The sequence below is a fragment of the Quercus suber genome, unplaced genomic scaffold (assembly GCF_002906115.3).
Source record: "Quercus suber isolate HL8 unplaced genomic scaffold, Cork oak 2.0 scaffold_207, whole genome shotgun sequence".
Classification (NCBI taxonomy): domain Eukaryota; kingdom Viridiplantae; phylum Streptophyta; class Magnoliopsida; order Fagales; family Fagaceae; genus Quercus; species Quercus suber.
In genome coordinates, this window is record NW_027069665.1 from 238,396 (window position 1) to 310,484 (window position 72,089).

A 72,089-nucleotide genomic window follows, 5' to 3' on the forward strand; every position below is an offset into this window, starting at 1 on the left:
GCTCCCTCTACTTCAGTGGGAGGTGTGACTCTTGACGCTATCATATCGCAGCTTCAACGCATGGATGCTTGCCTTGATACACTCTCTACTGAGCTATATCAAGTGAACATAAGTGTCGACCGTATTGCTAGACGGCAGGCTCGCCTTGGTGGTTTTGTGGAGTCTCCCTCTCCTCCTCCCGAGGCACCCAAGGCATCCGAGGACGATGACAACTTCGACGACGATGATGATGGTGAGGATGGAGATGCTAACTCTTCTAGCTTTGACGAGATGTCTACTTGATACTCTGACCCTTTGTCACTCATGACATAAAGGGGGAGTAGTTTTGGTTATGAGAGTAGTCATAGATAAGGGGAGGGTTAGTATAGGAGATTTTTGTTAAGGGGAGAGTGCACATTGAGGGATGTAGTGAGGCTTTTATGTATCTTTTTCTTTTCTTTCTATTTCAAATACATTTATCTTGTACATGAGTCTTGTAACCATTTGACATACATTGTACTTATATTCTTTACATATTGATGTATGTTTTTCTTTCACCTATCTCTCTCCATGTGTTGTTTCCTTTCTTTCTTTATACACATGCTTCTTTTTATTGTATGCAATCTATTATTTCTGTTTCACACTAAGATGCCTTGATGAGTTTTTCTTAAAGTGTTTCAGAAATACAAGTTGTCAAAGTCTACTTGCCATAAACTCTATTCTTTCAAAGTTTTTCAAGAGTTTGTGTTAGGATAGATTTTATTGTATGTAACAAGTGAATATGAGTTAAGTGATTTATGACTTCTCTCATATCTCATTTGTTTGTTGTGATTTTGTCACGAATTGCCAAAGGGGGAGATTGTTAGGACATATGTGATTCATTTGTTAGGAACATATGTCATTATTTTATGTAATTAGCTAATATTTTTACAAAACTCACTTTACTTATATTTGGGTAGATCTAGGATGTGTTTAATACTTCAAAAAACTTTATTTCAAGATCAAGTGTTGAAGCCATCCAAGATTCACGTCTGAAAAGTGACTATCATTAAAGCTCGACAGCTAGTCATCTATTGAGCTTGAAGAGTTGTTCCAACCCCGTGGCTCAACAGCAACTCAACAGATAGGCATCTGTCGAGGTTTATGAAAAACAGAATTTCAGTTATGTTTTGACTCCAATTCGTGATTGTATGTTTGTGCTTTCTTTTCTCACAACTCTAGACATATAAAATGATTATTTTAAGGGCCGTCAAAGGTGGAACAAGTTGCACAAGTGTTGAGCAAAGTTTGTTCAAGTAAATTGTGACCGGAAACAGAATTTGCCCTAGTTCATCTTTCTTGTGAAGAAGTTGCTGTGTTTGTACACCGTAGGGTTTTGTGACCAAGCATCTTCTCGATCTTTACCGTCTGGATAAACTGAAGAACTTTGCAGTCAACAACCTTTTCTAGTTGGTGATTGAAGTCGCGTATTAAGATCCGCGCAATTGGTTAGTGACGTACTGGGAGCCATGCATTACAAGAAGAGATTGTCACTATAGAACAAGTCCAATTAGGTATTGGGGTAAGGGTTCAACTGTAGGTTGGTATAAGGTACTAGGATTCCTTTACTTGTAACCTCTTGTTGTGATAATAGTTGATTCTCAGAAGTGGTGACCTTAAAATCACCCGATGGGGTGTAAGTTTTTCCCATTCATAAACAAATCACCATGTCAATTTATTTTCGATTGCATACTTAGTTTAATTGGTAATTTGTTTGTACTACCACGCTATTGCATGTTAATTAACTTAATTAATTCACTTGACTAATTAACTAGTTAATCAATCACAAGGGGTCAATACATTCTTGGCCTATCAAAACCCTTGGCGTAAAGACACAGTAGCTTCTATAGAGAATATGATGAACTAGAGCAATTTCTTCCTCCAGCCACAATATGCATAGATTATTCTTTTGCAACACCTTGTGATGGCTCTTAAAATAATTCTTATATATGTCTAGGGTTGTGAGAAAAGAAACCCTACATTACCTTATATGAATTATTCTTTTACAACACCTGGCATCACCTTGTGACGACTCTTAAAATAATCCTTATATATGTCTAGGGTTGTGTAGGGATTCCTTTACTTGTAACTGCTTGTTGTGATAATAGTGAATTCTCGAGAGTGATGATCTTAAAATCACCCGATGGGTTTTTTGTTGTTTAGATTTTCCCCATTCATAAACGAATCATCATGTCAATTTATTTTCCACTACATACTTAGCTTAATTGGTGATTTGTTTGTGCTACCACGCTATTGCATGTTAATTAACTTAACTAATTCACTTGACTAATTAATTGGTTAATCAATTACAATGGGTCAATACATTTTTGGCCTATCAAAACCCTTAGCGTAAAGACATAGTAGCTTCTACAAAGAATATGATGAACTAGAGCAATTTCTTCCTCCGGTCACAATATGCATGGATTATTCTTTTGCAACACCTTGCATCACCTTGTGACAGCACTTAAAAATAATCTTTATATATGTCTAAGGTTGTGAGAAAAGAAACCCTACACAAATACTCAAGGATATGAGTGTAATTAGATCTGAAAAACCTGATTTCGTAATTCTCAACAGATATAGCTTATGCAGAGCTTTTGTCGAGCTTCAACAGTAATTCTCGATAGAAAGGATTTTGTTGAGACTTCTGTCGAACTTTAATGAACAGCTTTTCTTTCACTTGTTTCTTGGTTAGATTTGCATGACTTCAATACTAAACTTGAACACTTGTTTCTTGAAGTACTAAACTCATCCTAGATCTACCTAATTACAAGTAAAGTGCATTTTGTCAAAGAATTAGCCAATTACATAATTATGTCCCTAACAGTCTATAGTACTAGTAAGAAAATAAAAAATATATTATTAGTTCATTTAGCATATTGTTTCATAATACAAACATACTAATTATTGTTACTAAAATTGATAATTCCTCAGAAATCAGTGGGCTGAAACTCTCGGGCACTACGATCAAGAGGGTGTTGGCGAATACTGAAAAAATAAAGGAAGAAATCAGAGGAGACCGGTGGAGGCCGGCCAAAAAACCTCCAACGGCAAAGTTAGTATTTTGTGTAATTCCAAGTATGTTGAAAAAAAGAACAGGATCCCTTTACCTTCTCGTAGAATGCTTATATAGTGTGTATAAGCAGTTATTTCTTTTATGTAACTTCCCCCATTGTTGCGGAGTCCAAAAGCTTAGAGATAACTTCCATAACTGCCATGGAAGTTATATCGCTTGGCTCTGTTTTCTTTAACCGTTGCTAGCAACAGTTCGTAGTGAAGAGTCATGATCTTACCCAAGACGAGATTGTTCAAGATGTGCTCTCCAGGATGAGATTGACCAAGACTCTACCAGGACGATCTCTTCCTGGATGAGCATCTTAACGGGCGTGCTCTATTATGTGTACGAGCTTAATGGACGAACTTGGAGAGTTGTTGTCCCATCAGTTGCCCCCTTGTCCATGGGTCTTCCAAAGAGATTTAAAACGTGTATGTCCTCAGCTGTAAATTGGTATGCCACGTGTCATGAGCTCATTAGTGAATAATCACATCGATTGATCTAACCGAGGAGCATGCCACGTGTCACCTATTGATTGTTCATGTCGCTTCAGGTGCCAGGGTTTATTCCCTATAAATAGTGGAATACCTCCGTTACCCTCCTCATTTCTAAAATTTCCCTCTTCATCATTCCTTGTCCTAGATCTTCGTCGAGAAGCTTCCTGTGTCTATAGCCTTCCTTCGTCCTAGATCCAGGTATTTTCCTTATCTTTGTCCTTAGTTTTTCTTTTAAGATGGCTGAGGTTGTACTTTCCTCGTCTAGTGATAGCGTGGATAAGGCTATAGACGAGTATACTAATCCTAGTAGTTTTAATGGTTCTAGTGATAGTGATAGTAGTAGTGAAGGGAACACTACAGACGAGTATGAGTCTGGGGTCCCTGGAATCCCCTTGGAAGTTTTTCAAGAAGAACTTAGGACGAGATTTGAGTCAGGTTTCAAGGCTAGGACGAGCGCTCCCTCGTCTACTGATCAAGACAAGGTTGAGGTAGTTTACAGTTGTGCCATAGGGATAGCTTCTAGGATGGATAATAGTAAGTTAAATTTACTTCGAAAATGGTACCAAATCCTAGACGAGCTTAACCCTAGATTAGCCGTCGAGGGAGAATGGTGCTGTCAACCTCGTCTTGGGATAGGTATTTACGAGGCTTATCTTTTAGGGGGTCTTAGGCTACCTCTGAATACTTTTGCTAGGGAGCTGTTAACTAGGTTAGGTATAGGAGTTTGTCAATTTAATCTTAATGCATGGAGGTTAGTCGTCTCCATGCAAGTTTTGTGGAGAGAGGTGTTTGAGGGGAACTGTCCTCTCACTGTGGACGAGTTCCTTTATTGCTACAAGCCCTCAGAAATTAACCAATCCCTTGGCTTTTATCAATTCACTGCCAGGGGAAGTGATTGTAGATTAATTAAGTCTTTAGTCTCCTCAGATAGGAACTGGAGTTCTTCTTCATCTCAAGTTTCTGGGCTGGACACCCTACTGAGGTTGACAAGGACCCATTTCCTCCCTACACATAGGAGTTAAGGAACCTTCGTCCTAAAAGTATGCTCGTCCTATCCTTGCTATTCATTGTTTTCATTTTTGTTTATAATTGTTTGGAAATTCTAACTCAAAGCTCTCCGTCTTCCTTTTTTTTTTCTTTTTTTTTTTCAGGTGCTAGACGACCTCATTTAAGTAGGCATTACATTGAACGCATCCAGAAGGTTCGTCTATACACTAATAGGGCGTTCCATTCTTTAGTAAGTCTTCGACGTCTTGCTATTTGGGGTTTAGGTCTTGAGCCTTCTATTAGAGCCCTTGCACACGAGGCTACAACTTGTAAACGTAAGCTCTCTCCCTTTTTCTTTTTCTTTTTTCCTTCTTCTTTTTTTTTTTTTTTTTTTTACATCCTTATTTTTTAGGAATGGCCACAATGAAGGAGAATAAAAACAAAGGGGTGATGGATGAGGCAGTTAAGTAGGGAGTGCAACCTCAAACTCGTCCATTGGCAGGTGAGAAACGAAAAAATATATCGTCGAGGGTTGACTTGGGTGATCTCCCAAGTAGGCGTAGTAGGGAGAAGAAAAGCAAATCGTCCAAGCATCAAGACGTCCAGCCCACTCCTCTCGTCCCTGATCAAGAGCCTCCAATACAAATACTTAGCTCAGAGCCCAAGGACCTTCCGTCTAAGAAGATCTCATCCATAGTTCATGTACCTTCCTTGTCCCAGCCTTTGAAAGAGGTTCCTCAGCAACTTCTTGAAAATGAGGACCTGGCTTAGGAGAGGTTTACAGTAGCAGTGATTGATATGGACGTGGCAGCCTATTACAACATGTCTTTGAAGGATTTTGAGCACTCTGGTGTTCATGATCTCTTCAAGGTAAGACATTTTTGTCTCGTCTTTATCAACCACCAAAATATATTTGTTTGGTTCTAACCAAATCCTAACCCTTGCAGGTAATGTCTAAGTTTATTGCTGCATCTAGGCAGGCAACTGATCTAGACAAGACAAGGGTGTTACTGGAGAAGAGGATCAAAGACATGAAGGACAAAAACAAGAAATGGGTTAAGGTGGCTGCTAAAGCTATGGACGAGGCAAAGGAGCTGAGGAATATTAATGAAGAGCTTAGGAGTGACGTCCTTGACAAGGACACTTGTCTTGACGACCTCCAAAAGAGGAACAACGAGCTAAGTGCCCTACTTGAGAAGGCCAAAGAAGACGCAGTTACAAAATTTCAGTCGTCCAAGAACTTTACTGATATACTGGATAGGAATTATGCAGCTGGGTTTGAGGACTTCAGGCAAGACACCATCGAGAATTTTCCTAACCTTGACTTCAGCTCTATAAAGCTCAATCTTGGTGCTGCCACAAGCTCCCTCGTCCAGGCAAGTTCTGAAGATGTTAATATTGAAGATGATGCTAGCACCTTACCTCCTCAAGATGAACCCAAGGATGATGCTCCTCCTGCTTAGATGAGATTTTTAAGTTGTATTTTCTTTTTTTAAAATGTAACCCAAGTACATTAAGCTCGTCCACAGTTTTTAGGACGAGCTACTGAACATTATAAGGGTGTTTGGACATTGGTTGTCCGCCCTTTTTCTATTATCGTATGGACGATTTCTTTCAGTTTACTTTTAATTTTTACTCGTCCATAGGACATGCATTTTCCTGTTATACTTAGAATTTTGCAAAGTAGAACATTGTCTTTGTGTAATAGTGGTTGCCAGCATTACTCGTCCTTAAACTTAGCTGGTTAATCTTTTATGAAGATACAACCTTTTACTCGTCCAAAAATTGAATAGTTTCAGCAGGCATTTTATCAAATGTGCTCATGCATTTCTTCGTCCATGGGTTGGACGTGCATAACATTTTACCTCGTCCGTTACATGGACAGATATTCTCTGAATTTCCTGTTATTCAATGAAGCTAGTTTTTTTTTCTTCTCATCCTTTATTTGGACGAGGCTACTTTGTTTTGCTTTTAGGAAAGCTTGACGTTAATTCTCCGTGTCCAGAGAATTTTCTCGTCTTGGGCTTTTCAACCTTCTTATGAGTTGGTTTGAACAAAAGTAATATGGAAATCAGGAATTTACACACATTATGTACATAGCATAAATATTGTTCACAGACGAGGCACATGCTCATGGGCTAGTGCCTTCTTAAAAGTTAAACAAATACATGCAAATTCTTAATTTTGTCCATAACCACATCATAATAGTAATAAAATAACATCATAAAATAATACTAAAGATATGTAGATAAACAAGCTCCTTATATGGTTAAGCAAGCTCGTCTAGGGTAACGCTCGACTAGGTGGGCACTACTGGTAATACCTCCTCAGGTGTTCAACATTCCAAGGATGTTCCAGTTTCCTCCCATCCAGGGCCTCCAAGTAGTAGGATTCTTGTCTCTTCCAGTTGATAACCCTGTAGGGTCCCTCCCAATTAGGTCCCAATTTCCCATCAGCTGGGTTCTTGGTAGCTAGAGAAACTCTCTTTAGAACGAGGTCACCTATGTTGAATCGTCTTGGCTTCACCATTGCATCATATTGCCTAGCCATGAGGTTCTTGTACCTTGCTATCCTTTGTTCTGCATCCATCCTTATCTCGTCTTTCAGATCGAGGTTTACACGAAGTTGTTCCTCGTTCTCTTTATCTTGATACATAGTCACCCTGTGGTTGGCCATGTGCACTTCCGCAAATATAACTGCTTCACTCCCATAGGCTAACTTGAAAGGAGTTTCCCCTGTAAGGATTCTCATCGTCGTTTTGTATGCCCAAAGGACACCAGGTAGCTCGTCTGGCCATACTCCCTTTGCCCCCTCAAGCCGAGTCTTGATGATTTTCAACAAGGATCAGTTTGTAACCTCAGCTTGACGGTTGGCTTGAGGGTGGGCGGGGGAGGAATAATGATTTTGGATTCCAAAGTGTTCATAGAAATCTCTAAAAAGGGAATTGTCAAATTGTCGTCCGTTATCAGATACCAACACTCTGGGCACTCCAAACCTGCATATGATGTTTTTCTAGACAAATTTCTTCACATTCTACTGCGTAATATTCGCTAAGGGTTCTGTTTCCACCCACTTGGTAAAGTAGTCTATCCCTACCACCAAGAATATCATCTATCTGGTTCCAAGACGAAGGACCTAAGATATCTAGGCCCCATTGAGCAAATAGCCACGGGGCCGTCATTGAGGTGAGATACTCTAATGGTTGTTTGGGGATATTACTGAATCGTTGGCATTGGTCACATACTTTGACATAAGCTTTTGCGTCAGCTTGAACAATTGGCCAATAGTACCCCGCACGGACGATCTTATGGATGAGTGATCTGGCTCCTGAATGATTTTCGCAGGCTCCTTCATGAACTTCCCTTATTACATAGTTCGCCTCGTCCGGAGCTAGACACCTGAGATAAGGTTGAGAGAAACCTCTTTTGTACAAAACCTCGTCCATGAGGACATACTTGGCTGCTCTAACCCTGAGTTTTCTGGCTTCATCTTTCCTTTCTGGAAGCTTTCCGTCCTTCAAGTACGATATTATTGGGGTCATCCAATTTTCTTCATTCTGTATTTGCTGCACTTCAAGAAGATCTATACTTGGGATGTACTGTACTTCATCAAACTCGTCCATGGCTATAATCGCTGAGGCTTCCTTCACTAATGTGTTTGCTTCCACGTTTTCCTCCCTTAGGACTTGAACAAAGTTAGCTTCTTTGAATTTCTTCATAAGCCATAACACTTTTTCTAAGTATTTTCTTTATTCGTTTTTCTTTTGCCTTATACATCTCATTTATTTGACCTATGACCAACTAAGAATCTCCTAGGACGAGTATTGACTTTGCTTCCACAGATTTAGCCAGCTCCAACCCTTTAAGGAGGGCTTCATATTCAACTTCATTGTTGGTTGTTTGGTATTGCAGACGGACCTTATGCTTAAACTTATCTCCTTTAGGGGATTGCAAAACCACTCCAATTCCTCCTGCATGTTGTGTGGACGAACCATCCACATGGATGACTCATTTTTTACTGTCTTCCACTCCTTCTATATCATCGCAGCTTGGTGTGAACTCCGCAATAAAGTCTGCTAAGGCCTGAGCCTTTATTGCATGCCTTGGTTGGTATCGGATGTCAAACTCACTAAGTTCGACGACCCACTGGATTAACCGTCCTGCGGCTTCTAGTTTGTTTATGGCTTTCTTGAGTGGATGGTCTGTCATGACATTAATTACATGGGCTTGAAAGTAGTGTCTTAGCTTCCTGGAAGTCGTGATAAGTGCAAAAGCTAGCTTTTCTATTAGTAGATATCGTCCTTCCGCTCCCCTTAATGCTCTGCTAGTATAGTGTACTGGCTTTTGTACTTTTCCTTCCTCTCTTATTAATGCTGAGCGCACGGCATACGGGGTCACTGCCAGGTATAAAAACAATTCTTCTCCCATTATAAACGGACTCAGCAATGGAGCTGTAATAAGGTATGTCTTTAAGTCTTGGAAGGCTCTTTGACATTCGTCCGTCCACTCAAATGCTTTCCTTAAAATCTTAAAAAAGGGTAAATATTTGTCAGTAGCTTTAGAAACAAACCTGTTAGGGGCAGCAACTCGCCCAATAAAAGATTGGACTCTTTTGATACTCTACGGAGGCTTCATATCTAGAATTGCTTTAATCTTTTCCGGGTTTGCCTCAATCCCTCTGTGCGAAACCATAAATCCAAGAAACTTTCCTCACGCTACCTTGAAAGCGCACTTGGTGGGATTCAACTTCATATTGTACTGCCTAAGTGTATTAAAGGTCTCCTGCAGGTCGTCTAGATGCTTTCCCTAGTCCAGGCTTTTCACCAGCATGTCATGCACATAGACTTCTACGTTTTGTCCAATTTGAGGATGGAACATGTGATTGACCAATCGTTGGTATGTTGCTCCAGCATTTTTCAAACCCAAGGGCATTACTTCATAACAAAACAAGCCTTGACTAGTAACAAAGGATGTCTTCTTCTGGTCGGCCTCGTCTATCCTTATTTGGTTGTATCCTAAGAAAGCATCCATAAAACTAAGTAATTTATGGCCTACAGTGGAATCCACCAGTTGATCAATGCGCGGCAATGGATAGCTGTCCTTGGGGCAAGCCCTGTTTAGATCAGTAAAATCTACACACATCCTCCACTTGCCATTCGCCTTTTTGACCATTACTATATTGGCCAGCCAATCTGGATAGTATACTTCTCACATAAACTTTGCCGCCATCAACTTCTGAACCTCATCTTTAACAGCATTATCTCTCTCAGGGGCAAACACCCTTTTCTTTTGTCGCACTGGCTTGGAGAAAGGACATACGTTTAGACAGTGAGTGATGACACTAGGATCTATGCTTGGCATATCCTCATGACTCCAAGCGAGTACATCAATGTTTTTCTTCAAAAACTGGACGAGGTCCTTCTTAATCTTCTCTTCTAGATCTGCTCTAATCTTGGTACACCTTTCAAGGTTACTCTCATCTAAAGAAATATCTTCTAACACTTTAATGGGTTCAGCCACAATTCTCCTTTCTTCGATGCTCATCGTCTGCTGTTGCTCGTCCATGGTGAGCATGGCTAAATAACACTCCTTTGTTGCCAGCTGGTCTCCTTGCACTTGTCCTAACCCGTGCTCCGTAAGGAATTTAACTGACAGGTGGTAAGTGGATGTGACTGCTTTCCAACTATTCAAAGTTGGTCTTCTAATTATAGCATTGTAAGAGGAGGAGTAATCTACCACAAGAAAATTTACATCTTTGATTACCTGCTGCAGATATGCCCTCACTACCACTGGCAACGTAACGGTGCCAACAGGCTGTACCTTCATTCCTCCAAAACCCACTAGAGGCGAGTGTACTGGACGGAGCTGGTCTCGTCCAACCCTCATTTGCTGAAAAGCTGGATAATACAGAATATTTGCTGAGCTTCCATTGTCTATCAATACTCTTCTGGTCGTATAATCAGCAATAACCAAGGTGATGACAATAGCATCGTCATAAGGGTGATGAATTCTCTTCGCATCCTCGTCCATAAAAGTGATCGCCTGTTTGTTTGTGTTTCCCGTCCTGGTAGATTGTCCAGAGAGTTGAACATTTTGAACTACCTTCAGGTATGTCTTTCTTGACTTAGATGACTGAGCTGTTGAACCACCTATAATTACTCTTATTTCTCCAAGTGGAGGTCGCGTCGACTCTTCTACTTTCCCTTTCAACTTCTCGTCTTTGTGATCACGTTCAAGGAAATTTCTCAATTTTCCTTGTCTAATGAGATTCTCAATTTGCTGTTTTAAATTGAAACATTCATCCGTGTCATGCCCATGGTCTCTATGGAAGCGACAATACTTGTTCTTGTTGCACTTGTTAGGATCTCCCTTCAATTTCTCTGGCCACTTCAAAAAAGGGTCGTCCTTGATTTGCATAAGGACTTGCTCCAACGGTATGTTTTGCGGCGTATACTATTGATTTCGCACTGGACCTGCCTTCTTATTGTCTCGGTCTTTCCTATCTTCTGTTCGCCCCTTCTTTGGATGAGGACCTTGTTCGGAGTGGTGCTGAGCATGCGCTTCCATTCTTTTCCTCTTCTTGGCAATAATTGCGTCTTCTGCATTCATGAAGTTCTGGGCCAAATAGATGAGTTCAGCCATAGTCTGGGGCTCTTGTTCATAAAGCTTCTGAATGAATAGATCAGAATTGATCCCATTGTGGAAGGTTGCTAATAGCAGCTTATCATCCATCTCATCTATCGCCAAGGCTTCTCTATTAAACTGAGTAATGAAGGACCGCAAGCTCTCATTTTCTCCTTGTTCTATGGTTAATAGGGTAGACGAGGAACGTTTGTGCTTTTGTCCTCCAATGAAATTATTAACAAATAACTTGCTCAACTCTTCAAAGGTACTTTCCGAATTTGGGGGTATCTTGCTAAACCACACTTGTGCGGGCCCTTTGAGGGTAGTGGGGAAGGCTCTACACATTGTCTTATCTAGAACCCCTTGAAGATGCATAGTAGTCTTAAAGATAGCAATATGGTCAAATGGGTCACGCATCCCATCATATGAGTCTAAGGAAGGCATCTTGAACTTTGGCGGCAAGGGATGGCCATTAATGGACGCCGTAAAGGGAGAATCAATTCTATGAACTAAATCTTCTACAGGATTGGTCCTCCTCATGTTCTCCCTCATCTCGTCTATAACCTTCCTCATTTGGTCCATTTCTCTCTCCAAATGTGACACCCTTCTTGGTGCGGTACCCCTTGATTGGCTTTCTAACTCTGCATTTCTTCCATCTCCCTGGCTCTGTCCATGCTCTTCTCCATAGACCTCATGCCGTTGCCATCAGAGATTAATTTCTTTTCTCAATTCCTGGTTTTGGCAAGTTAATTCCGCCATGGCAACGGCCATCGACTGCACATGTTGAACAGAAGATGGTTGCTTGACAGGCGCCGATTGGTGGCCGTGACGGGGATTACTGGAAGCGTCTCTACTCTCTTGAGGGCCTGGACTAGTAGCCCTTGATCTTGTCCGAACCATTTCAACCCTTTATCCGAGAAAGAAATTGTAGAACTTAACAAATAAAGTTCGATCGCGACAAATATTCTTTCCCACATATGGCGCCAACTGATAATTCCTCAGAAATCAGTGGGTTGAAACTCTCGGGCGCTAACGATCAAGAGGGTGTTGGCGAATACTGAAAAAACAAAGAAAGAAATCAGAGGAAACCGGTGGAGGCCGGCCAAAAAACCTCCGATGGCAAAGTCAGTATTTTGTGTAATTCCAAGTATGTTAGAAAAAAGAACTGGATCCCTTTACCTTCTCGTAGAATGCTTATATAGTGTGTATAAGCGGTTATTTCTTTTATGTAACTTCCCCCATTGTTGCGGAGTCTAGAGAGCTTGGAGATAACTTCCATAACGGCCACGGAAGTTATATTGCTTGGCTCTGTTTTCTTTAACCGTTGTTGGCAACGGTTCGTAGTGAAGAGTCACGATCTTACCCAGGACAAGATTGTTCAAGACGTGCTCTCCAGGACGAGATTAACCAGGACTCTACCAAGACGATCTCTTCCAGGACGAGCATCTTAACGGGCGTGCTCTGTTATGTGGACGAGCTTAATGGACGAACTTGGAGAGTTGTTGTCCCATCAAAAATCACCTGGACAGCTATGTCAACCTTACCTAAATTTAAAATTTTAAAAGAAAAAAGAAAAGGCAAAACATACAATACCTTAGGTCCAGTACCTTAAGTTCCCATTTAATATTAAGACATGTAGCTACTTAACTAGAGACACTAAACAATGTTAAAATTTCGCACAGACTGAGAAAACCCAACCCAACAACTCTTTCTCTTTCACTTCGATTGAACTTAAGAAATAAAACTCTCTCAATCCACTCTTCTCTTTGCTAGAAATCAAGCACCCATACCATCCAAGGAACAAATGCACCTCGGGACCCACTATGGGAAGGAGGGATCCAAACACAATGTAAAGCCCAAAGGCCCAGTCCAAGGATGGGAAAAGACTTCAAAGATGTGCATGTGAAGAAGAGAGGAAATATCTGGGGAAGGTAGCCATCATCTTTACATTCAATGCATTGCACCAAATGAGATGGCCGCATTTGTGAGGAAAAGACACCTAAACAATAAATCCACAGCTTACAACACTCTCTACCACCTCCAGAAGGTCATGATGGGATAAGCATCCCAACTACAACCCTGAGGTATACAAGTGGAGAGTTCAGATGCATTAGGGGGGACTATACAAAGGAAAGGAACCCCTCTAGGAAATGGGTGAAGAAATAGCAGCAAAACTAGAGATAAGAGTGTATCAACTTGTGTGAAGAAGATAGCAAACAATATACGAACAATCCATCCTCGGACAAGCCCGAGGAAGAGTATACTTAACTTGTGCTTCATTTCATCATATTATGAGTCATTACTTCGTTAATTTCACTCTTGGATCTTACATAGCATTATAATTGACTTAGAAAGCCTGCTCTCTTACAAATTAATTGTGTTGGGCCAAAAATACTGAGTTCCACTATTCTAAGTGGGCTTGAGCCATTTTTTGAGCTCTTACACAACCCTATTTAGAATCTTAGATCTCTTACCCTCCTCACACCAGATGGCTATTATTGTGAGATTTTATAATCTAAAATAGCAAAGAAGAACCCAATGCGTACAAAAATCAAATTTTCCCTCTCAATAATGCTATGTTCCAAATGACGACAAAGCAAAAGATGGTCAATCTATGGAAATTTCTGACAAGACGATGACCAGGAGCAGATGCACTCAAAAGATGCACCACCTAATTTCATTTTTCTAGATGGAGTAAGTGAGTCCGTAGATTGATTGGTAGGAAAAAAAAAATTGATTTTTGCCTTTGATTTTCTTTCAAAGCCAAATCTTGACATCAATACTCCAGATTAGAGCTTCCCAAGATAGTTGAAGTATTGGAGGTAAAACTACCAGAGGCTAAGGTTGAAGATGACATATTAGAGCTTCCCAAGATAGGCTCTGATACCATGAAGAAATTGTTGAGTTCTTGAAAATAAACCAATAATGGCGGAATAGTAGAGAGAGAGAGAGAGATATTTTTCTTATGCAAAAATGGAATCTGAACTCAATGAATAATATACAACGCATCTGTGACTACTTATACATGTCTTAAGACTTCTACCACATGATCTAATTCACCAAAAATTGATTCTGTTAGTAACAGAAAATGACAGCTGAGCTAACAGATGTTAGTGCCAAAATCTGGAGGGAAAATCTGTTACAAAGTTTGTTATAATTTAGTTACTCCAAACGGCACCATGTTGAGGACCATATATTCCTATTAGACTTGAGCTAGAGACCGCGTTGCCGTTGTGTGAGTAAGTGATCACACGCTTGAACTTCAGGAGCTAATGTTTCACGCGTGTCTTCTTTAAACAAAACACACAGCTTTGGGCAATCCTTTTGTCATAAACGTGGTCGTGTTTGTATGTCTTCTACTCTTCTTGCACAGATGAGCTCTATGGACTATGCTTAACAAAGAGTTGGTGAAATTCTAAACCCACATCCACCGTTAATCAAAATTCAAATTCAATATCAATGACCTATATTAAAATAACTCTAAATTAAACCTAACCAAATCCATAAACTGTCATTAACACCTATAAATACTCATGAATTTCACACCTAGTCCAGAATCGAAAGACTACAATTCACCTGGTAATTATTTCTCACTTACACAATAAAGAAACAAGTACCTGTCATAGTCTTTTTCAAGCAATGATTTCCACTATTTTGTCATTCGTTCGTTCTGCAATCAGTGCAATGAATGTTAATGCAATGTTTAGTCATACAAGGACGGGAGTGCTTGATTTGATCATCACCTAACAAACAATACATGTGGCGCAATAATAACTTTACAAGAGGAGAACGAGTTTGAGAGGGCTTATAAACAAGTAGCAGACCCATTGAGAACTTAGTTTGAGTACAAACCAGATTTTGTCCGCTCATAGTAATTGAAAACCACTGATCAAGGCAGTGAATTTGACTTCACAAGAGAAGGAATGGGTTCGGTAACACCAACTTAATAGTAATTTTTGCGAAATACACAATATAACAACGATGCGAATGAGGATGATTGCAATGCCTACTTAACAAAGCCTACTTGAAGTGAGGATGATGCACTCACAAAAGATATAAATTTCATTGAACAAGGATTCAAATACATGGGGACTTAGCCCACAATCTTCTACAAGTTTATATTGATAAGTCTACATCTCTACATAGAGGTCTCTTGACAGAGAATCTGAATTTTCCATTGCATCTTGGATGTTGGATGGTCAAGGGCCCTTTCTTGAAGAATAAAGTTTGCTATTTATAGGCAATAGATGATAGTAATTTCTAGCCAAACTTAATATAAACAAACTTAGTAGCGGGTACCTTATTATTGTCACGTCAAAAAAAAATTCTACAAAATATATTTAGCCCTTTGATAAAAGAACTTCACTCACCAGATTGTTAAAGTTAATGGAAGAATATCCAAGTGGACAAGTGGTCTCTTCGGCAATTTTTTTCCACTTCATTGCATTTTTCTTCATTTTCTTACCCTTTTCTGTTTCCATTAATTCCCTCACAATCTTCTCTACTTTCTCTCTTTTGACATCATTATCAATTTCCATGCCAATGCCCCATTCATTGCAAGCATACTTGCAGTTTGTTTGTTGATCATCCAAAAATGGCCAACAAAGCGTTGGTATTCCTGCATACACACTTTCAATGGTTGAATTCCATCCGCTATGTGTTATGAACCCTCCCACTACAAGGTGGTTCAACACTTCCTCTTGAGGGCACCAACTAGCTATGAAGCCTCTTTCTTTACTTTCTACCTCAAACTCAGGTGGCAAAATGGTTGATTCTCCAACAACTAAATCAGACCTAATTATCCACAAAAAGGGGTGCTTACTATTTGCAAGTCCACAACCAAACTCAATCAATTGTTTTTGTGTCATAACAGTTATGCTACCAAAATTCACATATATTACTGAGTTGGGTGATTTAGAGTTAAGCCAATCGAGGCACTCAGTTTCTTCTTTCCATAAATTGTACCCAATTGATTTCGAAAGGTCATTGGGTAAGTGATTCATTAGTAGTGGTTGAAGAGGGCCAATGGCATATACATGAGTAAACATGGTTGAAAGAGCATCCAATCCATCTTTTTCTAATGCGTTGAATGTGTGAATAACAATTCCCGAAGTTTTAGGAGCTCTTTCTGCTGCTTCGATCACAAGTTTAAAGACAGCATCATTTGGATCTATGGTTTGAATAGGACTTGGGAGATCCCTTAGACGGATGTTTTTCATTCCTAGAATCCCGTCTATCACTCTGTCCAAATACCCATTTGTGAAGTAACTCTCATCTGCAAAATCAATGAATGATTTTAGCTTAAAAATTTGTGATTAGTTGTAACAAAATAATGCAAGATTTCAGTAGGGAATTGCGTTTTTTTTTTTTACACCTTTAAGTGATATGATTCCTTGTCTTTGAGAGAAGGAATCTGCATATAACCCATTAAGCTACAAGCAGAAATAGTGAAGAACATTACAATAGGAATTCCAAGTTCTTGAGCAGCAATAATGGTGAATGGCATGAAACCATCTGAGATAATACAAGTCACTGGAGGATTCTTTGAAGTTGCACCATTGAGTTTTACAAGGAGATCAGAAAATGGTGCCAAGAAGTTTTTCATAATGGAATCACAAAAAAAATGGATATCTTGGGTAGCGTTGAGGTCCGATGGAGGGAGGCCGTCTGGAACAGATTCAAATCGGAAGTCAGACAAGCCATCTAAGGAGTTGGGACCTCTAGATTGCAAAAAACGTTGGTGGTTGAACTCAGTGTTGACAAAGGTAATGTGAAAACCTTTATGGTGGAGACGCTTTGAAAGTTTTAGCATTGCCTTTATGTGGCTTTGAGCTGGGAATGGAATACAAACTGCATGAGGCTTATCAGTTAGTACTACCTTATTTGAAGAATCCATTTTCTTCTTTCTGTTATGTGTGTTTGTGCAACCAAATGTGCGCTTTCATTGATGCATATAAATGGTTTCACTAGTCAATCTTAGCTATTTCGTTTGGCCAAGATTTAACGAGGATAAGAAGCGATTTCTCCACCTGTAGAAGAAAAAAAATCAAAACAAAAACAACAAAAAAAGATTCTCAGGATATGTATCTGTAGCACCAGTCATTTTATTTGTCTTGTAATGGATTTTTAGTTTACATTGTTCAATTTGCATTCTCTAAACAAGTGACCTTTGGAGCCGACCGATATGTTCTCTTCATCTCGTACTTAAACGCACTATTTACTATAGGTAATCATGTAAACAGCAGTGGTGGTTCCAAGATTTTTTTATTTTCAAGAGGCTAATAAAAAGATGAATTTTAGATAGAAGCTGAATCTTGTGATCTATGACTATGGGGTTTCCTTATTACAAATATGTCCATAGTACTAGTAAGAAAATAAAATATAAAGGCAAAAATGCAAAACTAACCTTTTGACTTTCACATTTTTTTTCATTTCAGTCCTCTAACTTTCATTTTTGTCAATTCAGTCCTCTAACTTTCAATTTTTGTCAATGCAAAGCTCCGTTAGAAATCTATATCTGCTGCCATTACCCACACCAAAACGATGCCCTTTTTTTTTCTTTTTTCTTTTTTCTTTTTTCTTTTTTTTTTCGGAATTAAAAGAAAATAAGAAAAAAAAAAAGAAACTAAATACCTCGCTGAATCAAAACGACGTCCCCTGAATCAAAACAAAACAAAAGGATTCCAATCCCTAACTTTGAGAAAGAGAGAGAGTGAGCCGATTTGAGAGAGAGAGAGAGAGAGAGAGAGAGAGAGAGAGAGAGAGAGAGAGAGAGAGAGAGAGAGAGAGATTTGAGAAAGAGAGAGAGTGAGCCGATTTGAGAGAGAGAGAGAGAGAGAGAGAGAGAGAGAGAGAGAGAGAGAGAGAGAGAGAGAGACTGAGTTTGCCGCCCTTGCCTTGACTGAATCGGTGATGGGTGTGCTCTGCCTTGCCTTACCGTAGCTCCTCCTCGCTTGTCCTTCGCTTCTTTCCCAGCCACTTTGCAGGTATATTTTTGCAGCTTAATGACTAAACTAAACTAATCTGTATATAAATGGGTCATCTGCGTTGCACCCCAACCAACACTTCTCTCATAAATACCTTCACCCAGCAAAGAATAAGCACAAGAATAGTTTTAGTGTGTTTTTTTTTTTTTTTTTTTGGTATATGTAGTAGCAGAACGATGAGTTGTGTTATATAAAGCTGGTGACTTTTTCTGTTGCATTTTGTTTGTTTATGCTGGATTTTGTTGACTGATAGGTGAGATTAAATGCGTTAGGATAATCTATTTTATATATATATATATATATTGTCTATTTGCTATAAAGCTGGTGACTTTTTTTGTTGCATTTTGTTTGCTCATGCTGGACTTTGTTTACTTATAGGTGAGATTAAATGCGTAGGATAATCTATTTTATATAATTTTTTTTTTTTTTGTCTCTTTGCTGAACATCTTCACATGCAATTTTATTGTTTATAAACAATTTGGTCCCCACTTGGAGGAATTGTTTGCTGTGTGGGGGTATTTAGATGTCAGCACTTTATTTCTCTTTTGGACTAATGGTATGTGTGGGGTTACTTAACACTGTCTTTGTCGGCTAAAATACTTATGTTGTGTGCTAATTTTTTTTATTTTAAACTTTTAGAGGGAAGATGATTAGTCAGAATTTTACATTAGTTCTTTACTACAATGGAGTATTGCACCACTCAATTAAGAAGAGGAAGTATATAGGTGACAAGGTGAAAGTTTATGATAATGTGGATTCGGATTGCTTTTCTGTACCAGAGGTTAATAATTATTGTGTGGAGTTGGGGGTATTAGATTATGTCCAGTTTTATTATCTTATGCCTGGGTTGGATCTTGACAATGGCCTAAGATATTTGTCTACTGATGGTGATACTCATGAATTATTTAAGTGTCTTGACCCCATTGATCCTAAAATATACATTTATGTAGAACATGCAACCCTTGTTCAGAAATAATTGTTAGTCAGGGATGTCAGCATTATTGATGCTACAAATTTGGTTGGTTGTGGTGTTGGTGTGGAGGGTGTGGGTGTTGATGGCATTGATGGTGATTGTGATGATAATGAAGTTAATGTGGAGAATAGGGATGTTGATGAAGTTGATGTTGAGGATAGGGTTGGGGCTCTTGCTAATGATGGGTTTGAGGAGGGTGGTAATATAGTTGATGAAGGGAATGGTGTTAGGGGCAAGGATGGGAATGGTGCCGTGGGAGATGTGGATTATGAATGGTATGACTCTGACTATGATGACCCAGCCAATGAACAATTATATGAAATTACTGTGGATGACTACCAATTCAGCCCACCATATCCCATAACAATCAGCCCTCACAAGAACTCACAAATGCCATCCATCCATTGTCACACCCACCTAATTTTGCAAACCAATCACTATCCCACCTAGATCTAGTTCCAAATCTTTTTAATTGGCTGTTGGACGAAATTCCAAGTGGATCCGACTATGCATCCTCGGACCAGTTGCATTCTCCCAACAATTCTGATAGTGAGCAAAAGAAAAAATTTCCTGAATTCAGAAGTGAATACTTAAAGGATCCTGAGTTTGTGCTGGGGATGTCATTTAGGGACAACAAGCAGTTCAAAGAATGATTGATTGATAGTTAATGAAACTTTAGAGATCTAGTCAAGGTCTCATTGTGTTGTGACTTAATCTTGGTGAGTAAGAAGAGCATTTAATGTTCTGCTATGGCAGCTAGCAGGGGAATGTTTCGTTTGATTATGGCAGATGGTAGCTGGGTATTAAAGATATTATGAATATTTTATATTTCAAGATTAAAAATAGCCAATCAGATTTAGCCATGTGTTTGAGTTGGATTCTACCTGAAAAAGTAATATAATTTATGTAGAATAATATGATTAGGTTTCCAAATTTGTATAGCAACAGTTGGAGATTGAATGAATAGTTATTTGAATCACATTTAGATGGCTGGAGTTTTTGAGTGGTTGTTATATGATGAATATTAAGTTTTAGGAAAAGAGCAATGGAGAGTTTTATCATTTTGAGTGTTATGTGATAAGAGAGGCTTACCACATGTTACCCACTACACACTGACTCGTCAAAGTTCAGGGAGTTGGAGAAAACATGTCAGGCAACATGTTTCTTTTATCAAATTTAAACGGTAGGAGCTCTACTGAAGATGCCTCTTATCCCTTCAAACCACGACTCCCAAAGTTTCTCTAAGAAACTCATGAGCTTGGATCATAAGTCGAAGATGAGATGACATTCCTTGGACTTTGTCATCATTTTGTGTAATATGGGCTTTTGTTGGAGAAGCCGCTTTTCTTGAATATGAGAAAGGTAATATAGGCCGTGAGTTTTGATTCATCACTTGAGCCCAATCCGTGTATTGATGTTGATGATGTCGTAAGTTATGAGCCCAATTGATGAAGAAATGTGGACCATGAATCCCCCTCTGGAACTGAAGATGGTGTGGGCGATGTGAGCCCAATTCATGTAGTTGAATGTGATATGATCTTATTTTGTGCTTTAAAGAGATTTACCCAAAAATCAATAGTATGTTGATGTGGCATGGGTTGCCAATGAAGTAATGCCATGTGGCCTGAAAAAAGAGTCATCAACAGTGGGTAGCCTCTTGGGTTGTGAGTCCCTTCATATGCATTGTTGTAAGCATATTATGAATTTGATTGTGCAAGATGGGCTAAAGGACCTTAATGAGTAAAATTGTTAAGGTTCGTGATGTAGTGAGGTATGTGAAATCCTCTCCTAATAGATTTGAGAAGTTCATGCATGTGTTGAAAAAGGAAAAAAAAAATTCAAAGATAAAGTTTGTTATGCCTTGATGTGTCTACTAGGTGGAATTCAACCTACTTGATGTTAGAAAATGCACAGAAATTTGTAGTTGCATTTGAAAGGATGGAGAATGATGTTGAGCATTTCTTTCGTTATTTTAAGGATCCATCAAGTGGTCCTCGGTTTTTAGATTGGGAAAATGTGAGACTTTTTACTAAGTTTCTTAATATGTTCTATGAGGCAACTTTAACATTTTCTGGTTCTTTGTTTATGACTATTACTAGTGTTTACTTCCATGAACTTGTTAGTCTTCAAGACTAGTTGAATCAATTGTATAATTGTAAGAGTGATCCTTTTTGGAAGGGTATGGCACAAAGAATGAAATTGAAATATGATAAATATTGGAGAAGTGTTGGTAGTGAAGATCCTGAGATGGAAGGCTTTGATATTCTTGATTGGTGGAGGGTGAATTTTTCTAAATGTCGAGTCTTTTTTCAAGTTGCTCCTTATTTTTTGGCGATTCTTGTTTCCACAATTGCATCAGAATCCTCTTTTAGCATCACGGGTCATTTTTTTGGATTCATCTTATTATTAATTTGCTTATGTTTGTTGGCTGCTGTTTTGTGATGGTGTTAACTATTAATAGTTATGTACTACTCCCTTCATCCCAAATTGTTTGGCTTAGTTAGAAAAACCCAACTATTTAGGGAAACATCATTAATTGCCTTATCTCTTTTTTTTTTTTTTTAAGTTAAAAATTTCCTAAATTACCCTTAAACAAATTTTATTAAAAAATTATTTAAGAAAAAAAAATTCTAGTATTGGTGCCAACTGCCAAGCAATTTTCAAAGTTATTATAGATTTCAAATTCTATTAGTGTGCTACTCTTACAATCTACAAACCTATATTCAATTCCAAATTCTATAGCCACCAAGCCTAACCCAAATTCAATCTTTATCTTTAAATCAAATTTTAATACGGTAGATTAGAAACTCTACTAGTGGCAAAACAATAGCTTTCGTACTTCTACTGTCTTGCTAATTCTGAGGTTTCTTTGCCAACATAAAATTCTATCCCTACCTTGCTTCATCTACTTAGTTTTTATCTACTTATACTCTCTTCAATTCTTATCTTTCTACTCTTTTTTTTTTTTTTTAATTTGAATAAAGATGGCACGTATAGCAGATTTCAAAATTTAGGTTTTTATTTTTTTTTAATTAAAAAAATGCTCCACAAATAAATTAAAGGCATAAAGGGAATGTTAATAAATTAATGGTATTTGAATTTTTAAATAGGACATAATTTTGGGACATCCCAAAATGGAATACAAACCAAACAATTTGGGATGGAGTGAGTATTTTCTACTTATCATTATTTTTTTGGAATTGACTTTGTATGTATGGAAGGTTTTTTTTTTTGTACATGATGACTTGGAGTTGGAAAGCCAACTATAGAGAATTTTTTGTGGATATGTTGCTGACTTAATCATGGAGAGGACCAGATTGGGAATGGTTAGGTACTTGGGCTTATGCTATCTGTTGACCTGTTGGCTACTAGCTGCTAGCTTGATGCTTCTATTTCTATTTAGTTCTCTCACTTTTTTTTTTTTGGTTTACTAGTGCACCCAAGTGACAACACAATCACACAAGCACTGAACACACTTGCAAATTATTAGACTATTAGTTTTAGAAGACTAGACTAACTCCTATTTTTTTTGGTGAAAATTTTGTAATGTGTAGTGTACCAATTGTATATTCTGGTCCTACATCCATTTTGTATATTGTGTAATGCTTCTTAAGCACTACTTGACTCCTTTGTAGTGCTACTCTACTACTCCTCCTTATAATTGTGCTACTATTTATATATGATATTACTAGTAGACTGCTAGAAATACTAATGTTACTGTTGCTACCTTGCTAGAATTCACTCATTTGATAGAATGACTAGTACTTCTATATTACATATATCAATCTTATTATGATTGAAACTTGATACTTTATCATTGTGTATTTTGATTTGAAATGTTGTGATAGGTTGAGTCTTATTAATGCGTGTTAGTGTATTTAATTTAATAGGTTAAGATTTAGCCTTATTATGGTTGAAACTTAATACTTTGTCATTGTGTATTTGATTTGGAATGTTGTGATAGGTTGAGATTTTATTTTATTTTATATTTTTTTTGAGGTAAAAGATCAAATTAAATTGATAAACAAAATAACTTATTACAAGGTAAAGCTAGTGGCAAGAAAGGTGATAATGGAAACTTCCAAACAATAGCAGGTCTAGTCACAATACGAGAAGGGGAAAAAAAAAAGGAGTAATATGTATAGTGTGTTTAGTGTGTTTAATTTGGGAGAAAATGGGTTTTTGCCCTAATTTTTTAAAATATCTAACACAATGTCTTTGTTTTGAAACTATTATGCACTGTGTCCTTGTCTTGATTTTTTTAAAAATCGAGTTCTAAGTAAGTTTCAATCATTTGATGGATGCTCCTCTAGTATGGCAAAAACTTACCTAGGAAACTCGATTTTTAGAAAATTGAGTTCTAAGTAAGTTTCAATCATCTGACGAATGCTCCTCCAACATGGCAAAAACTTACCTAGAACTCGATAATCATAAAATTGAGTTCTATGGAAAACTCGATTTTTTAAAATCGAGTTTCAAAGTAGGGACACAATGCTTAATAGTTTCAAAATAGGGACAATTTACAGAATATTTTTAAAAATAAGAGTAAAAGCCCATTTTCCCTTTTTTTTTTTTTTTGGGTAAACTGGATAATTATATTAAAACTAAGTGGTAGCCACCACAGAATTACAGATACGATCTTGGGTCACACCCAGCTTGTCCGAAAACAAAAGACTAGCAATTACAGAGGTAGGAGAAGCAAAAACAACAAAATCATCCTCCATATTAGCTCCAAACTTAGCAAGAGCATCGGCGCAACGATTGGCTTCTCTAAAGCAATGTTTCAACCGGACCTGGGGAAGGTTCCTCATGAGGTTCTTGCAATCATCAATGAGAGAGGAAAATTCACTATTAGTACGGTTGGCTTGGGATAATAGAGAGACTGCTACCAAGGCATCACACTCCACTTCCACCGCCTCAAGTGCAAGCGTGCTGCACAGTTGTAATCCGTCCCGAACAGCCCAGAGCTCGGCTGCTAAGCTTGAAGCAATGCCAATCGCCCTGGCAAAACCCGAGATCCAGTTACCATGGGAGTCTCGAATGATCCCTCCACCCCTTGTCAGTCCCGGATTCCCCTGAGCCGAGCCATCCGTATTCAATTTTGACCAGTTAACTGATGGCTTAACCTAACCAGCAACAACCGAGACACTCTTCCTGGGTTTTGCATGGTCAAGAACATAGTACCAATATTCATATACATGTGACTCCACAGCTTTGCTCAAATCTGGAGCTAAGTGGGTGGGTTGGAACAATCTCTTGTTCCTATGGATCCAAAGGTGCCAAATGCCAAAGAGGAAATATTATGCCCAAGGATAATTCTTACCCTTTGCAAGCACTGTGCAGCAAGCATTAACTTTAATCCACTCCATAACTTACAATCCTAAGGAGTGTTGCATATTATCCGGCCAGTCTGATTTTTCCCAAAAATCCTGTGCAGCCTTACATTCCCGAAGCACATGACTAATGGTTTCAGGTTGATCACAGCAGATATCACAGGCTGGTGGTATTTGGATACCCCTATGTGCAAGTACCGTCTTAACAGGAATACTATTATGATAACATTTCCACAAAAACATATGAATTTTTGGCAAGCTCTGAAGCTTCCAAATCCAAGCACCCCGGAAGCACTCTTCAGTTGTATGAGCTCCACAAGCAATAAGATAGGCATTTTTTGAGTCAAAATCCCCACTAGTGCTAGAGATCCAGGACAAGAGATCCTCACTAGATGAAGCGATACGAATTGGTGTAGCCTTGATGGATTGGCTAATGAAAGGAGGAAAGAAGAAGGACAGCTTATGCAACTCCCACATACCATTAGTGTAGATGTCACATACCCAGATATCATCCTCATCCCTTTGAAGAGGGCCTTCCATGCATTCTTTGAGCGTACCCATATTAAACCATTTATCGTGCCAAAAAGACAGCTTACTATTGTTGCCGATGGACCATTTCGACCCCAGTTCACACACTGTAGCACCATGAAGCACAACCTTCCAAGGTCTTGACTTCGACGTCGTGCTTGATATGGACCTCCTTTTATATTTTTGTTTGAGGATCGTGGGCAAGAGCTTCCCACTTTCTTCCTTCAATCTCCAGCAAAGTTTTGCTGCAAGAGTGGTATTTCTTTCCTTTGCTGCATGCAAACCCAACCCCCCTCTGTTTTTCGGCTTTGTAACTTTAGTCCAGCCAACCATATGAAGCTTTTTCTTTTCATCCGTAGAACCTCATAAGAACTTTCTGCTAATCTTGTCCAAAATATTATGAACCCTACTAGGCAGAATGCATCCTTGCATCATGTAGGACGGAATGGCTGATAGTACGGCCTGAGTCAAAGTAAGTCTACCTGCCATGGAGAGCATAGAAGCTTTCCAGCCTTGGAGTTTATTCTAAACTTTATCCAGAATGAAATCAAAATCCTGAGAAGAGGAGTTTTTATGCTGAATAGGAAACCCCAAATACTTCCCCAGATTAAGAGTTGACTTAAAACCAAGGATGCTGCATAAGGAATCACAGGTCTCCTCACCAATGTTTAGCGAGAAAAAAGCCTTTAACTTAGTCATATTCACTTTTTGACCTGAGAGCTCACAAAAGGTATCTAAGGTGTCTCAAATGCTGCGGCAGTTCTTTGCATCCACTTTAGCAAAAAGAACCAGGTCATCCGCGAAAAAGAGATGTGAGAAAGAAGGCCCACTTTGGGATGATCTGAGTGGGTCCCAGAGCTTAGAGGCGCACTGATCTTCAATTAAGAACCCCAGAATTTCCATACACAGAATAAACAAATAGGGATAAAGCGGGTCACCTTGCCTGATCCCTCTTGAGGGAAGGAAGGGGTCCAGTTTGCCTCCATTAAAAAGGACTGAAATAGATGAGCCAGAAATACAACTCATAATAAGCTTAATAAGGCCCCGAGGCAGGTTGTAGAGCGTGAGAACATCTCTAATAAAATGCCATTCAATTCTGTCATACGCCTTTTCAAGGTCAATTTTAATTGCCATGTAGCCTTGGTTACCCTTTTTAGAGCTCATCGTGTGTATCATCTCTTGCACAATAATCATATTATCAATCCTTTTCCGCCCTAGAACAAAGGCTGCCTACAAAGGAGAAACCAGCTTGTCCAGATGTGGTCTAAGTCGCTGCACTATAATTTTTGTCACGATCTTATAAAGCGTGTTACACAGGCTGATTGGCCTGTATAAACCAAGGTTGTCTACCCTTGTGCACTTCAGTATAAGGGTGATAAGGGTCTGATTGAGATGACAAGGCATGACCCCGGTGTTGAAAATAGAACATACTTCCCTCACAACCACCTCTCCCACAACATTCTAGTTCCTCTGATAGAAACCCGCATGCATTCCATCAGGTCTAGGGGCCTTGAAGGGCTTCATACTCCAGAGACTATCTTTTGCCTCCTGCTCTGTGACCTGACCGATTAACAAAACACCTTCATCACTAGACAAACTGTTAGACTAGCTCTTGACATTCCAGGTTGAGCTAGGAGCACTAACTTTGCTTGTTGTGAACAAGGAGATATAACCTTTTAAAATGATTGAAGCAATAATCTCCTTATTACGGGTTAGGTTCCCCATACTATCCATGAAGCAGGAGATTCTATTCCTTTTCCTTCGGACTAGAGCTGAAGTATGGAAAAAATTTGTATTTCTATCTCCCTGAATCAGCCAATTGTATCTAGATTTAACGGACCAAAACTCCTCCTCTTGCTGGTTTATTTCCTAATACTCATCTCTCAACTGGTTCTCCAGAGCTAAGAGAAGAGCATTCGGATCATTTGCCAGTGCTTTCTGAATACCAGCAAGGCGAGCCTCCACCCTTTTCTTCCTATGGAAGTTATTCCCAAACACCTCCTTATTCCAAACTATAATTGCCTCAGTGAACTTGGAGACATTCGTGCTATGGCTTGAATCACTACCCCAATTTTCTGTAAGCACATCTGTAAAAAGAGGATGGGACATCCAGACAGGTTGAAATCTAAAAGGTCTGGTTAGCCTAAAGGATGGAGGTTTATCCAGACAAAGCAAAATGGGACAATGATCAGAATGCACATTGGTGAGGTGAGTCACTGAAGCCTCCAGATACAAATTGAACCAGTCCTGGTTTGCAAAAGCCCTGTCTAAACGTTCTTGAATGAAATGACCAATCTCTTATCTGTTTATCCAAGTATATTTCGGACCCTGGAACCCAAGATCAATCAGATTGCACTCATCCAAACAATCCTTAAAAATTTGAGCTTTTCTCATGTTAATTGGATTCCCCCCACAATTATCAGCACTAGATAAAATTTCATTAAAGTCACTTAGCACAGTCCAGGCTAAATTATGCAGACCTGAGACTTTGCCTAAATTTTCCCACAGTAACCTGCGTTCAGCAAACCTAGGACTAGCATATATACAAGAAAAAATCCAAGAAAGGTTCGAGGAAAGTACCTCCACAATGACATGAATTTCCTACTCAGTCTTCGCCAATTGGGTGATTTCCACAACATCAGACTTCCAAAGTAACCAAAGTCCTCCCGCATACCCAATGATGTCAATGTGAATGGCTCCATCAAAAGGGAGCCTATCTGTAATATCTTTTGCCCGCATTCCACCAATACGGGTCTCAATTATAATGACAATGGATGGATTATACTTGCTCATCAGGCTATCTAAGGTGGGTCAGAACCGGGGATTAAGAGCCCCTCTACAATTCTAGCATAATATATTCATAAATACTGGGATGAGTATGGGTGAGTCCCTACTAATCTAAAGCTGATTTCTTGTTAAATTTAGCAAGTTCCAACTCAGCTCCCTTAGCTTGGACTTGGGAACCTCCGTGTTCTTCTAGATGCATATTGCATGCTCCATTATCCCCAATAGCTGCTCCCTCGAATTGATCTGAAGACTTATTTGTGGATATCTCCCACATACCTGAATCATCTTGATGACTTCCGAAGACCCCACTAAACTTGTTGCCGTTAGTCCTTCCGCCAAGATTTTCCTTGTTTGAACCTCCTCCAATAGACTTGATTCTGGCAAAAGAAGATCCAGCGAAGTTGGCGAGAGTATCCTCCAAATCAAAATCCTCCCTTCTGCTGCTGACGGGGTGTCCGTTGGAAATCTCCACCAAGGGTTGTCCCACTCTAGCCATGCTAGGTCTGTCAGCGGCAAGAAACCCTGTATCTGACTCTTTGGGGTTAATGGGAAAATGTGGCTCCATGCTTGAAGTTGCTCCTGTTCGAACCACCCCCAGATCATGGTGGGAGATGCTCGAATCTGTTGGATGAGATCGGGATAGCGTCATTATTTTTCCATGAAGGCTTATTGCCCATAATCTTTTTGGGCTGCTTTCCATGACTAGCCTTTGCAAGACTAAGTTTGGACTTGGTTCTGTTTTTCACCTTCGGATAGGGGTTGGGTGATTCAGACCTAGATGTGTTTGAATTAGTGGTAGAGAGGACATTTGTGGGGTCATGTCTTTTCAAGCCTGAAGGACAATGGGTAGCCTTGGGCAGTTCACTATTGGAAGCAACAGGAGCCGTTGTCACATGGCTAGTGGACCGGTTTCCACTTGTCAGTTTTGTGTAGTAAAATCCCCTTAATTTACGCTTTCCATCCGGTGAATTTGAAGGAGGACACGTTGGTGGGGTAACTTCTGGAGACAGCCTTCTAAGCCGACCTAAATCCTTGGCATTTAATGTGGAGATATGATTCAGTTTTGACATAGTGGATTTAGTGCGGGAAGCCCTTGATTTCGAATCAAATTTCCTGCGCCCCATGAGCATCCAAGGGCCATAATCATCCCTTTCATCTCCGACTTCAACTCCTTCGGGATTGGTGCTCTTAGCCACCTCATCATCCTTTCTTCCTACCTCACTCACATCGGCCTTGTCATTCTCAGCCACCAGCTTATGGACCGTGTAAGGACAATTATTTTTCCGGTGTCCTAGTCTGCCACAAGAAAAACAGAGCAATCCAATGCCCTCATAGAGAATATCTTTCTTGAATCTTCCTATGAAAATGCTTCTTAGAAGAGGTGCATCAAGGTCGACCTGGACACAAATCCGAGCGTAACAGCCTCTAGTGCCAGCAATAGTGTTAGTATCAATCTGAAGTACCGGTCCAATGGCCTGCTCGATCTCTTTTAGAACTTCTAGTTCGTACAGTTCGATGGGAAGCCCGGAAGGTGAGCCCAAACAGCGACTTTGGAGCAAGTAGCCACAGTGGGTTTGAAAAAAGGTTCCCATGCACGAATGGTGAGAAAGTGTTCCTCAACAAAACATGGTCCTCCCTTCAGGACTTTCTCATAATCCTCAACCAATCCAAACTTAATAAGATAGAACTCATTTTCCAGGTCAATGCAATCTAATCTGCCCACAGGCTTCCAGAGATGCATGATCCTGGAATGAAGGAAGTGAAACCCAATAGATCTCCCAAAAACTTTCACAATAAGAGAATGCGTCCACTTGGCCCTAATATTTACCTTTGTCCGTTTGGATAGCTTGATGGCCACGAAACCCTCAGAGGGGTCATCGACCTTTTCATCTGAAAAAGGTTCCTCTTCTTCATTTGCCTGAAACTTAAAAGCCTGTGCATATGCACCGGGAATATCACCAACAAGAGAGGCTTTATATGAAAACCCTGCACGAGCACCCGCCCCCTCCTCTCGGCCAACCTGCTGATGACCACTGGCCTGACCCTCCTTCACCTTTTTTGTCTTGCATTGCAACTCCGCATCTTCTTCCCCAGACCTCTCGCATCTCCAAACTCGCACTCCATCTCTCTTCGACCCTCTTTTTCCCTGTTTAATTTGATAGGTTGACATTTATAGGTGACAAGTTAAGATTTTGTTTTCATGTTTGACCTGTTGAGATTTTGAGATTCTATAATTCATATATTTTATTGTGTTTTCAAATTTATAATTCATATGACTCATAAATCATATTTTTATAAGGATTTAATGTTAAGCCCATCATGCATAAAGAAAAACCCAACTATTAAGGGAAAAAAGCCCCAATGGCTTTAAAAATAAGCCCTTTGTAAAGAAAGATACAGTCAAAAGAAAAAAGTCAAAATGGGCTCAAAATACCTTTCCTGGAGGCCCAATAGCCTAAAATTTAGAAAATTTTTTTAAAGAACCCAACCCATATAACCAAACTAACAGTAATGAGCCACTAAGATTAACTACACCTTGAGTAAACCAATTCTTACCCTCTAAAAGTGAGGTGCGGTCAAGCATGAGGTCAAAACTGCATCCTATAGGTGTGGTGCAAAAAACTTCCTCAAAACCGGCCACACTACACTGTGTACAGGCCTAACTATATCATAGCAGTTTGAATTTTTATTTTTGCGAAGATAGAAGTTTGAATTTTAGATCAGTTGAACTAATATGTCATTTGGTTCTCTAACTTTTCCGCCTATATAAAACACATCTGTATATTTCCTCCTTTAAAGAACTATCATATACATAAATATGACCCTCACCAAAATAAGGGTTAAAAGAATAAAGCCATGGAAGCAGGAGTGGCAAGGCCACGCCCTCAAATTATCAAATGAATCAAGAAGTGATGGTTTACAAATAGTATAGACAACCATCAAAGAATTGAAAAATTTTTCGAAACTGCTGGTATTCTTTTCAATATCAAGAAGAATTTCAACCGGAGTCTCTGAACCTGGAAAAAGTAGATGATAAGCAAATAAAACATGTCAATTTCCCAAATCAACTTTTCAATAAGAATAAGCATCAAATTCAACATGATTTTAAATCAGCTATAGTCTGCCACTGTATAACTTAAACACATCCCATTTATTGCACAAAGAAGGGTTAGTAGGGTCTGCACAACTTATGTTTTCCACCAGCTTTAAGTTGCTTTGCATAAGGGTGATAGTGTTTGATATGAATCATGTATGCAACACAAACACCACATAATTTTTGTAAGTTTTTATTTAGTGTAAATAGGGATCGTGTTAAAGCAGATCAACCCACTTCAACATGATTAATAAGAGAGTCAAATGTGTCAATTTCATGTTAGGGTTGAGGGGTTTTAACAAGATCATTAAATTAGTCGTGTTTGAGTTGACCCATTTAGTCAATCACTCTTACATATAGGTTGTCTTTGTTACAATATTTCAAATATAGATAGGAATCAGAAACAAAAAGAAAAAAAGCAGATTACCATTGCTATATCACATGTGAAAGGATTTCCAATATCATCCTGTAAACCAAAAATCTAAGAAAGGAAATGGCAAAATGCCTAAAGCAAGCTAGACATAAAATCATGTGCAGTATCATAATTAAAATACTTATATTTTACTCTAGTTTTAATCTCAACAATTCATTTTTTATCAGGAACACTATTAATTTCAAAATAAGATGATTAACAATACATACTAAAACAACAACAGTGTTGTTGCAAAACTATGGGATTGGCTATGGATCTTCAACAAATTAATCGGGGGTCATTCACATGTATCCTTCTCCACCATTCTATCCTATTCAAAATCATGCTCTTTCCCACCTCCATAATTAGCACCCAAAAAAAAGGACTACCACGCATACTAACAGAATATTAATTTTTGCATATGACAGTTAATTAACAAAAACATGACTGTTTCAAAATCAGATAAGCTAAATCAAATTAGTTTAGAGAAAATTTTTATCCAGGATAATAATTGCATGGCTGAAATCAATGCTATAGATATATCGATAATAAGGGAGGTGCCATGCATCACCTGTGATGTATATTAAGAAGATACATAATGAGTACTCCCTCCATATCAAAATAGATGAGAGTTTATCGATACCACAAATTTAACGAAATAATTGTAACAATCTTCCTAAACTACTCTTAAATGGCCAAGAAAAGTGGATTCAATTTTGAAAAAAGGTGCAAGCATTTTTACTTTTTTTTCCTTCAACTATCAAAAGAAATGAACATTAGAAGTAAAATGGCTAAATGTTTTTCATTTTTGGTAAAACTCAGATATTTTGGAACAATCCAAAAAGTAAAGCACCTCATCTATCTCAGGACGAGTGTAGCTTTAAGGCAATCCTTGAGAACTCATCAATAATCATGTTTCTATATAGCATTGAAATTTTGCCCACTTAATTTTCATAGCATTATAAATTTCTCTTTTTTATAATTTTTCAACAGACGAAAAATTGCTTGCAACTTTTTAGCATGGGCTTTGTCTGCAGTATTTCTGATCATCTTATTTTGTTTCCATTGACTACATTTTAAATTATGGATTTGTGCCTTCAAATGCAATGCAAGTACATTTAATTTATTTCCATGAGAGTCTGCAGTCTGTGCCTAATTATACATGTACATATTTAAAAATCAAATAGCATCAGAAGCAGGTTGTACCTCATGATAAGATGACGAGTCCAAGATACATGGATAAACAAAGAAATATAAATGATATCATTCCCCTGCAAATAGAACTCATAAAAATAAGAAACTGAGAATAAAATATTAACATTTAATCAAGATTACTTGTACATCCCAGACAATGATCCCTGAGAGATAATGATCCATGCCTTTCCCTTTTATGCTAAGAAAATTACCAAATTACTCCCCATGCAACCCCATTACAAGGGCATGGGCAAACTTCTGCAAACTTCTCAGCATCACTGGAGTTGACTCTTCGAGATATTAGATCATCATAAATATCTGAGCCAACAAGATTCATATTATATGACATTTGAAATTCAAATAACAGCATCTGATTTACTAAAGAAGAGTTAATGAATATACCATAAACAGAAAACAAACTGTTCATGACACCTGCAATTTGCCAAATTAGAAGTAAGCCACTCTTGTCCATCCACCCAAAAAAAAAAAAATAGATATTAATTAGGGACAATTTCATTTTTAGAAAGTAAACATATGAGAGGATAAGAGTATACCAATGAAGAGAATTGCATAGCGAAGAATACGGACTGTTGTTTTTTCTTGCAGAAGCCATATTATAGCAAGGAAAATAATGAATCCTGGGATATTCAGTTGATAAATGTAAAAATGTGAGCATAGAAGCCTGCAGATATCATTAAATTAAACCCTCCTAGAAAGATCGTGAAGGTACTCACCAATACAAAGCCCTCGAAGTGTCCACTGTTGAACAACAGCAACAGCCAGTAAGAGTACAGAAATTCAAATCTTTACAGGTCTATTTAAGGAAAATGAAAAGAACGGGAAAAAAATTAACTAACAAACAGTAGAATACAATTATCCAGGAGGTTATATAGAGTATGGTTGCACGGAACCCTAGATATATCCAGGAGTTATATCTGCATTTATAACTGTCTTACATTTTTAGCAATAAAGAGCACAACTAGCAGAGCCAATATAAGACAACCAGCAGCAATTCTAGCAGTCAAGATATTTGTAGATGCGAGTATCAAGGCCATTCCCCAGAATGATGACCCAAGATCTGGAAGACAAAAAAGAAAAAAAAAAAAAAAACAGATAAAAGCAATTATACAGACTATGGTTGTCACTAAGAGTGTTCATATGAGTCATATCAAATTGAAGACCACACAATCAAAAGAGGATATAAAAGAGGCAGCACAGGCCCATCATGTTAATAATAAAATCTAATGTTTGAGTCTTCATGGTGTCTCTTTGACAGCTATGAATGCATGAAAACTTATCACTACAAGCACTTCCATAAAGGGGTGATGTTCCTTGCCATACGACATTTTAGATGGTGATATAACATTTAAATTTTTGGTATGGTACCTTAGTGTTACACCCTATCACTATTCATGCTAAATATTTGGAATTTTGAAGGAGGAGAAAAAAGATGTAGGAAAGGACTTTTTAACTCTTTAGGGAATATTCTGTAATGACATCTTGTTTGAAATTTTCCGTGCGGATTGAAATCTTATTTTTTGAGCCATTCCAGGGAATTTGACAATAATTTTAATCTCTAAAATGAAAATCTTGTAAAGTGTGCTTGAATGTGTCCACAGTTGGAAAGAAGCCCATATTATGAGGGCTCAAATTACAGCTCTTAGGAAGATCACAAATTTAGTGCTAAGAAATTATTTTGAGCTTGTTTCCTCTCTTTGTCCAGCCCCACTTTCTTTTTCCTTTCTAATTTTCGCTCCCTTAACCCTACTTGTTAGGCTGACATCTCTCTTCCTCCCCTTTTTTTTTTCTCTTCCAATTTCTTTCTTTAATGAAACCATACCCCCTGTAGGTTAGATCAGATGTAGTGACATACAATTGAACAAATGTGCAGCAAAACCTAAAAGGTCCACAACTCTGCATTTGAATTTAAAGTGGACAAAGTGAGGTTCAAAAAGAAGAGAAAGAGAAAAAGATTCAAATGTATGCATGTGTACTTATCACTCAAACACACAGATTCACACTGACCCTTTACTTCAATCCCTATCAATGTCTCATATCCATGTCCAATCAACATAGTAGGAACTAGGAAGAATAAGAATGCTTTGGAATGAGAAATGAGGTTTTCAGGGAGAAAAGTATTACATCCTGCAGGTAAGATCACCCAATATATCCCACCACGTGTTTGTGTTACTCCACCTTCATTTGCATGAACCTGGATCCCCTCCACCTGTATATTGAATTAGATGACAAATATATGATTGAGCATAAACCATCACAGAAAGCAGGGAAGTATATTTCAAGTGGCATGCAATAGCATCAAGAGTTCTTTTAAAACTTTGGCCTTAAAAATCAGTCATTTGTACTTCAAACTGAGCAATTATCATTACAAGGTGCAAACCCTTGTAAAATTTGAATATATAGAGTCATACAGAATTCCCGGTCCATATTTTAAAACAAGCAGCATGAACTTCATGGATAATAATATTTAAGATTTTGATCCAAGACAAGCCACCAATATGTAGACTTGTAAAATAAATAAATAAAAATAGAAGAGTTGCCGAAATGGTAAAAAAGTGGTGTAAAGAATGCCTTTCTCTATGGTGACCTCCTTGAAGAAGTATATATGAAGCAACCAGTTGGGTTTGTTCCTCAGAGGGAGAATCAAGGCAGTGTTTACAAGTTGAAGAAAACATTATATGGTCTCAAGCAGTCACTGAGAGCATGATTTGGGAAGTTTTCTAAAGTTGTCACAAATTTTGGTTTCCACCATTGTTTTTTATTTTTGATAAATAGTTTCCACCATTGTTAGACAAATCATTTTCTATTCCACTTTAACACTGACGTTGGATACATATTACTTGTGTTTTACATGGATTAAATAGTAATTACCAGAGATGACTCTAAAGGCATCACTGGATTGAAACTATTCTTGCAACCACACTTTATACCAAGTCCCTTCGCAAACTTCATATTTATTGGGGATTGAAGTTTTGCAAGGCCTAGACAACACATTAACTTATCTCAAAGGAAGTAAGTACTTGATATCCTCAAGGAAATAGGACTAATGGGTTCTCGTCCTATTGTCACTCCTATTGATCCTAATAAAAAACTCTTGTGAAAAGAAGGCCTCGTTTCATATCCTAGATCCTAGTTGATACTGTTAAATGGTTGGGAAGCTCAACTATCTCACCATCACAAGACCATATATCTCATATGCAATTAGTGTGGTGAGTCAAGGACTCAAGGCCCATTTGGTAAGGGAGTTTAAACCACAACTTTAAGTGTTAAAGTGTTGAAAATTGTGGACCCAAAAAAAAAAAAAAAACAAAAAAAAAAGAAAAGAAAAAAACAAAACAAAACGTGTTTGGTAAGAGTGTTTGAATCAATTTAAAATGTTATTAGAAATATGATACCAAACACTTTTTTTTTTTTTTTTTTTTTTTTGCATTTTGAGTATTTTAAATACGTGTTTTCACAGTATTTTTTAAACCAAAGTTTTTACATCATTTTGAAAACCAATACCAAAACTCTCTTACCAAATGGGCCCTCAATTTCTAAAACCCCTAAGGGCCCATTTTGTAAGTGAACTTAGGTATTAGTTTTCAAAATGATGTAAAAACAGTGGTTTAAAAAAGTGTTGTAAAAAAGTATATTTAAAGTACTCATAATGCAAAAAAAAAAAAGTGTTTAATACCATGTTTCAAATAACATATTTTCAAATGTGACACAATTGAGTGTTTGGTACGAGCATGATTGTCAAAATCGTGATCTGAGTCGTAGGATCGCACGATTTTATGATCCCACTCACCAAAACATTTAGAATCACACTAGAATTGTAAAAATGGTAGGATCGTATGAGATCCTACCGATTCTACCGATCCTACCAAAACATCAGTTTTTGTTTTTTTTTAAGGGATAAATTATTGGTTTTGATGAAACTTTAAAGGTTTTTATTTTTTTATGTTGTGATGGTATAGTTTTTTATTTTATTTTTTTTATTAAATTATGTTAACCTAAGCAAATGTTTTCTAGTTTTTAGTTCACTTGTAATAAAAATGAAGGAGTGCTTTATCATTTCTAAATGAAGAATTTATACTGGCTTTGCTACATTTTAAGCTATAATATTGTTAAATTTGTTTGATCAATATACTAATTTGTGTTATAATATTACTAAAATTTTTTTCTTATATATAATTTTATTAGTATGCTTGTATTTGTATATTGATTAATTGATTTTTTTTTTTAGCACGCTCTGTAATTGTTGCTGAGTGGTATAACTTATATAGTTGAGTGTGAAGATGTATCTTAATCTCTTTTGCAACTCTAGTATACAAATATACAATGTCTACATAGATGATAAAATGGTTGATGAAAATTAGGATGGTGGTCATAAGAACCCTATAATGAGAATAATTAAATGTTTACTTCACCTTAATATTAATCTTGCTTTTGGAATTCATATTTTAGTTAGCTAGTTTCCATTTGATAACTTATTTTAGATTTTAAACTTGGAACTTGGAATTTGGAACTCAAAACTTGGAAAATATTTCCATATTGTTGATAAATATTTTGGTATTTGGTTGCTAATTAAACATTTATTGAAGTTTTTAGATATATTGGATTAAAACGTAAATATATTTGTTTTGTTTGTATAGACGTAGCGATGTATGACATGCAAATTACATCATATAATGCAAATCTTTGTTTTTTTATAGATAAATTCATAATTTATGTGATTATTCAACATACAAAGTCATTATTAATGTGTTTGTTGCTTTAAATATGAAAATATGTAGGATTTTACGATTTACGATCCGATCCTACAATCCACGATCTCACCTACCTCTCATGATTCTACGTAAGATCCCGATTTTGACAACCTTGGGTATGAGTGTGTTTTTAAGAAAAAATGTGCTTTATTTGTTATCAACATCATATGGATCCCACGGTTTTCAAAATAATTACAATAATGCCACTCAAAACTGTTACTTGAAAATTGAGAACACGTGTTCTCAAAGTATAGTGTTTAAAAACTCTAAATTAAGAACTATGACTCAAATGCTCTTTGTTAAACTCTCGTACCAAACATGTTTTTTTTTTTTTTTTTTTTTAGAGCCACAGTTTTCAGTGTTTAAACTCTGAAACTATTGTTAACTCTCTAACAAAACAGGCCCTAAGACTCTCACATAGGAATGTTGTCATTCAAATTGTTAAATATTTGAAGAGAGCCCTAAGTCAAGGTATGTTTTTTAAAAAGAATGGTCATCTTAGGGCGGAAGGCTTCAATAATGCAAACTAGGTCGAATCACCTTCAGATAGAAGGTACACAACACGGTATTGAACCTTCTTGGGCAGAAATCTTGTAACATGGAGAAGTAAGAAGTAAAATGTAGTTGCTCGATCAAGTGCAGAAGAAAAATACAGGGTGATGGCACATATTGGCTATCGCTAATGAGCTAACTTGGTACACCACTTTCTTCAGGAATTAGACTTCGCAGTTTCAACTCCTATTCCACTATCTTGAGATAATCAGGCCACTATATTCACTGCATCCAATCCTGTATTCCGTGAAGGACTAAGAAAATTGAAGTAGATTTCCATTCTGGGATAAGATTCCAAGTGGGACCATTGATACTCGATTTGTGAAGTTTGAAGACCAACTTGCTGATATCTTTACAAGAACATTATGTAGGAGTCAACAAAAGTCTATCTCTTCCAAGTGAGTTTTATATAACATACATGCTCCAGCTTGAGGGGGAGTGTTAGAGAGTTATTGAGAGATAATATTGTTTGTACATTTGTGCTATATGAGTGGTACTTTTCCAGAAGAGTGGAATATTTGAGTGATGAGATGTCCCAAGTGAAGTGTCCCTATCAGCTGTTACCATCAGAATATTCCCCATCTTATCCTGACTACCCCTTTCCTGTGCAAAATAATCATCATGTATTCATTTTCCTTAAACCTCTATCAATTTATTTTTTTAATTAGTATTTTCAGTATCCATAATTTAGAACAGCTAATTACTTTAGTCATATTAAGAAAAGCTGAACACATGGGTGTTGGTACTCTGGCAAGAATATAAACCACTCTACAATGACCACAGAGAACAGAAAACGAAATCTAAGTTGAGACAGAACACGTGGTCTAGTCTTTGCCACATGAAGCAAGAAAGGATGGGGAAATGGAAGAGGGCAGGGAGGATATTGGGTATAGTGACAGTACAAGCCTGGAATAGAGCTGCGTTTTTTAGGCCATGATGGGGTGCTGCTCCCACAGGCAAGTTTTTACAGACTGAGTAGGTAGTGGGTTTTAAAATGATGTTCACGAAGGGAAGCCAGCAGATTTGAAAATGCAGGGCTGATATGCTTAACCATGATAAAGGAGAAGTAATTTCATTAATAAAGCTGCCTTTGCAAATGTTGTGATAAGTTACAAAGAACACAAGAAAATATTGGGCAATTTCTTCTAGAAGATATATTATCCTCTCCCCTCCCCTCAGTTCTGTTCCTGAAAAGTTATTCATTTCACAAGTTAGTGGAATATGTCATAATTAAATACCCAAGATGCAAGATTGTAGGGCATACTACTTGAAAAAAGAAACTTTGTAGCTGGAGCATTGGCTCTTAAGGAGAGGTTCCAGTTGAAAGGAAGGCTCGGTAGCAGGTAGAATACAGCTCCTAAGAGTGCATTGGTGACAAATATAGACAATTTGTATGAATAGGATATAGGAGGCTTTGGAGTTGTTACTGGAAATTCAATAAGGGAGCCTCTTTTTTGCAACTTTTGAGTTCTCCACAGTTTAGCTTGGTTTGCAGATTGCCAGGCAAAGTGCCACTGAGGGGCCTGTTGTTTTCTTTAGCCAAGATAAGGAATTAAATGCTTAGTCTCATTAATGACCATATTAAGGCCAAAGTTTGCATTTAGAAACCAAAGTCGGCAACTCATAACTTGATGGCCCTAGTTAGAACTTAGAAGCATTCTGCAGTTAGCTGACAACTCTGAACTTCATGTATATAAGCACATATAAAGAGAGGGAAACGCAGAGGCACATCAGGATGTCATCCAGTACACAATATGTGTACTGATATTGACAGCCTCAAACCAAATTACAGCAAATGAGAAAATCTAAAAAAGTGGACTAGGAATGGCATGGTAACACAACCATTTAATCAAATAGGACACACAAAAGAATCAACTTCAGCTCCGTTTCCGTCGTGCTTCGTTCTAAATCTTCAAAGGCTCACTCATTACATTTCTTCCAAATGTTCTACATAAGTCATAATGGGACAGCTCCCCAAATGACACCAGAACCACATTTGGCAAATCCCCTATTACAGCACACCAACAACTCAATCACTTTTTGTGGCATCACCCATTGCACCCCCCAAAAAATAGAAAACTAGAGAACACAGCTCCCTAGCAAACTCACAATGAAGCAGTAGCAGGTGGTCAACTCTCTCCCCACTTTTCTCAGTCTATTTTAGATTTATCTTTAATTAAATTTTCCTCTGACCAAGAAACAGGCAGCGTAGTATAACACAGAAGTCAATGGGAACAGTGGGTGAATCCTCTCAATGTTAAAGTTGTGAACAAATTATCCAATTTAACCATTTGAATTGTACTTAGACAATGCCAATGAGCTCTAACTCAAAAGGCACCTCCTCCCCATGTCAAAGTAAGGTAGTGCATTCAAAATCCACTGGATGAGCGTTTAATTATCAATTAAAAAATTAGGCTTAGATTATGAAAAAGTAAAGATTATAAAGGTTAGCCACAAGTTTTAAGCTTTTAGAGGCAGACAAAGGCCCTGCATTACCTGATACACGATTCTAGCAGGTGGAGTCGTGTATCCATGGTTTACTCCCAAGAGGTGGGTCCAAAGAGCCTTGCCTTGGTGAGGTTCCACGTCATCAAAAAATAAAAAATAAAAATTGTGGCAAACAAAAAATCAAGATTCGTTATGTTTGGAATCAAAGGCCGCTAATAAATAATACTCCTAGAATCACTCTAAAGCCAACGTAGCAATGCACAATTTCCAACTAACAACAATTTCAGGGAATTTGTCTATACGTGTGTTGTGGTGGGTTTAGAGCTTGAAGAATTTGAAGATCTAGGTTTTAGAATTATTGAAGATAGGGTCATGGGGTTGTTGTGATAGGAATTAAAAGATGGTTTGATGAGTTATTTGATGGTTATTTGTTAGAAGAAAGCATGTGGGGTTTACAATTTTTGGTAGGTAGAAGAAAGAGCTTGAGGTTGCACGGAGGAAAAAGAGAGAACTTTATTGTGTTTACAGGTTGCATGAACAGCACTCATGAACAGTATCACAAGAAAGAGAGAAGGAAGAGAGAGAAGAGAAAAGGAAAAAGAACACATAAAGTCCAATATGCCGAAATCCTCAAAAACACTCAATATTTTTATTAATCAACTTCTCTCTCTTTAAGTATATTGATCACAATTATATATATAAGGACTCTTTCTTGTACTAGTGCTACTATGATTCCTATTTTAGTAAACTAAAAACCCAATAAAATACTAACTTGGACTCAAAGAAAGTAAAATCTAAGATATTTAGGATCTCCTAGAAAATTCTAGGCTCAACTAAACTACCAAAATAATTTGCAGGGATTGCAGAAATTATAGATTTCCTGTAAATATAAAATTGACCATAACTTATTTAATAAAAACCCAAATTAAAAAACTGTTTTAACCTACAAGTATAACAAGACCTTTAAAACCACATAATTTTCACTTCAATTGGACTTCACACATGAGCCCCGTAAAATAAATCTTGCATAGTTGTGAAGTAGTAACAAATTAATCTTCAATGGCTGCATCAAATTTAAGTACTAAAAAATATTTCTAAATCAAGGTTTCATATCTGATCGGAAGAGGTGAGACATAATGCTTATTAAGATTTGAGAGAACATATAATTTCTTATTTAAGTATGCAAGGTTTCATTCGAGCCATCTGTACACATGATCAAAGCATAACAAGTTCTACAAAAAGCTTCTTACCCGGCCACACGTGAGTATGCAAGCAACTGCATGACTTGCTTCATGAAGGAACACAGTGATGAGCTTAAAGGGTGTCAATAGTACTGTCCTCCATAGCTATAACAATGGAAACAAAACTTCATCAAAATACTAGTGGATCAAACAAAGGCCAGCACATTCAAACTCAATAAGAACTATAAAAAGATTAACAATTTTTTCAGCAAGATTAATATAGTGCATATACCCAAATAGAATATGTTGGAAATTCTCTCAAATTCCTAATTTGACTCGGTTATTCATTTTGAGTGTGGAAGGAAAAATAATTTTTTGTCAAGCTTGTTAAAGAAGTAATTTTGTATCCCTTCTCCACCAATGAATAAGAGTTGGTGCCTTCTATATATGCTATACTATAAAGGGCTCAGTAGTTTTGGCTCAAGATGACCGTCCCATATGGGGAATAATATGGTAGTTCTTTTGTGACTGAAAGATGCCTACATTGAAGCATACAGATTTTGTTGTGTTTAGTTTTTGGGTTGAAAGATACCCATATGTGAGTCAAGAGTTTGTTTCTAAGTTGGTATCAAGAGTTTGTTTTTGGTGTATTGGGATTTGGATTAGTTTGTGTGGATTATGTAGGTTGGTTTGAGTTTGTGAATGATTGTGAGTATGGCTAGTGAGAGTTCACTTTAGTAGTTTATTTCATAGATACTGGTTATTGGTTGCCATTGATTGTGGATGTAGTTATGAAGTTGGCCAAAACATGTTAAAATTTGAGTCTTTTGGGGATGTTTTTAATTTCAACTAGTACCAAATTACAACAAAATGGTAACAAATAAATTTTTTTTCCCCTTCTACAATATACATTAAAAGACATTTTTGAAAGTAAACTCAAAGTCATCTCAAGGAGTTTCCTTTTAACCTAATCTTGTGTAAGGTGTGCTTGTGGTGCGTTTAAGCTTGTATTAGGTTGATTGATGACAAAGGCAATTTGGGTTGAGGAATAGGTGAGATCTTTTGAGTTCTGTAGAAGAGATATGATGGACCATCCCTTTTCCACTTTGGATTAACTATAAACAATATTACTTTAGAGTTTAGACACCACAACAATATCGATTTTCTAAGTACTAATCATACCAACCTTCTCTTATCATATTATTTACCAACCAAAGCCATAACTTTTTACCCCCACTATTCTAAACATCTAAACATAGACCCAATTTCCACTATGCTAATTAGTAAAATCTACGCGACAATACTTATTTCAAAATCATTTGCAACAACCTTAATCTTACACTGCTCAATTTCATATTGAAATTGAGTCAACCCTTTTCCTCTTTGGATCAACTATAAACAATATTACCTTAGACACCACTACAATATCAATTTCCCAAGTACTAATCATATCAGCCTTGAATCTTACCAAGTTATTTACCAAATAAAGCCATAACACTTTACCCCACTATTCTAAACATCTAAACCTAGACCCAATTTCCAATATGCTAATTAGCAAAATCTACAGGACAATGCTTTAGTCAAAATAATCAATATCTAAAGCATTAACAAATCTCTCTTAATTGAGGCCAATACAACTACCTGGCTGAGTTGACCAATGCTGTTTGTTCTTCAAAACGACCATACATAACAAACCCAATTTTGCTTTTTCTGTTTTCCTTTCTCGAGAATCAAACAAACGCTAAGCCAAGAAAGAAAGAAAAAAAGTAAGAGAGTAAAACAAAGCGTACCGCGAGGATTACAACGGTGAAGACACCAATGGTGGCCAAGAACACGACTTGTTCGTGCTGGCAACAGTTTTTGAGCTCCCAATTCGGCATTATCTCTCTGCTTTCAACTAAGCCAAAGACCAAGACAACACTAGAACAACAAACAAAAAAAGAACGAGTTGGGTTTGGTGGGTGAAGGTGTTTGGGAGCTAAGAAAGGGAGAGAAGAAGTGTAGAAAGAAAAAAAAGAGAAACTGCCAAGAACGTGAGACAGAGAGTTGTTATTGGTCTTGTTTGGACTGTGTCTGTAATGTATTGGTGGGTGGGAACGTTGTAGAATGGAAATGTCAATGACCCAGACCCAGTTACAGTTACGTGTTGGAGAGAGAGTTTGGTTTTATCATTTATCAACTCATTTCTGGTAAAAGACGCGTTGTTGATTCTTGCTGTTCTTTTGTGGAGTTTTTTATACTTTTTTTTATATCACTTTGTGAACACATTGCTTTTTAAGGTCTTCTCAATTTTCTGTAGATGAGTTGTCTTTTTCTATTTTTTTAATAAAAAAACATTTTTCCTACTTAAAAAATTTAAAGTTCTTTATTCGATAGGAAAAAGTAGGGAAAATTTTCAATAATTTACTGATAACGAAAAAAAAAAGTCTTTTTTTTTTTAAATTTAAAGACAAAAAGTGTATAATTTTCAATAATTTAAGGGACGAAAACAAGTTTTGTAAAGTTTAAGAACAAAAATGAAATTTTATGTAAATTTTAGGGGAGAAAAAAAGGGTTAAATGTTGGGTTTTTTTTTTTTTTTTTTTTTGGAGGAATTTGTGTTTGTTGATTTCCCCAAAACCCCCTCCAAAAAAAAAAAAAAAAATACAACAAAAAAATTTCCAATTGAGAAGTCAAAGAAAGATTAGCCCAATTAGGGGTGTCCAACTAGACCTAGTACCTGACCAACCTGCTTAACTTGGCCGATCCAACGTAGGTGACGGTCGGTGGTGGTCTCCACCCCAAAACCCAAGAACGGCTGGTTGGTTGATGGGTCTGAGCATGAAAAATTGATTTTCAACCGACCTGACCGTCTACAGACCAGAAACTTGTTGTTCCCAATTAGCAAATTTTGCCAACAAAGTCTATCAAATTAGCCTTTTTTTTTTTTTTTTTTGGTATCTATAATATAAGTTTACATTGCAAGTATAATGTAAATATATAAAGGTTCAAAAAAATAAATGTGTGTGTCTATATGTATATATATATATATATATATATAAAAGAAGACTAATTTTAGAAATTTGACCTAATAAAACCAAAATTTTGTCCCTTCTAACAATATTATTGGCCCTCTTATACAAAAAGAAAAGGCCAAACAATAAAATTTACTAATCTTAAATCCCAAAAAAAGCAAATTAGCAAATCCAACAACAAAATTCACTAATTTAAGATCCAAAAAAAAAACCCTCAACAAAATCATTACCAATTGAAAAGTTAAAGAAATATTAGCCCAATCATCAATTTTGGCCAAAAAAGTCTATCAAATTAGTCCATTTAACCCTCAAAAAATTGGAATAAACCAATCACTCAAATCATCTTATCAAATTCAAAAAAAAAAAAAAAAAAAAAAAAAAAAAAACCTAAACGAAGAGACATGCCCTCATTTCTAAGTCACTTACTATCAAATCTCCCAACTCCTTGCTCCCCCAATCTCTGACCCTAATCAAAGTGAGGCAGTGAGTGTAGATATCCTATTTGCAACTCCCATTTAACTTTACTTGTATTGCACCATGCATCCCATTGCATTTAATATCACAGTGAGAAATTGTAATTTTAGACGGATTGATTTCTAATTGCACTGCATGATATTAATCTCATAATGATCAAACCGACAACTTATGAGCCTTAATCGGACAGTTGGATTGAAAGATATCAGAAAAACAAGTTTTTACGATAAAATAAACTTGCATGGATTAGACCTTGACTATACGTGATTATGAATTCCTAATTATGTTTGGTTTATTTTTAGTTAAGTTTAAATTAAATGATGTGGCATAATACTCAACAAATAGCATTAATGCACATCATTTAATTTAAATTTGAGTAAAAATAAACTAATTAGAATTAAGAGTTCATAATCATGTGTGGTTAGGACTGAGTTCATGTGAGTGTACTTTACTGTTAATTTTTGAGTCCTTCTCCTCAAATCCTCCCTCTTTTGCTGATGAGATTAATAAAGCTTTCTCTTAATTTGAAGCTTGGAGATTATATTCCCCAATCTAGCTCCGCTTTGGTCTCCACCTCCATTGGGCAAGTCTATGTGAATGTATGTGATGCAGCTTTCACTAACCACACCGCTTAGAGTGCAGCGGTCAGCAGAAACTCGAATGGTACAATTACAATCACTACTATCACTACAGGAAACGTCACTGCATTTTCTCTACTCAGGCAAAAGCAAAAGATGCCCTTCTATTACTTATTATGCTTGTTAATCCCCGCTCATCATCTTTCATAAAACATATTTCAATATGAAATTCGATATTGAATTGCTTTGCATTCTTGTTTATCTTTTTAATAAAAGTAATTAATCTAGTACTTTTATCTATTATCCTTGTGGCATTGACAGGTACTTAGGCTGTGTTTGGTTCCCGTAAAATATTTTTCGAAAAATATTTATTTTTTGGAAATACTATTTTCAGGGAAGGAAAATACTTTCAAGCGTTTTGTTGCATTATGAAAAATATTTTGGAAAATATTTTCTGGTGTTTGGTTGTATTCTTGAAAATAATAGAGAAAACATATTTTCTACTTGATGCTCACATTTTCTCAGCTTCCAAACAAAACCCAACAAAAAAAAACTCATCAATGGCGCGATCTGAGTGAAAGAAACAAAACCCAACCAAAAAAAATTCATCAATGGCGCAATCTAAGTAGTGAAAGAAACAAAACCCAACCAAAAAAAAATTCATCAATGGCGCGATCTGAGTGAAAGAAAACCCATTTGTCGGAGTGGTGGGTTTGACGAATGGGTTCGTCGGAGTGGTGGGTTCGTTGGCGTGGTGCGATCGGCGCAATGCGAGTGGGTTCGTCAGCAATCTGGTGCGACGATCTCTCTACTCTTTCTTCTTTCTCTCTCTGTCTCTCTCTTTGCGAGTGGTCCGAAAATGGCGAGACGATCTTGATGATCGGTGACTGGGTTCGGCGATCTAGTGTGAGTGGGTTCGTCGACGAAGGTGGGTTTGAACGATCGGAGCGGTGCGATTGTCTTGCTGATGAGGCGATCTTCTTGCTCTTTCTCTCTCTCTCTCTCTCTTCTATTTTTCAAGGCCGGAAATCATTTGAAGTGAAAATGAAAACGGAAATCATTTTCCACTGTTTTAGCATCATTTTCGGTCAACTCGGAAATACTTTTCAGTTTGACCCAATTTGAAGTAACAACCAAACACCCACTTTTCCGAAAAATCATTTTCGGAATCAATTTGAAGCCAAAACAAATGGAGCCTTAAACTCGCATCAGGTGTAGGCGATTTTTTTTTAATATTTTTTATGTAATATGTCTAGGGATATTAAATATTATTGAATATATATATAAAAAACTAAATTCTATTGAATTTAGCATTGCATCATAAGAATCTGTTGTGCTTGGAAGCTATTAGGATAAGGTTTGGAGTGCATTCTTTAAAGGGTAATTGCATAGCAAAGCCCTGAATTTATTAAATCTTGAGATTCTTTTTTTGCCTGATTTTGATTTAGTCCTTTTTTAAGCAGGTTTTGGAGCCAAAATACTAGTTATAATTCACATTAAACTCTAAAATCAATATTAGTGCAATTGAATCTTCATGATTTAATTAAAGTTAAGGTCAAAGTCTGAGGGTTTTAAATAAAATAAAATAAAATATTGAATATCTTTATCCCTTGAAAATTTTCTGTTTGAAGTATTAATATGCTAATATAAAGATAATCAATCTTTTAAAAGATATTATCTTTCTAACTCCTATTTAATCCATGTTTCTTTCTTTTTTAGCCTCTTGAATCCCTATTTTGATTTCAATTATTGAAGACGAGGGGGAGTTGGACACTTCACTAATGAATTGGCACATGGGGATTTTTTTTTTTTTTTTTTTTTGCATTTAGCATTATTTTTGGAACATTTTAGTTCATTGTCAAGTTTGCAAAACTATTTAACAAATTAGCATCTCAAGCCTCTGAAATTGCCTCATCTTTTTTCTTCTTCTTCTTCTTCTTCTTCTTCCTCCTCTTCCGTTCTCCAAAGTTCAACTTCTTCTTCAATCTCTACATCTATTNTATTTTCAGGGAAGGAAAATACTTTCAAGCGTTTTGTTGCATTATGAAAAATATTTTGGAAAATATTTTCTGGTGTTTGGTTGTATTCTTGAAAATAATAGAGAAAACATATTTTCTACTTGATGCTCACATTTTCTCAGCTTCCAAACAAAACCCAACAAAAAAAACTCATCAATGGCGCGATCTGAGTGAAAGAAACAAAACCCAACCAAAAAAAATTCATCAATGGCGCAATCTAAGTAGTGAAAGAAACAAAACCCAACCAAAAAAAAATTCATCAATGGCGCGATCTGAGTGAAAGAAAACCCATTTGTCGGAGTGGTGGGTTTGACGAATGGGTTCGTCGGAGTGGTGGGTTCGTTGGCGTGGTGCGATCGGCGCAATGCGAGTGGGTTCGTCAGCAATCTGGTGCGACGATCTCTCTACTCTTTCTTCTTTCTCTCTCTGTCTCTCTCTTTGCGAGTGGTCCGAAAATGGCGAGACGATCTTGATGATCGGTGACTGGGTTCGGCGATCTAGTGTGAGTGGGTTCGTCGACGAAGGTGGGTTTGAACGATCGGAGCGGTGCGATTGTCTTGCTGATGAGGCGATCTTCTTGCTCTTTCTCTCTCTCTCTCTCTCTTCTATTTTTCAAGGCCGGAAATCATTTGAAGTGAAAATGAAAACGGAAATCATTTTCCACTGTTTTAGCATCATTTTCGGTCAACTCGGAAATACTTTTCAGTTTGACCCAATTTGAAGTAACAACCAAACACCCACTTTTCCGAAAAATCATTTTCGGAATCAATTTGAAGCCAAAACAAATGGAGCCTTAAACTCGCATCAGGTGTAGGCGATTTTTTTTTAATATTTTTTATGTAATATGTCTAGGGATATTAAATATTATTGAATATATATATAAAAAACTAAATTCTATTGAATTTAGCATTGCATCATAAGAATCTGTTGTGCTTGGAAGCTATTAGGATAAGGTTTGGAGTGCATTCTTTAAAGGGTAATTGCATAGCAAAGCCCTGAATTTATTAAATCTTGAGATTCTTTTTTTGCCTGATTTTGATTTAGTCCTTTTTTAAGCAGGTTTTGGAGCCAAAATACTAGTTATAATTCACATTAAACTCTAAAATCAATATTAGTGCAATTGAATCTTCATGATTTAATTAAAGTTAAGGTCAAAGTCTGAGGGTTTTAAATAAAATAAAATAAAATATTGAATATCTTTATCCCTTGAAAATTTTCTGTTTGAAGTATTAATATGCTAATATAAAGATAATCAATCTTTTAAAAGATATTATCTTTCTAACTCCTATTTAATCCATGTTTCTTTCTTTTTTAGCCTCTTGAATCCCTATTTTGATTTCAATTATTGAAGACGAGGGGGAGTTGGACACTTCACTAATGAATTGGCACATGGGGATTTTTTTTTTTTTTTTTTTTTGCATTTAGCATTATTTTTGGAACATTTTAGTTCATTGTCAAGTTTGCAAAACTATTTAACAAATTAGCATCTCAAGCCTCTGAAATTGCCTCATCTTTTTCTTCTTCTTCTTCTTCTTCTTCTTCCTCCTCTTCCGTTCTCCAAAGTTCTACTTCTTCTTCAATCTCTACATCTATTCTCCAAATCTTCTTCATTCTTCTCCATAGAACTCGAGTATGAGAGACTCGAGTTTCACGAGGATAAATTGTCCCACATTAATGTGTGCCTGCACTAGAACTCGAGTCTCAAAGGCCCAAGTTTTGTCACTGAACTCGAGTCTCATAGACTCAAGATATTAGTTTGCGGAATAGTTTCAAAAATGTGTTTACTAATGAAAATGTTTCAAAAATCATGTTAAATGTAAAATTTCCTCTGACATATGATGTGTTTCAATTGGATGCTAATAAAATATAGTGTTAAACCCACCACACCCACCAGCTCTGGACCCAAAAATGACAAGATCACCCCAAACCGGGGGGGGGGGAGATCTTAAATTAGTAAATTTTGTTGTTTGGGCTAGTTTGGTTTGTTTGGCTTTTTCTTTTTTTATAAGAGGGCCAATAATATTGTTAGGAGGGATAAAATTTGGTTTTATTAAGTCAAATTTCTATATGTGTGTGTATGTGTGGTGTACAACATTTACCACTTTTTTTGGTAAAAGACTTGAAATGGAATGGAACTTAGAGACAAAGGTATCAATTGTACCTATTCAACTTAAAATTATCATAATTGATAAGTGTTTATCCGTTAAATAATAACTTTTTTATTAAATATTCTATATATTGTAGGACATATTAGTGACATGCAAAGCCAAGATTGTTAGGCTTGTTTGGTAGGCCATTTCAAGCAACTTTTAGAACATTTTAAACATACTAACACACTTTTTCACCCACACGTATATCAAAAACACCCAAATAACATTACTCAAACTCCTTTACCAAACACCCTAAACATCTAGAAAGTAGAGAAAGTATCCTGTAAGATACTCTCTCCACCTCAGCACCACATTGGTGAGACCACCCAATAGGAATGGGACACATGTAATATGTGGAAAGACCATTATACCCTTAAAGACCAAATGCAGTAGCTTCTGTACATGTTGCAACATCTGCAATTTTTGGAAGTTCTGCATTAGGCTCGGCAAAACAATGCAGATAGGTTTGGTCACCTCCTGATACTTCTATTTTTAAAGTAAATGTTGATGGGGTTTTCTTCGAGGAACAACGAAAGTCTAGGGTAGGAGTGGTAATACGCAATTGTGAAGGTTTATTCATGGGAGCTTTGTCAATGAAGCTAAATCAGCATCTGGGACCCTTGGAAGCCGAAGCAAAAGCTTATGAATTGGGAGTTAAGTTTGCTAAAGATATGGGATTTCATGAGATTGTTCTTGAGGGGGATTCTGTTATGGTTTCAAATGCTATTGCTGGCATTTCTCCTCCTCCATCTTCGATTGCTTCAGTTATGTATGGACTTAGTTCTCTATTAAGTACTTTTCGCAGATTTTCTATTTCACATGTTGGTAGGAAAGGTAATTAGGTAGCCCACTTGTTAGCAAAACATGCTCAGAGTGTTGAGAAATATGTTGCTTGGATTGAAAAAAGCCCTTGTTTCTTAGAACATGCTCTCTCAATTGATGTACTTGTTTCTAATTCATGTTAATGGAATTTCAGTTTTCTATCAAAAAAAAAAAAAGTGTCTACTTTCATTCCGTCACAGCTCTTAAACTCCACCTAAACTCCACCCTGCACCGCTCCAACACCGTGAGTTTCAGCCCTTTTATCCACCCATGCTAATCCCAGGAAAAAAAAATGGTGCTCTCCTTCTCTCTATCGCTCTATCAACAAACTCAGATCTGATGTTACAAAAAATACTACCCACTGCCCCTTTTTCCATTTTTTTGGCTACATTCATGAACTTCCTCAACCCCCATCTTTAATGAGGCCAAAAGACCTACCAAAACTCTTATCAATTTCTACTCCCATCGTTTTTTTGCACTCACTTAACAATTCTTGTGGCAGGTAAATTTTTTGTCTCAATTAATGTCATATTTTTGTTATCTTAGTTCATTTTTTGTGATTTTATTATTATTATTTTTTTTTTGTGATTTTGTATACACGGCTCATATATATTTCCGTTTTCTTGAATTAGTGCGGGTTTTTATCAATGTCATCTTTAGGATGTATTAATCAAGGTGTTTTTTTTTTCCTATAAAATAAGTGTATAGTTTTTAATGACTTTTCCCCCTTAGAAATGGATTAATCACTATATATTTTTGGAAATTTTGTAAATATACTGTTACTGATTGAGTTAATGTGGGGATTTGAACAAAATTGGCATATTGCAAAAGAATGGTTTTATAGTAGGGCAAGGCTTCTGTCCAGTGGAAATTTCCACTGGACATGTCCAGATTTGGACACGTATCCAAGAGTGGACACGTGTCCACCATCCAACGTGTCCAGTGAAAACTTCCACTGGACACAAGCCATACCCTTTATAGTACATTCACAGACCGAATAGGTACTGATATATACACGTACATTAGATTAAAAGAAACATGAAAGGATCCCATGAACATGAATCATGGGATATTATCAGGATCAATTGGTGGCTAAGTTGTTGCCTTGTGTGTGTGGTCAACTTGTGAGTTGAAATTTGTATAAGGGAAATTAGCTACAACAGAGGCAGAATTTGTGTAATCTGCCTCTGTTCTCTAAAAAAATTATGATAATTTTGCCATGGGTAGAAAGTCCTTTTTTTAGAAGAAAGGTATGCCTATTTAAGTGTGTGTTTATGGCCAGGTTCAATTATATTATTCCAATCACTCTTTTTCTTAGTTTTACTAGTTGAGTTTAACGCTTTGTTTCAATTCCCCCTTTTTTTAGGATATGTTGAAGCACCATTTTTTCCACTTAAGATGTCTTGTGATTATTCCATGTTAAGATTTATAAGAATATTTTAGGAAAGTATCTGAATGCCACAATTGAATAAAGTATTTACTATAGGTTAAACTTTGATGTGTATTGCTTTTCTAAAATTATGACATTTTTTTTTATGTAGGATTCTACCACATCAAAAGATGGCACTGATACGATACGATTATGCCTTCAACTGTTACATGGGGAGCAAGCTAGTAGCATAGATGAAGAAGTTGAGAAGTGAATTTTTGTTGATGTTTATCTTATTTGTGTTTGAGACTTTGAGTTGTTAAAATTGTAAGGTTGGAAAAGTGTTATAATCCTGACCAAGTATCAAGCAGTAGTATGCTAGAATTTGAGTCCTATTTCAAACCTTTTTATTTTAGTTGAGTTTGCATTGAGTCCTTGAATTCAGCATTTTAACTTTGTCAATTGTCATTTTTCCTTATTTTAGCATGTAAACATTGTTGTCAAATGTAAAAGACAAAAGGCATGAATTACCTCAATCAATATAGTTATTTTACTTGTGTTCTTTCCAAAGGCAAGCACCATAGATAAATATTCTATCCTTAGGTGAAATATACAAGAGATTGAAAAATCTTGGATAGCTTTTTGGACAAATTTTGTAAAGTATATTGGATTGCTTTTGAATAGTTCTTTGCAAAGCCTTTTAGATAGTTTTCAAGTAGTTTTAACTTTTATGTACAACTAGTCGCAGATCCTACGTGTTGCGCATAATAATATTTTTAGAGTGGTCTCATTAATATATATATATATATATATATATATATCAATTTGAACTAATTTAATAAATAATAATGTAATTCATAATCATATTTTCATTTATTATAGTGACAATTACAAATGTAAAAAACTACAATTTAAAATAAAAAAGAAAGGGAAAAATAAAAGATTGTAACAATTTTTCCTTTAAAAAAAAAAAAAAAAAAACAAAGAATACAATTCCAAAGGGGAAAAAAGTAGAATTTTAAGTATTGTATTAATGTTGTCATAATCTAATCTAACTTCTAATCCAATATGTGAAAAATAAATAGATAAATAAATAATTTTAAACACAAAATTGAATTTGTTTTCTTAAAAATCTCAAAGAATACACTAATAAGATAAGGAAGATGAAGAATAACATAAAATATTCGTAAACACTTAAAACAATTACTCAAGCATCTAAGAACATCATATAAAAAATACATAACAATTTACTACAAATTTGTTGAAAGGAAATTGCACAAAAACCATTGTCTTTAACTAAACTAACTGTTTTTCATCAGCTTGTTCAAACTATCTTATAGTTTTCCAAATAAGCTAAAACTTGACAACCACACAAAATATAACATATTATAATATGATTTTAAAAAAAAAAAAAAATTAGATCAACAACAAACACCATTCATTAAAAGTATTTAATGTTGTAAATAAAATGGTAAAAAAATATTTGCATCAAGAAACACATATGAATTAGTCAATAATAGGACAATGAGGGTACAAACCTCTAGTTGGAGATCCTCCTATGGGTGGCTATCAGGTTGTATCTTTTCTACCATCAATGATTAAGCAAGACCTTTGAATACATTTTTTATAGACAATTTAAAAAAAAAAATTATTCTTCATTGATTTCATTTTTCAGTTATAAGCAATCAAAATTAGAATTCTAAAAAATACAAACATTCATCAATCTAAGGTAGAAATGCAAGAAAAATAATAATAATAAATCCAACAAAAAATGGAAAAAAAAATGAGAGAGAGAGTTTTTTGTATAGGAAAAAAATGCATAGAATGGAAGAGATCGGGTAGCAAATTTATAATAAGATGATGAAAATAAGAAAAGTCAAAATAAGGAGGATAAAAGGGCAAAATAGTATTTAATTTTAAAACTGCCTAAGAGGAATATACGTAGACAACACTTTTGTTTTGATTTTCCATTGATTTATTATTTAGTTATAACATCAAAATTAGAGTAAATAAATATGTAAAGTTAAAACTGCCTAAAATGAATTTGTAAAGCTAAAACCACCTAAAATGAATTTGTAAAGTCAATATATCTATATAGTCAATATTGTAAAAAAAAAAAAAAAACTAAATTTAAAAAATAAATATGAAAAAGACTAATGATGTGGTGGATGAGGTAGTTCAACGGGAGCGTAGAAACAATAATTTATACGCTTCAGCTTTTAAATATACTAGTCGTTAACCCATGCAATGCATGGGAATAGCTATTGGATGCATCAATACCTCAATGGGTGTGGCACATAGAAGTTTAAAGCAATGGTATTTTCTTTTGGAATTGGAAATTTGGCAAACAGGAGACCTATCAAGCAGATTCATTCTAATTTCTACCCCATAACAACTACATAGTAATGTCATTATGACATGAAAGAGACATTATAATGAGAAGTTCAAACAGATATACCTAAAATATATGCAAAATTAAGAAATATATATGAAGTACGTATAATTTAAATTAAAGAAATAAAAGTATAAAGATAGCTTTAAATGAAAAACAAACTATGGGAAACTAATAAAAAAGCTTGAGTTGTTTCGAATTGTTTTGGCATTGCTAAAGGCCTTAAGAATTGGGTTGGACTGTAATATTAAAGGTCAAGGTGGACATAAACCTTGATTTTAACATAATTCTTCTAATAATATGTCAAGCATATGCTCATACAGGGAAATTTGAAATCCAATTGTGCATCCTTCTACTCCAAATTGCCCACCTAAGTGTGCAAGATATCTCATAAGCATCTTTGTTGTCCTATTTACCAGCATCACTATCTCCACTAACCAAAAGAGAATTGTCATTTCCTTCATTAATCATTGCCCTATTTTTTTAAACAACGCGTCAAATAAGAAACTAACCCATAAGTAAACAAAAAAGCAGTCACATCCAGGAAGTGGTCTGAATTGCATACATTTGTAATGTTATTAACTTGGCTTAGATATTTAGGAAAATTAAGTGCCATTAATAGGAGTATGAGGTGTAAGAGTGGCTACACGTAATTAGATTTATTTATTTTTTATTCACTTTACTGCAATTAAATTATAAACCATGCCTATCTAGATGATCTTAATCAAATTTAAAGCTGTAGTTGTTTAGTTATATACATATGTTAATAGAGAAGGTGTAGTTTAGAATACATTCCAATTTAAGAAGACTACTAAATTTTCTAATGTTGCAACTTGGGTTTTGATGATGGAAAGTTCAAGTGGACAATGTACTAAATTTTTACTTATGTTGATGACATAGTATGCCTAAATGCACATTAAAAAAAATGCAATGACCAACGGCAACTAAAACCAAAAGGCACAAACCATGTAGTGGACATAAACTAATGCAAGAGTAAGCAAAATCAAACACAGGGTGTGCACAAAATTTCAGCATTAGAATGTACCATAAAGCCAATAATGAACAATCTAAAGTGTTGGATAAGCACATCATATGGTCCATACAATCAAAGCCAAGTCAGAAATCCACACCTCATGTAACAATGTCTAAAATATTAACAATTTTTATCATAAATAAAAGGAATTAAAACATAAATACACAACTTATTGACACAATAAATAGTTCTTGTAACGCAACAAATAACTCAACAACAATAACATGATGAACATGCAGAACAAACAAACTGAAAAGTAGCAAATACATGAAACTACATAACTAATAACTTATTCCATGAACAGTGTAAAGCGAAAAACTCAACTCTTCCATGGCTTTTATAATTTATATCATAAGAAAGCACATGATACCTTGCTGCAATTCTGAACCCAACGAAGTAGGCTGTAAGTGCTTGTAACACAATAGTATTTATAATATAAGTGTCAATTTTTTTTTCCAGGTACTTAAATGCTACATACCATTTCAATCACCCATATTATACCAAACGCATAAAGAAACATAAAAATTTGTGTCTTGTGACTTCTTTTGCTATTTTTTTTTTAATGATAAAATGATAAACTTACCGTAATTGAGACTTGAAGAACACCATGAACTTCTTCTGGCACATGCTTATGCAAATTTGCAATAGTACCCAAACTTTAAAATTAGTATTCAATTGTTGTATCTAATTGACCTAATGCTCGACATCATGAATATATCCTATTTACTTTATAAAAAAAATAAAAAAAAGATTCCTTGTTTTGGTATTAATTTTGGTTGGTCGTGAAAATACTTTAGAAGCTTTTTATTAAACAGATGGTGTGTATCTATGGAAAGTGAAACTATTTTTGCCTTTAGGAAAGTTATCTAAACCTGGGTGGGGATGAAGGAGAAAAATGAAGAAGAAAAACAGAAGATGATGCAGCAGAAATTATAGAAGAGAGAATGTGTGTTTTCAAAAAAATGCTCTAATTTGCAATAAAGCTTAGACAACAATTTTATCAAAAGAAAAAATGTATAAACCAAGAAGATTGTTAAACATATAGTATATTTTCCTATCATGTCCTTTTCGTGAGGAATGAATAAAGACCTTTGTAGATTTCATTCAACCCCAACATTTATATACTGCACAAAGTAAATGTGTCTTAAAAACTTGATAAGAAACTAAAAAAAAAAAAAAAAAATCATAAATGCATATAGACCACAAAGTTTTGATAAGAAACACAAATCAAATTTAGAAATACCTTTTTTCTATTAAAAAAAAAAAGAAAAAGAAATACCTTAGTGAAACAATATTGAGTCACTAAATATCTTTGATGTGTCATTAAGAAATCCAGGGCTTGTCATCATTGAATGCATCTAATAATAGTCGGATGGTAAATATTTAAAATATTTGAAGAGGGTCAGATAGGATAAATTGGAGAGAGGAAAATTGGTGTATGGATGGAGGCAGACAAAAACAATTTGGCCGGAAACAAGATATTGTATTTAAATAGGAATATAATCAGAACTTTACCGGTAACGATTCTAGTGGTCTGACTCGCGAAGGTTCAGATGTGACTCTATCTATGCTTTATGGTCTCAAATTTCTGCCTTTCAACAACAACAAATATGCACAATAAAACCAATTCTAACTACCTTATTATAAACCATAATCTTACCCTAAACCAATTCTAACTACCATTTGATCATTTCTTACTACCGTTGTTTAGATTGTGTTTTTTTAATAGTGATGAAATGGTCAAAAACTAATGGCTTGTTTGGAAGTTTAGAGAGGGAGGAGAGTAGAGGGGAGTAGAGGGAAGGGGAGTAGTGGGGAGAAAAGTAGAGGAGAATGATTCACCTCCACCTTATTTGGATGTTTTTAAAATTAGTAAGGGGGAAGGGAGTAATTAACCCTTCCCCTTGTGTAATTTTGTTAATATAATAAGGGTAAATTAGGTAATTTACTTAGTCAATAGTTTATGTACTCTACTCCCCCTCCAAATCTCTCCAATTTGGGAGAATTAAAATTGGGGGGCTAGAGGGAGTCCAAACCCCTCCAAACTCCTCCAAACCCCTCCCCCTCATTCTTTAAAAAACTTCCAAACAAGGTAATTGCATTACTATCCCTCCCTCTACTCTACTCTCCCTCCTTTTTTAAACATCCAAACATATGCTAAATGGTACACCGTTTTATTCAAGAGGTATTTAAAATTGAGAAAAAAAAAAAAACATTTTGATAGAGAATCCAAAAACCCAAAACAAAAACGAATCAAATCTAAACCTATCCAACAAAAAAACTCAATCAAATGTAACATTTCATACCCAAATCTAAAAATAAAAAAAAATAAAAAAAAAATAAAACAAAAACAAAAAACAATGTACCGATGCTAGTGCTTTCGGTAGTCTAAGTCTAGTGGGGGACCCAAACTGCAGTAAACATAAATCATAATTATCGCAAGATTTTGGTTTTTTCTTTTAAAAATTTATTTAAAAAAAATCAAAAATCAAAGAAAGCAAAAAAAAGAAAACTCACCCTGTAACAAAGTACCGCCAGTTGAGGGAAGCAAGATTTCTGGCGCGTTCAAAGTCTAACGGTGGTGCTGGCATCTCTACCTTGCTAAACTCTGACTCCTCTATTCTCTATTTCATCTCCGTGTTCTAGGCCTCATCGCCTCTTCTATTTCTCTCCGTGTCCCATGCTTCTTTGTATTTTAATTGGTTATTTTCTTTTTTATACCGAGAGCTACAATTCGCTTTTTAATTGTGAACGTGTCAGATTTTTAGATGAGCATGTTTCTTACATGGCAGCACCTCCTTAATTACAGAAAAAAGCTTCTGCTATTATATATAGTATATGATATAGATATAGATTTGTATTAGCTTTTTGGATAGTTTTTGTAATTGACTTATAAAGCTATTCAAACATATTGGTTTCTATATATACATGTTGATTCAAAACATGAACATATTTTTTTACCAAAATTTCAATATGAAGAAAACAATAAGTACATTCTATTACATTCTAAAACTATATAAAAGAATAAATACATCTTATTACATTCTCTTAGCTTGTACAATACATCCTAGTAAGAGTTTTTATATCAATGGCAGAGAGAACATCTTCTTTCATTCTCTAATTGTCTAAATTAGAGAAAACAAGACAACAATGTTCTAAAAAGTCTTCTTCTTGTTACACTGTTATGAATTAAGAAGCAAAATCTTGAACTTTTGGACATCTAGATACACTTTCACTAAAACTCAAAATCAATCATCTTAACTTCATTATACATGACTTAATCCATGACGTAATACGTCAAAACCATTTCTGGCAAGATACAATGAGCTTTTGTACAGCAGATGCTAATTGCTTACCTGTTAACAAGAAAATATGGGAAATATTAGTCATTACACCATATTAAAATGCCCAAGTAGATATGCCAAAGTAGAATTAAAGTTCATATAAATAAATAAAAAAATTACGTTTTATTAACAAAAAAATAGCATAACCAAATTCTGAAAGATTCTTTTGAACTAAAAACCCATAATGTAAAATATATGAGATTGATGGCTTAAAATTTAGGCTATACTTGGTATGATTAGTAACAATTCAAGCTGGAAAAAAAATTTCCGCACAAGTGCAGCAATGAAGAGCCAAGGTTTGTATGTTTATAATGAATTACAATTTATGATACGCCAAGAGCTCAGTGATGTCCCTATGAATCACGAAAAAGACTTGCCACAAGGATTTTTTAGTATACCTCATTATCAAGCATCAAAATTTCTAATTTTTTTTTTTTTTTTTTTTATGAAAACCAAGCATCAGAATTTCTAAATTGATGTCCCTATGAATCATAAATTATAAATGATATTTCCCAAATGATATAACTAAAATCCCAAAGTCCATGCAATGTACCAAATTTGACAAAAAAATTAAGAAATAAACACACACACACAACTCATGAGCAAAGCCACAATGAAAGCAAACCACACGAGACATGTTCGTGTAAGAGTCACTTAGACATCTAAAAAGTTGAGTTTTTTAACCCAAAAAAAAAAAGTTGAGTTTGAAATTACTTCATCAATAATATCCTAATTATGCTGTTTGCAACAATAATCTGAGGAAATTTGTAAAACATTGCAACACACATTTAGGGCTTAATATGAAAAACGCCATAAAAACCTATGAAGCACGGGTGCGTTTTCAGATTCGGGTGTGGGTGCGGGACTCGGCAATTTTTGAAAAAAGTAGGGTGTGGGTGCGGTAATGTGCGGCGATTTAAAAATTATTATTTATATTTTCTATATATTTTTACTATTAAAATATTCTTAAAAAACACATTACTATGGCATTGATTCACAAAAGAAAGAAAGAAGAAGGCAAGAAACACAAAACAAAAAAGAAAACACAAAAGAAGCAACAAATATTCAAAATAAAATTGAGGAATGACAGATTTAGGATGTTTGGGCCTCATTCAAAGCCGATTTCAATTGTTCCAACATGATTCAAGGCAGATTTCGGCCTTTTGGCCATTTCGATCCGTTTTGGCCATTTCAGTCATTGGCCGATACTACCTGATTTGGCCGATATGGCTCGAATCTGGTCGAATCAACCTAGTTCGACGCGAATCAAAGCCGAGTCAGCACGAATCCGAGAAAAAAAAAAAAAAAAACTCAAACACAGCACCGACGCATGGGCAGCCGCGTCGGACACTGCACCCCGCGTTGGGCCACGTTAGACTCCGATGTAGCACCCTCCCAGCCGCGTCGGTGCTTCAGAGATTAAAAGACCCTCCTAGAATGTTCCTGAATTAGATAATTAGAAGAAGGGGCGGAGGCAGGGGGGCTCGAGGGGGGGCAATTGCCCCCCCCTGACCTCCCAAAAAAAAATCCTATATAGTGTTGCAATTTACAATACCTGCCATTTTGACCTCAAACGTTCTACACTCAAAGAACAAATAACACTATTTTATTGCCCCCCTTGACCCCCCCCCCCCCCCCAAAAAAATCCTATATGGTGTTGCAATTTATAATACCTGCCATTTTGACCTCAAACGTTCTACACTTAGAGAACAAATAACACTATTTTGTCTTTTTCTATATTAGGTTCCATAAGAAATAACACAAACGTTCCATAGGTTTATTTGTCTTTTTAAACAAAACAATGTTTTTTGGGTCCCACTTAAAAACCATACTCCTTTGTTTTTTTCCTGCCGCATGTTCTTAAGCAACTCCATTTTTTTCCCCCTGGTGCCTTTGTCACACAATTATTTCCTTTGAATTAGGGTATCCACATCATCATAATAATAAAAAATAATATTTTAGACCTTTTATATCAAACTAAAACCCTAGCCTCCTAATTGTTTTCTCTTCTATCTTAACCTTTTCACAGTTTCAAACAATTTATTTTTGCCATAGACCAAAATTTTAACTTCTTAGTTCTTACCACTTAAAAGAATAGAGAAAGAAATGTTGAATTTTACATAACTTTTTAAGAGTATTCAAGGCCAAGAAGTACAACTTTGTAGGTATATTTCTATATCCTTAACACGTTTACATTGATTTATTTTAAGGAATCAAATCACATGTTTAACTTCTATGTCTTTAGATTAATTTTACTTTCAATCTAGTCTTTCAATTTTGTCCCCCCTGAACTAAAATCCTGGCTCCGCCACTGATTAGAAGTCAGACTGCAAATGAAAACAAACATCACAAGGCAAATTCTTCAAAACATAAATCAAAAGACTTGATAATCTTTTGCCACAAAAGATTATATTCTTTTGTAATATCTGTAATATAAGAGAAATCAGCCCCAAAAAAAAAAAAAAAAAAAAAAAATCAAAGATTTTAAAAAGTTACGTTCGAAAATCTGTTAACTATTCATTGATTGAACTATAAAGAGAGAAAAACAAATAAAAATGATAATCGAAATCTCCTTACCAAATTTGAGTTTGTTGAGAAAGATCATAAAGACTTTATTTATTTATTAATTTATGTGTTTTATTTTTATTGGTTAGTCTCACCATATAAGGTTGCTGAGGTGGAGGGAGTGTCTCATCAGATACTTTCTCCCAGAAAGTAATAGAACGAGGGAGAAAGTCCAGCCTATTTTGTGATACGCTATACTATCCCACAACATATTAAAGTAAAGTAGTTTGTAAAACTAATCTTAGTGAGAAATAGAATTCCATAAAAATTTCAGTTTTGTTTTTACTAGCTTTCAAGTAATAGTTCTAATACACAAACATTAATTTATAATACCCAAAATTAAACTTTATTAGTTACCATGCTTTATTCCATTGCTTTATAAAATAACATATTATATAAATATCATTTTATTTATTATAGAAAATAAGGTAGTCAATAATTAGGACCATAAACACATAAATTAATAATAAAATTTTCGCCCTCGAAAATTGTAAACTTACATATGTTGTATTATACTCCAATTTAGATTGATAAGTGGAAAAAAGCACAACAAATTTAGAATCTCATTTCATGTCATTAGAATCAAATGAATGTAGTAAGAAAGATCTTAATCAAAACAATCAAACCATGAACAATACATTTGTCAAAATTCAACAACTTAGATATCATAATTTTATAGATACCTCATTTTGCAACTCTCAATTAAACTCACTTGCATTGCATCCTGCATCTCATTGCATATCACGTCATAGGGAAGAATTGTAATTTGGACCATTTTATTTCCAATTATATTGCATGATATAAATCTTGAAGTCATAATGATCAAAACAAACAGTTCATGAACCTTAATCAGATAACCGAATTGAAAGATATCAAGGAAACAAGTTTTAACAGTAAAGCTCACTGAATTAGGTTCTAACCATACGTAATTATGACCTCTTAATTATAATTGGCCTATTTTTAGTTTGATTTAAATTAAATAATGTGTCATAATACAATTGATTGAATATATAGTTTATGGTAAGGTTGTATGCACCTGATTCAATTTAGAAAATTATTAATTCAATTAAAAGATGTGATCAATATATGTGTGTGTTAGATGTGTAGATTGGATGAGAGAGAGTGAGTGTAAATACATTTTTGTCCCCAAGTTGATCGTTTGACCTAAAAAGAAATGTAGACCAATCATTAGGATTGAAGATGGAAATAAGGAAAAGTGGACATCTCTTGCTTACTCTCTAAGTATATAGAGATGTTTCTTTCAATTCCAATTTTTTTGATCTCTCTTTGCATGCCTAGATTAGAGTTTTCATCATGCCTTTGAATATTTATATGCAATCGTTAATCACATGTTCTTGGATGATATAAATTGTTTGAATGATATAATATGATTATTGGTCACTAAAGTGTAGAAGACCGGTTTTACCAGACAAGATGAGTGTCTAACACCTTCTCATCTTATAACCTAGCATCCAAACTTAGATCAAGGGTCAGTAGATTATACTTTTCTTGTAATTTTCAGTTTCTAAGATTGTAACTAGGCATCAAAGCCACGCACTTTTCTTAGATTGTATCTAGAACCAATGCTATATAATTTTTTGGTTATTTTCAAAAGATATACAATTTCAATTCATCAATAAAGATGCTCTTTTCAATTTTTGCTTTTTTTTTTAATTAAATAAATGGTGACACCATTGTAAAACCTTTGACCTAGACGAGATAATAATATCAATAGAATCTCTACTCTTGAGAGACACTAACACAACTCCAACAATTTGTGTGAGTTATGCCAAAACCATTCTCCTGAAGATTCGAGCTAGGGGCATGGTCTATCACAAATAGGTTGTCCACGTAGGCACCTATTTAAGCCTCCTTACAAGCCAAAATGCCAAAAAGAATGGATGTAAAGAAATTTGAAAGAAAAATGAAATTCATGTTTCTTTGAACCCAAAAAAAAAAAAAAAATGTTAATTTGTTATTTATGCTTATGATATAAATATTCGTATGAGAAGTGTACGCCAGCTAGATAATGGAGTAGATATGTTTTGTGTTAAACTTACGTGCAATGCTTTTAGTGTAATTCATTAGTCTCCAATTAAATTCAAACAATTAGCTATTTTGAATTATTTGTCCTAAAAATTATAACATTGTTTTTTTTTTTTTTTTTAATATTGAATGATAACTTGATAGGGAGGATATAATTGTGCTTACACATCACTACTTAAGCTACTTTACAGAGTGATTGTCACTATGTTAACCAAAAGCACATGTCTATCATATCATGGCATGGCCAACAAGGTAAGGACAGTGACAAAATCTCCAGGTCAAGGTGGGGTTGTATCTATCTATTCTATTGCTGCATTATTGATTTATTGGTCCGCTTGGATTAAATTGTAATATTCTTAGATGTCTCTACCATCTGTTCACATGCCAAGTGGCCTCCTACCCAAATAATTACAAGGGAAAAATGTTCAAAGATGGACAAGAAATGAAAAGTTGATTAATAAAACAGAGGAGAAAAGGTCATGAAAAGTAAATAATATTGTTGTTTATGGGGCCACTTGCTTGATCGGTCCTATTTAGGAACATGTTGACTTTTTTTTTTCAATTTTGACTTATATAATTCATTATTTTTTTTCCTAGCTAAAAGAAAAGCCTAGAACCCTACCCTTCTTTTTTCTCCCTTCCTTTTAACCAGCTACAATCCTACTTAGTTGGATGAGTAATGCTACTGTGTCTCTATATATATAATTTTACCCAAACAAAAAAGATTTTTTTTTTTTTTTTATACAAATAATATGGAAATACTGTTATCCAAACACGTGCAACCATAATCCCATATGTTGAACATTAGGAACACCGAACACAATTCACAGTTTTATCTAAGATTTTTTTTTTTCTTTTATATAAATTTTCAATTATATAATAAAATATCCCCCCCTCCCCCCCACCCCCCCCCCAAAAAAAAGAAAAAAGAAAAAAAAAAAAAACTACCCTAAAACATTACATCTATTTCTCTAATGGATGCATTTAATATGTTTTTAAAAATATGTTTCTTTTTAAGTCAAATATTCTTACAAAATGATATAGTAAATCTCTTAAAATGTCATACTTTCATGCATTTAACAGTTAACTCATGGAGTGTGTCGTCACTTTAGGCTTGCAAAATTTTTGCTTGTTTTATATGGTATTTTTATCAACAACAAAAAAAATGAGTAAAGAATATTATAAAAAAAAAAAAAGAAAAAAAAAAAAGAGAGTAACTCTCTGGTCTATATTTCTTTTCTTACACGCGGCTACAATTTGGTGCAATATCTATCAGAGTTGAGATTAACAGTTAAGAAGTTAACTTAACTATATCAGTCCTTAGTCCTTCATAGGTATTGCACTTGCACTCTATGCAATGCAAAACTTTTGTCCCTATCAAGGCCAGCCCTAGGCCTAGGCCACTGGCTAGGGTCCCCTTACTAGAGAAAGGCCCCAAATTTGGGGGGCAAAAATTGTTGTTGTTGTTGTTATTCATTTATTTATTTATTTTAATTTTTGTTGGAGATATTAAAAAAAATTTAGTTTACATTTTTTTTTCACTATTAAGAAGGCCCAAAGAATTAAGTAACGCTAGAGATAGAGATAAGACAAATTTAAATAAATAGGTTTTACAAATAGACGTGTTACTAATCACAACTAATTCAAATAAGAAAATGTTAAAAATACTATAAATTTTACTACATAACTTTTATAATTTGATGTGACAATGAATATGATAGGTGGGCTTCAACAAATTATTAAATACATTTTTGAATGAATTTTTATGATTGGTGACTTTGTAATTCTCATGTTGTAAATTTTATTATATCTCTAGCATTTTTGTAAGTCTCATATCACTAATCATATTCGTTACAACATCAGTTTGTAGTAAAATTTATTATAATTTCAGCATTTTCTTTTAAAAAAAATCATATCAAAAAGTAAAAAGAATGAATTTTAAAAAAATATTATATAAAATACTAATTAAATATTATTTAAATGATAACATAAAAGCTGTCTTCTGCTTCTTTTGGTAGAACTTGTTTATTTATTTATTTTTATCTTTAGCTAATACAGGCCAGATGAGAAGTGATATTATGTGGCTATCCGTCTATTATATCCTTGGGTCCAAAACACACACCACAGTTGGATTGATTAATCATCTGTATCCTCCATGGGCCCTGACCCATTCATTTACATAAAAGACAAACTCACTCAACTAAAATCATACATGTACACACACTCTTTCTCCTTTGTATATGGCCCATAAACAAAGTCCTTTTTTTTTTTGGAACTTCCAAGTATTTGACTTTAATATTTAATTAAATAATGCAGTCACTGCTCTTCAATACTCTATACATTATACATATAAGTACATAGGTGTACTACTACTGTATAATATATATCCACATACAGAAATATTGACCGGCGCGCGCATGTAGGGCATATAGCTCATTTGTTATGGGGCATGGCCCTCCAAATTTTGTAAACCCACTCTCAACTAAAATCCATACGCTCTCTCTCCTTTGTATGTGGCCCATAAATAGGTTAGCCACTGCCATGCCCATGTCAAACTCTAACTCATCAGCCTGCCCTTTTGGTATGTGTTTCTAGTTTCAAATTTTTCGATATTATACAGTGTTCTTAATTTCTTTAAACTAGTTGCATTCGAATTGAATACTTACTTACACAGTCACACGTTATGTTTTCAAGATCCAAAGAAATACATATTTTCAACAAGTAGATAATAATAAAATTCTAAAAAACCCTGATTTTAATAAGATATAATATTTCAACAAGTATATTTATAATAAAAACTCAAAAATTGCTAACTTGATCACAACCCAAGTCACAAAAATAATCATCGTGCACCCCACATCAACAGTTTGAAATCAGGAGGAATAAAAGTGTGTCCTGTTAGGAAAATACGTCTACATAACGCATTCATCTACCTGCAGTAATTTGACTAGCAGTAACTAATCTTTGGCACTCTGAATATATATAGTGAGTGCGAGGCCATTGTTTTTTTTTTTTTTTTTTTTTTAAAATTTTTTTTTTACAAGATATAATTTCTACAAAAAAAAAAAAAAAAAAGATTTTCATTAGAGGTCTCTATTTAAGATTGGGTTTATTAAAGTAATCCTTATAAAAAATGTATTTATTATAATAAGGGCATTTTAGGCAATTTGATTTAAAAAGCTTTCATTACATCGTTTTAAGATGTTGTACCAAATATGTGGAATACAGATTCAGGGTTCTATTACTATAGGGTTACCAAACAACTGAATAGGAATAGTTATTACATTACAGCATCTTTCATTCCTTGTAATACCTATTCCTATTCCAATGTAATCATCATTACAGTCTACCAAACATGCCCTAGGTGTAAAAATCGAAGAGTTTAAAACCAATTAAATTTTAAATCATATATATATATATAAATTTGAACTGTATAATTGTGATTATTTTTAATTGTATTCGTGCATATGCACGGGATTACACACTAGTATATATAATGAGAAACCATTACATATTTTAGAAATGTATGGTTTAAAAAAAGTGTAAGCTAATACCAAGTATACTTTGAACAGTATAATTGTAATTATTTTTAATTGTATTCGTGCATTTGTACAGGGCTACACACTAGTAAATAGATAAAATTTGGCAACAAACTTAGTTGTAACCTAAAATTACCACTCTACTCAATAATTTTTTTTTTTTTTTTATTGAATATGAATTTTTACAAAATCAACTATTGGATTACAAAACTTCTTATGTTCTCTATGCTTGCAAAATTTTCAAAATTTTCAAAAGATCAAAGATAATTAAATATTTCATCAATTAAATGTTTAAATTTCAAGTTTTTATGGTATAAAATTATATATAAAAAATAAGTTTATGAATAAAATATTAAATAAAATTTGATTGATATGAAATTTGACATAGGTGTTAAGAACGTAAAGAATGTGAAATTCAATAGTTAGATTTTCAAAATATGTAGACATGTTAATTATTTTTTCTGAACCTTTTACCCCATCTTTTTCCAAAATAAATGTAACAAAATGCATATAGAAAGAGGAAAAATTGTGGGCCAATGGCTAATGGTCTAAGTTGATTCTCATGCAAATCGATCTAATTGGGCCGTTACAATGTTCCACGCACAAATAGCCTATAAAACTTTAGGGGCACAAAAGTAAAAAAGTCAACAAAATCTCCTTCACCATCGTAGGGTTTATGATATGGATATGGCCACTGTGTCAGTGTCAATCAGTTCTTCTCAGTTCTCAGCTTCAACTTAAGATATGGTTGGCCTTAAGATGCTAGCTAAGAGTTTGGATTTAAGATGTCATGAATCTCATGAACTTTAGGAACTATTAGACCAAATTCATGGGGTTTTTAGAGATCACTCTATGGTTGATTTTGGAAATCTATAAGTTTTTGAAACTTTTATCTTTTAAATTCTATTCAATTTTTTCCCCAAAAAAAGTGAAAACATGAAAATACCCCTTTTTTTTAATTATCAAAAAGACATTCGAAGTTGATGCCAATAATAATAACGATAATAAATCAACGTCATTGATCATTAGTATTGAATTATTTGACAACACTTTTACAATGTCTTTCTTTATCATTTCTCAATTCACAAATCTAAAAACCTCTTTATCAATTTAGTTATCAACCGAACTTAATAGTTTCAAATCATTTTATAACTTTAGTCTCTTAATAACAATACAACGGACGCACATAATTTCACAATATATTAAAATAGTGGACTGTTAGTAGTAGATTTATGGGCCAAAATGGCCTTTTACCATTAATTTTTGAAATATTTGGCAAAAAGACACTGTTTTGGAAATAAATAGGGAAGTACCACTTTTTCAAGTACTCGAGTTTAGTGAACTCGAGTACCCCATTTTCTAATTCCACCATGGTATGCTGACATGTCATTGGATTTAAAAATTCCGTTTGGTACTCGAGCTTCGTGGTTTCGAGTACTGTTTAAAAAAGTACCCGAGTCCAGTTAGCTCGAGTATGGCTGTACTACATTACTAATAACACAAGATTCAATTTTATTTGTTACTCTCACTTTCACTTCTCACTCTCACTTACTAGAAGACACTCTCATTCTCCTTCACACACATACAAAGCCCAAATCCTCACACCATCGGCGGCAGAAAACTCGTCGGCGGCAGAAGACTCTCGTTGGCGACTGAACTCAGCTCTCTCACTATGAACACACTCTTACTCTCACACTTTCACTCTCCTTCACACCCAAACATAAAAACCCCAACCCTCCATCGGCGGCCCAAACCCTCACTCCATCGGCGGCAGAAGAATCTCGCTGGCAACCTCTCATTCAGCTCTCTCACTGTCTTGCACTAAGGTTAGTGTTAGAAATTTAGACCCCTTAAACCAATCGGATTAATCTAGTTAATTAGCCAAGTGATTAACTTAGTCAATTTATGCAATTTTAGGTTATCACAAACATACAATCATATCAAAAATATAAAGCTGCGGAATAATAAATAACTCAATGATATGATCACCCAGGAAACCACACGGTAAAAACCTAGGGAGGATTTGACCTAACTATTCTCAAGGTAAACCTGAATCCACTATGTGAAAGAATCGAAGTTCATACAAAAGGACTTACAAGCTCCCCGCTTGACTTCTTAATGCTACCCACCAGTAGAACTTACTGACATGACCACGTGCAAGCTCCGAATCCAGACTCCTTCTTTCTTGGATTCTCCAATCAAGATACAAGCACCCATGCTTGTTATTCTTTAAGCTCCAATAGCAACAACCTTGTTGATCATCAAGATATAGATATAATCTCTACCTTGAAAACCCTAAATTTATGTGAAGGAAAGCTCCTCAATGATCTCATAAAAGATTCACATAAACCGCAAATATGAGCAACAAAGACTTAGAAAGGTTTGAGTACAAAACCCTAGATATAAAAGAGGCACTCTCTTCTCTCTCTCTAAAAGCTCTAAAACGTTCTAGGGTTTCTCTTATATATAGGAGAGTTTTACTTGAACCCCAAGATGTTTAAATAGAGTTTGGGCTGAGTTGGAATTCTGCAGAAAAATGTTCTGGCCGACTTTCGATCGATTGAGTCTAATTTTCGATCGATCGAGCTAGACCGAAAGTAACTAATACTTCTGCAGCCACTCGATTCCAACTTTACGTAAAAGACACAACTTTGAGCAAGCCTAAACAAGACTAAACAACCTGTTTTGATCATGGTTTGCCAACAATACACATTAGAGTTCTAAATACATAAAATCCTAAGTCTTTAGAACCTAACAAACTCCCCCTTTGGCAATTCGTGACAAAACACAAACTAAAAGCTTAAAGTTTACAAATAAAAGCCCTTTACAAAAATAATGCTTATAAATAAAAATTCAATCTAACTATTATCCATCAGTTGCAAGTGAAGACAGCAGCTCAATTGAATCAACCTATATATTCCTGAAACACTCAACAAATGCATAAACGCATGTGTGACAGAAAAACAGTAAATCAACAAATAAATTCTTGACTTCACAAAACACAAAACAAAGACATATATCATGAATAACTCATAAATATAAATCAATGAGCAGTGAATCAAGAAACTTATATAAAAACTCAAGCAAATAACAAATATGCAAACTAACTCTCCCCCGAAGTTAGATGCATCAAAAAGTTTTTATATTCTCCCCCTAAACAAAACAAACCCTAAACAAAACAAACAGGTCATTTATGTCTCCCCCTTTTTGTCACGTATTGACAAAGACTACCTAATCAGAAGGTAGACAGAAAACATACGCAACAGAGTAAGAGAAAATAGAGACAACTCCCCCTATGAAGAGCAACAACTCCCCCTAAGAACCACAAAGGTTAAAAAAAATTTCTCCCCCTATAAAAATAGGAAAAACAAAACAAGTTTTGGAAAAAACAATTTTGGGGAAATATGAGGAGGTGGGGATAAATAAAAACACACAAACCAAAGTTAAAAACTAAGGTGAGGATACACGTGAAGAAAAAATATTCTCTCTTTCAATAAAATGTAAACATTGCACTATGTGACCCATAAACAGTTGCATGAGTAGAGAAAATATTTGCACACTGATTATCCATCATATCCCTTAAGAAAAATATTTTCTGCAGTTCACACATAAAAAGGCATATACTAGAAAGTACAAAACTAAAAAATTAATCAATTAATTTTTAAATCAAGTTGAGTACCAAATTTAGCAAAGTGTATGCATGTTATGTGTGAAAACAATGAGAGATATGATTGCAAAACTACAAGATGGATACAAAAACAATGCAATGCATGTGAATCCTAAACACAAATGATGCATGAAAAAAATATTTTGGTCAAAAATATAGAAACTGAAAATTTTTCAATTTCGATCGATCGAGAATCGATCGAACATCAATCGAGTCAGGCAGACTCAAACCAAAAATTTTAATCGCAATTTCGATTGATCGAAAAATAGGTTCGATCGATCGAAAGTTTGGAAAAATTAGATTTTTGAAAAACAGAGCATTTTAATGTAGAAACTCCTCAAAGCACATTGTTTTATAAAAAATGCATGAGTATGAGATGAAAAGTTTTTCAAAAACACTTGAATTTAACCCAGATCTTCCAAAATCAGGATTTTCAATTAATTTGTCCTCAAAGCGCAAACATTAAACACATTTTGCATTAAAATCAAGGAACTTTTAATCTTGGATGGCCACAACAAAATCACACACAATATAATGTACCAAGTTTAGCAAAGAGTAACTTGTGTAGTGTGTGCAACTAGCAAAAGCTTGAGATACATGTGAGGTGATATGTGAATAGCTATTAATCACAAAGTCTACAAAATTCATCACAAAGAATTTAAAAGGGACTATCACCTAAAGAGTTACATCCTATAATTCCTACATCTCCTAGAACATAAGCTTGCAATTATGTAAGTTTCTTGAATTTTGCCTCATAATATACACACCAATTTTAATTATGTGATTTAGTATCAAGCCTAATAGTACACACCAATTTTAAGCATTTAGCAATTAGACCGAGGCTGTACCTTATGTTCTTTTTGTGCATGTGCTACACTTTCTCGAGCATAGAATCCTATGATATGCACTAAGGTGTTCATGATTGGCTAGTTAATAGTGGTGAGATGGTTATTTATGTCTTTCTCAAAAAGATTAAGTCCGACAGTCAAAGGCATGTGACTTCAAGATCAAGACAAAGTGATAAACACCATAAACATCTTTCCCACACAACATGCACTACAAAATTTCAACTAGTCAAGTGTAATAAATAAGCTCATCAAAGCTAAATAAGGTACATAAACTTGTTATGTAAAGATAATATGGCCAATCCTTGATTATAAATCCAAGATGTGAAATACAAAACCCAAAAATCTTTTTGGTTTTAAAAACTATAGGACCAAAAACAAAAAACACATATTATGCTAAATGAACAATGCAAATGCAATGCATGACAGTGCTTAACTAAGCTATAGAGGGTACACAAACAAGAAATATCAATTTCTTAATTAGCCCTTGAGTACATGTACAAATTAGTACATACTCACACAAAATCAGAAATAGTTTAGCACAAACTATTCAAGTTTCTCCACAATGTCAAGGATGTTCTAAATCAAGAGAAAGATACCATAATTCGTGTAATCCTCAAGAAAAATAAAATTAGACACAAAATAAAATATTTTTGTCTTTTTGAAAATTTTCAATGTTTTTGGATTTTTTTTTAAATAAAAAAAAACCTAAAAAACAAAACAACCAAAAACAAAAACAAAACATGTCCACAATTAATTGAAAGAATTAAATCAAGGATAAGTTAGCAACACTCAC

At 35.3% G+C, this 72,089-nt stretch overlaps 2 protein-coding genes and 1 pseudogene across 4 annotated transcripts; all 3 read right to left on the reverse strand.

Annotated features, from left to right (window-relative positions):
* Positions 1-11,009: 11,009 nt before the first annotated feature.
* On the reverse strand, positions 11,010-11,762 carry LOC111999530 (uncharacterized). The gene has a single exon (XM_024031655.1). The coding sequence runs from the start codon at positions 11,760-11,762 to the stop codon at positions 11,010-11,012; it is 753 nt and encodes a 250-aa protein (XP_023887423.1).
* Positions 11,763-15,204: 3,442 nt separating this feature from the next.
* LOC111999537 (7-deoxyloganetin glucosyltransferase-like) lies at positions 15,205-17,971 on the reverse strand (annotated as a pseudogene).
* Positions 17,972-23,199: 5,228 nt separating this feature from the next.
* Positions 23,200-43,632, reverse strand: LOC111999541 (uncharacterized). 3 transcript variants are annotated; one of them, XM_024031672.2, is made up of 10 exons: positions 43,228-43,629; positions 41,507-41,602; positions 34,630-34,714; positions 33,444-33,565; positions 33,222-33,246; positions 33,042-33,125; positions 32,890-32,919; positions 32,700-32,805; positions 32,500-32,564; positions 30,553-30,804 (listed from the first exon to the last, which is right to left on the reverse strand). In XM_024031672.2, the coding sequence occupies exons 1-9, from the start codon at positions 43,315-43,317 to the stop codon at positions 32,501-32,503; spliced, it is 702 nt and encodes a 233-aa protein (XP_023887440.1). In that variant the 5' UTR covers positions 43,318-43,629; the 3' UTR covers positions 30,553-30,804; position 32,500. The 3 variants fall into 3 exon arrangements, with proteins under 3 accessions (XP_065635454.1, XP_023887440.1, XP_065635455.1); XM_065779383.1 differs by lacking the exons at positions 30,553-30,804; positions 32,500-32,564 and having other exon boundaries at positions 32,699-32,805; positions 32,890-32,950; positions 43,228-43,632; XM_065779382.1 differs by lacking the exons at positions 32,500-32,564; positions 32,700-32,805; positions 32,890-32,919; ... (4 more) ...; positions 41,507-41,602; positions 43,228-43,629 and adding an exon at positions 31,309-32,493 and having other exon boundaries at positions 23,200-30,804.
* Positions 43,633-72,089: the final 28,457 nt, after the last annotated feature.

Bases quoted from the DNA above. Each gene is read 5' to 3' on its own strand.
- LOC111999541 (XM_065779382.1), bottom strand. From the start codon at position 29,379: ATGGGAACCTTTTTTCAAACCCACTGTGGCTACTTGCTCCAAAGTCGC.
- LOC111999530 (XM_024031655.1), bottom strand. From the start codon at position 11,762: ATGGACCAAATGAGGAAGGTTATAGACGAGATGAGGGAGAACATGAGG.